Raw genomic sequence first — 72,089 nt, 5'->3', positions numbered from 1 at the left:
GAGATTGATGAAACTGAAGATTTTTAGAAAAGGTATTTTAGGTTATGAAAATTTTTTTAATAGTCTCTAATTAAAAAAATGTCTCTAATTGAGGTCCCAATATCATTTAGCTGCATGTAATGTTTCAAACTGCCAGGTACGTCCAACAACCTACTAAGTAGCAAGCAGCAATAAAGTATTGGATTACATAGTGTATATGTGCAAATAAGAAACCATCTTCAAAAAACCATTAATATCACTGATAGTAATATTCACCAGCGGTCATGCTCTATGCTGCTTCCTACAGACAACTTGACCAAAGTGACTGAGCTGATTCAACTCAGGTCTCTGGCAACGCTTTCACTTTGAGAACAAATTTAAAAATGACCCTCTGAAGGTATGCCAGCAGCAGCACTTTCACCCTCAGTGGCAAAACCATCCAAAACGACTTTAGATTCTCTTTATACAGATATATGCAGGAATTTAACTGAGAACACAATTTTTCCACTGAGTTTAATGAAAAGTTTGTGATGGAAACTTTATGAAAAACCTGTGTATTTCCAACCAAGTCAATGTCAATCTTTTAGTTAAAACCTGCATCACTGTAAAACAAACACCGTTGTCAGCAGCTAGACACACCTTCATATCCTAGTTCAATATATCAAAAAACATAGAACACTTCACTTTCCTGTACAGCTCTGCATCTGAGCAGCCCCACAGTGAACCAGACTTCTCTGGCAGGTGGAAACTCTCGACCTGTAATACACTGTTTTTACTTTGTGATCACTGCCAAAATCAATTCAATGTGTCAGCTATCTACTGTTTGTGTCCTTCCCTAGTCTGACTTATTTATGCATTCTCTGATGTTAACTCGGAGAGTACAAAATGTCTCGCCGCTCGCTGAGGTTGTTTAATGTTTCACCTCCCTGTACTGAGTTGACCCTGTCCCCCCAAAAGGCATGAACACACTCACTTTTCCATTTCTCCCAGACTCTCTTTTTTTTTAATCCTAGACTCTAAGGCTGCATTTTATTCAGTCTGGAAACTTCCATTTGTATAAGTCGAGGCAAGTTTAAGTTGTCTGGAGGGAAATACTGGGACTGTAAAATTTGAACTGTTCACTGTATTTTTACAAGATTATCACGTCTACTTCATCCATTCCCGTTCCAGGTGAGCGTGCTCCACAGTTCAGAGGCCGGGGAACACATCAGTCACATGGTGGCTCCTCCTCAGTACATGCAGATGGTCCACCATCCATCCATGATTCATGATCTGTACCCCAGCCACAGCTCAGGTAAGAAAAGTGTTCTCTTTAAATAAGCTGATATACATATCATGTAAATATCTTAACATGTCCAATACTTTGTTTCATTTCATTTAAATTCCTGCAAAACGCATGACATTCCCTCAGCTGCACACAAAGAGCTTTAGAGCCTATTAGCAAATGTTAGCACGCAAACATGCTGAACTAGTATGATAAATATTATAGCTGCTAAACATCAGAATGTTAGTATTGTCATTGTGAGCATGCTGATGTTAGTGTTAAGCTCAAAACACAGCTGGGGTTAAGTACATCCATACTCATACATACTGAATCTTAACAATCCAACACATCTAGATAGAAGTCTGAGTTTTAAAGGGTGTTCAAAATCAGTGAAGGCTTTTTCTTCTTTCTTTCTTTTTTAAATTCACCTTTTTCCAGCTGAGTTGATCAACCATACAAGAGGAGAGACTGCACAAGATAATGCACATATGCCAATTTCTCCACTGACAATAGTTCTATTCAGTACTCCAGAATGTAATGTACAGTAACCACAACATACAGTGCATGTGATGCTGTGAGCAAGAGCCATGAAAAAAGTGAATTTACAGAATGTAACTAAGCAATTTGAAAAGGATCGAGCTCAAATTAGTGATGCAAGATATGGCAATATCTGAAAGTGGAATTTTGCTTCTGAGTGACTACAAAACTGTGTTCCACTTTCTTTTGGGAAATCACAAATGTGAAGAAGGAAAAAATGTAGCAAATGACTTGGCAAAAAAACTGATAGGCACTTTGGAGTAAATTAGAGTACTCAGAGGAAAACCTCACAGACAGTAGGAGGGGTACAGGAGCTTTTTTCCTAACTGCTGATCCACCGCCGTACCCCAAAAGAAAAAAGAAAAAAAGAGCCTGTGAAGAGCTTTTTATGTCATCTATCCATCCAGGGTAAACATGGTTAGATCCTAGGGAACACTCGCTTTAGCTTTCTAGTTTGTTTATCGTACTGTTCATCCTGCTGCCGCTCTCACACAGCGATCCACAGTGGAAAAGAGCATGTAAACGGCTCTTCTTGAATGATGTACCACACTTATCCGCCTCTCTCTTAGTGCATATGAGTGATCTGAAGTAAAAGAGAACATGGTGAGGAGGAGACATTGGTCTTAATCTACCACACGAGATTTAATTATTCATCACACTTTAATGGATTCTATTTAGTCCTGGAGAGTTCAGTGGCCAATGCTGCTAACAGCCGAGAGACTCGAGGGGAGTGTGTGTATGTGTGTGTGTGTGCGTGCCTGTGTGTGTGTGTGTGTGTGTGTGTGTGAAAAGGAGGTCAGAGGAGCACAGAGGGTGGTTCTAAAGAGATTTCCAGTTGTAGTTGCAGTTATGACAGGTTTTAGCACGTGGGGATGTTCCAGATCATATCACGCTGTATGTAGAGAACAAAGTGGAGGCGGGAAACGTCAGGGTGGGTGTGTGTGTGTGTGTGTGCGTGCATGCAAACACTCACCCAACTTACTTAGAGGGGTTGCATGTAGCTTCACTGCGAGGAAGATCAAAGGCCGTGGATTTAGTGTGAAAATCTAGGGAACTAGAGTGAATCGAATGATCATCTGAAGAGTCCTCTGTGAGTCTCACTCTCATTAAACACACACACACGCTCACACCAACTGGGACTAGAGGAGAGAGGGCAGGCACAGAGAAGTCGTGTTATTTCAGTAGGCTGGAGATCAGAGCAGAAGAAATAAACATTTTAGATCAAGAGAAATCCCTCAGTGTGTGTTGTGGTTATGGTACTAAATAGGGTTTATCTGTGGCTTACTCTCAGCTATCCGTTCAATTCCTCAAGTTTCTCCAGCTTTAATATGTCAGTTTTCAGTTTTTATTCAAACCAGCAGGCCTTTTAACCAAAGGTTTCAACATTCAGAGAGTTATTGTGCTTTCATCGGTACACTAGAGGCTGTGAGACTTGCTGAACTGTGCCAATTTAAAAAAATTTAAGGTTTCCGTTTTTTTTTCTCCAGGCTCCATTAGTTGAAATACAGAGCAAAGATCAGGAAAAACGCAGCTGCAGTCTAGCACTTTTTTCCTGCAAATGTGTCTTTTACTGATGGCAGAGTAAGTTAAAAGGTCGAGTTAAGGCTCATTTTGTCAGTTTCTGAAATAATTTGTTTATTACGAACACCAAGCTAAAACTACTGCACTTGTACAGCCCTGCAATATATCCTACCTTTTCCTGGAGGTTGTAAACTGTTAATAGAGGTATTAATAGAGAGGTATTATAGAGGATTTCCATGTTGAGATGGTTCAATCTTAACTAACATGGTGGACAGACTAATGTGATAGGATGAACACAGTAGGTATCATAACATACAACAGAAAACTTCAATTACATTACGTAGCCAAAAAACTATACAAATCAACTTCAACCTGCATATCCTTGTTTCTTTTGACCACTAGGGGGCAGTCAAGTTATAAATTGATAGGGTGAACGCATTAGTAGAAAGATGCATGAAGCTTTTTCACTGAAAAAAAGAAAAACATCTGGAAATGAGGCCGATGAGAGCCATCAGACTCAAGCAAAACAATGAGCTAAAAAGAATGTAATATGCTCTGTAGAGCTGAGAGAAACTGCAGGTTTGGATTATAATTCTCTTTCACATAACTTTACAAGTGATCTTATTCATTGCTAATACAAAAAATAGACTAGTGCAGCTTTAAAAGGACCAAAAATAAATAGTGTGAATAAATGGAACCTGGATAGTATCGACATAAAAGAACAAAGAAAACAGGCCACTATTGCATAAAACTTACACTCAGTGGGTTGTAGCAATAATCAAAGATTACAATAACAGCAGGAAGTCCATCTGCAATAACATGAGAAAAAAAAATCAATAAGCTCACATGAAGGCAATTGTAATATCAAAGGGATGAGAACTATAAAAGCTGTTGAAGACACTCACCTACAGCAACATGAGAAATAACGATGAGTCATCTGTCACACAATACAAGTCACAGCATTACAACTGTGGGTGTGGAGTTTGAAAGATGAAGGCATTTGACAGGCACGTATGGTCTAATGAAAGATGCTATTGAATTGCATTATGGGAAGTGTAGTTTTGGACTTTGACCTGTACTAGGAATTCAAAGTCAGGATATCTGGGCCACTGCTATATCCATTTTTTCTCTTGCAGATCACGCAGCTTCATGGTGAAGATTAATTTATAACATATGAATCCAAACATGTTGAAAATGAGGCTTATGTGATGAAGGTCTACTAAAGTCAGTCATAGTTACACCTGGTCTTATTGAGGCTGATTTTGTCTTTTCACTCCTCTTGTTCTCAGGTGTGCCGAGTGCTGCCACAGTGGTAATTGTAATGTGTATCGCCGCCCTGGTGGTGGTGGTGGTGCTTGGCATCTACCGCATCCACCTTACCCACCAGCAGGAGGTCAAGCTGGCCGAGACGACCAAAGGGGCGGATGAGACCTGGGACGACTCGGCTCTGACGATCACAGTTAACCCAATGGAGGTAAGAGAGTGGGGGAGGAAGAAAGGAGGATAGATTAGAAGAATAGAGAATGTGGAAGGATGCTTCCAGGGAGGGGAATATGGGGATAGATGAGATGAACTCAGTGTTAGTGACTGGAATATCTACAAGAAACTCTGAATATTTCTCACCTCAGAACCTGGAAGAGCCCCAGGCTGCAGAAGAAGAAGCCAGCGAGGAGGAAGAGGAGGAGGAGGACGACGACGACGAAGAAGAGGAAGACGAGGATGAAGAGGAGGAGGATGACATCACTAGTGCCGAGTCAGACGACAGCGAGGAGGAAGTGGACGTCCAGCTACCCAGGATCCAGCGCCAGAGCAAGAGGGGCCAAAACTGGAACAAAACAACAATATCTTATTGAAACACACACACGCACACACACACACACACACACACACACACACACACACACACACACACACACAGGCACTGACACACAAACACACTCATTGTACAACACGTCCAGACTGAAACCTCGAATCAGATGGTTGACACAAAAAAGACTCTCTTATATGTGATGCTCTAAAAATGAGGTAATATCTCCCCCTACTGGAAGATGAGACCAAAACACACACAAACACACACACACACACACACACACACACACACACATACAAAGATTAAACCTGAGCCTTGTCAGAAACAGTTTTATACTGAAAAAAATTCAGCTGATAAGAGATAATACAACACTAGAACTGTTCATCAATCAAATGACTTCTTAAAAAAGGGACAGCTCGCTAAATTTAGGACATTCCCTGAGAGATGTTTTTCCCTCAAATGATCTCTCCACACCACACACACCCACAGTCTTTAACTAAATAATGTCGTGTGAATCCCCCTTTCTGTCAATCAAACCCTGCACCATACATTCAGTTTGACGTATCCAATCCCACAGTGCGATTTCTGATGTCCCGTGATAAATGCAAAACAGTCTTTATTTAAGAAAACTGAGTTGCAAAAGTAAAGAAACTGAGACTATTTTTTGGTTTGTATACTTCATGTTATTTATCAGTCTTTATTCTAGCGAAGCCAGGTGATTTTACAGAAATAGCATATTTTCAATGGTACTCAAAAACAAACAAAACAAAAAATGATGATGATCGGTGTGCTACTGCAGACGTCGTGTTGAACTAGCCGAGGGGTTTGAGTTCGGGGTTTTTGGGGAAAGATAGAGGAGTCTCCTTGTAAATTTTTATACGCCCCTTTCTTGTAAATACTGAGTATAGTAGGTGACCCCCTCCACTCGACCCAACCCAACCCGACCCCCACTTTATCCACCCAGAGACCCTTCTCGCCACCTATACACAACACACACACATACACACCTACTCATATGTATGTACAACACCCTGAACCCTTAGCCTGCAGGAGTCTTTACAGAACGGACCCTTCAATCCTCCGTGTGTGTTTCTAGCTCAGCTGGGTTTGTTTAGATGGATGTGTCACTGCCTCTATAGTGAGTGGATGAGTTAAAACTGTACTAGGCAAGATGGGTTCTTGTAAAAAATTTTAAAAAAGAGATATATATATATAAAAAAGACATGTTTAATTATAGTATCACAAGTCTAAATGACAGAGAAGTGTGTCCCATCACTACTCTTATATAAACCACAACATCTGCCCAAATGCAGTGTTAGGGTGTTCACTACATTTACTCCTACTAGTTATTAATTCAAACTTTTTACAGTGGAAAATCAGTGTATCAGGCCTTAAATGATATGCTCACATTTTTAAAGTCTTGCCTTAAAATAATACTGACTGCCACATACCCATATGTACCCACACGTCCCTGCAATCATTCTCCCAGTGAGTGTGTGAGGCGATCCTAATCTGACTGCAATGTAAGTGATGGGGAACCAAATTCACAGTTCTTGCACTGTGTTAAAATGCATTCTCAAGTTTTTTAGCTGGAACTAATATGAGCCCTGAGTAGTCTGTTATACAAATACAGTGGTGATGATTCTACTGTGTCTGTTTCTATGGACACTGTTTTATTCCTGAGCTGTCGTGTTAACAGGAATACGTTTTAATAAAAACATAACTTCTTTATTTGACTAATTACTTTATTTGACTGCTGAAAATTAGCTTCAGCTTAACTTTGGAATTCACAATTGCCCCTCATCTCATGAAACTGTCATATCATTTTTCAATGCTTAGATGAACATGTCAGTGTTGTTTTCAGACTTGAAAAAAAGGGAGAATCTGTCATCTAAATTGACTTGAATTCCAAGTAAGAAAGTCAAGAGACACAAAGCCTGATTGATACTGGCTTTTTGAGGCTGGGGTTGATATTGAATCGACCAACAACAAATACAGTAGTGCATTTCAAGCAGTAAACTTCACCAGAATAACAACTATCAGCACTGACAGTCATTTAGTCATTTGAAAACTATGTAAAAAAAATTGTCTACAGAATCATAATAAATATTAAATGAAGCCATTTATCATAAATCCCACATTATGACCATTCAAGTGAACAATATTTTTCTACTAACGATGGATCAAATGACTACATGTAATGTGAAAGCTGTTGCCTGTAGAGATGAAACCACAGAGAATAATCACCAGACTCTACAGTCCCCTTCAGCTCCACAGGGCATTTTAACATCATCCAGCTCATTCTGTCTGTATGATGCAAGCTACACGCAAGTCCTCTTCTCCAGTCCATTATTTATGTTAAGAGATCGAACTCCTAACACCTTCTCAAAGCATATCACTGCAATTCCTTTAATTAACAGTTTGCATGAGTTAAACTTGGTCAATAAAAGTGACTAAGCCGATATATCAGTGGGGCTCTGCAGCATGTACTTAAACATCTACAAGATTACTTTTATGTCCTCAATCCCCCTCTAATGCATTTAAATCAGTTTCATAATATTTGCATGTAAGTACTGTAACCATTTAATGCTGCCAAATAGCACTGATGCAAAATTAGCTGTTCCATGAGGGAAAATATGGAAAAATCTGGATTATAAAGAACATACACAAACTAGAACTCACAACTTTTCCAACTTACTTTAAAGTCTTCATTCACAGAAGAAATTTACATCTAGGGGTGATGTCACATTACATAAATCCTACCTCATTAGCCACTGCTCGAGGCCACTAAATTGCAAAGTTGCCTAGTGCACCTTTAAGAAATGAAAGGCGAGAGAGGTGGATACATTTGGCAGTGTCACATTTGACTTAATCAGACAACCCAGCTGAAGGTTTCCTCACCTTGAAAGTGAAACGGCATTAATCTCTGGCTGCGGCCATCCTCAATCTAATCTATCTGTAATGTTTGATAGTGAAGAATCCACACACACACACACAACAAAAAAAAAGAAAAAAAAAACACCATGGAGGTTTTTTGTTCCAGGAAGACGTGTAGTGGCTGATAGTAGCGTCTGCCGCCCATGAATCAAAAGTTTCCTCCTCTTATCTAGTGAGCCTTTTAACAGCCGTCCTGTGTGGGTGTAGCTGGGAGAACCTACTGTATGTGTATACTGTAGCTCTACTGTATGTTCATGTAAAGATCTCATACGTTGTTTAGGAGTTTTTCCTCATCTACTGTGACACCTAGTCTTGTGACCGTCACCTCCCTCCTAGCACCCTCCCCCCTCCCTCTCCCCTTTACCCCCTTCCCCGATACCTTTGGTGGATTTTGCATCGGCCCTACCCCCTAATGTTGTCCTGACGTTTGTTTTAGAAGAGGAGGATGGTGAAATTAACATGAGAAACCTTGTATAATGTGTAAAAGTCTTTTTTTTTTTTTTAAGTTGTTTTTCTTCCTCTGGACTCTTTGGTCTGTTTTTCTTTGGAATGGTCACTACAGCACTTTCTGTAAATTGGCCAATAAAAACTTGTTTTGGAATCTAGTGGTGGGTCTCATGCTTGTGTGTGTGCATCTCATAAGCCTGATATTTCCTTCAGACAGTATTACATTATTTGAACAGTATAATTACAATATAATCCTTTCAAACCATAATCTTTAAATTAAAGTTTATAACCTTGTTGAAAAATGTAGAAAACTGCAATCAGGGGTGTGATAAACCTCAAGGATATATGCACATAATGCTCTGTACACTACTACAGTTAAAACATAATTATTGAGAATATTATGTCAAAATAAGTTAAAACCCTACCTCACTAAAAACATCTGACCTCAATTTCTTTTTAATGATGTGCTGTCACATTTATAAAGTCTAATAACTGTATAAATAGTGTTTGATTTGATCCACTTTTCTCTGTAGTCAAGTGGAAATTGCTACAATGTTCCTCTAAAGAAATCAGTTTGATTAAATTCAATCATCCATTCATTTCTAAACCACTTATCCTCTTCAAGGGAAGGCGCAGCACTGATCCCCACAGGATTACCTTTTGTTCTTTGATAAAAGATTGGAGCCTGATGAAGTCAGGCAACAGGAGAAAGTTGTACGAAATATCATTAATAGTATGCAGATTCCTCCTTTATGCTTATACATAGAGATCCTGTAATGTTATGTTTATTTCAGTAAGGGGGCATTTAATGTGTTTTTGGTGTATTAATGAGTAAGAGAAATGCACTCACTGTCAAGCTCAAGCTGCTTATTGTTACTGTTATTTCTAAACCTAGTCCATGGCTGCAGCAGGGGGCCCTCTGCTGTGTAAGTGTTGCTTAGACACATAAAAGGATATTTCACTAGAGACAGTCATCTATGATGTAAATTATGCTATAATTTTACCATCCATCAAAGCACATAGTGCAGGCCTAGGTAAGCGTAAACATTATCAGACATGCGCCGGTTGTGGCTTCTTCTTAGTTAGAAAGAAGAGAATGCATAATGGTTTGAATGTTAAATAGAAGATGTATTGTGTACATACTGTTTGTTTTTTGCCATTTGAATATTTTAAATTAACACTTAAGATGATGTGCTCTCCTTGGTACTGAAGATATGATCTGCACCACAAGACTGAGACATGTAACACTTGTTAGACTATTCACAAATAATGATATATCAGTGTATTGTTTGGGTACTGATTGTCTGCATTTGGTTTTGGTTAAATCAGAATGTAGGGTTAAGATTGATGTAGTGGTTAATGATAGGGTAAGATTAGGGTTTGTTATAGTTGAGGTAAGGATATGTTTATAGGAAATTAATAGTCAATGCCCCATAAGTGACAAAAACATGTGTGTGAGGATTAAAGGTAAATGCCGGCATAGGTTGCTGTACTTCAATTAATATTATACACAGTACATACTAATCTACAGAATACAGTATAGTATGCTGATTGCCCACCACCCATGATACTTTTTTCTAGCTGTGAGCAGCTCTTTCATTTTCTTTGGACATTGTGTTATGGTAGAACAGTGTACATCAACAGCACACTTAAAATGATCACATTTCATTAACAGATTGATGTGCAGTGAAATATATAGAAACAAATATAATACATTGTTGTGAACAGTTACGGAGATAAACAATGAGCATAAAAATATACTCTACAATGTTTAAGCATTTATCAGATTCTTTGTCAGTAATTAATATGACCCACACTCTTTCTGAGGTTTCTTTGATTTTCCCCTTTCTGAATTGAGGTGTAAGGACACACTGCTCCCAGAGGCAAATTGTGATACAAACAAAATTACTTGACTTTACAAAAACTGCTGTAATTATAGCAATTTTGAGAAAATAATACATAAAAACATGCCTCCTAAAATTTTGACACATTTGGCCAATGGGACATTATAATCCAAGGTTAAAATGCTGCTTCTAATTTCACCTGTGGCATTATCTCATTTTTGTTGTTGTTTTTATTCTTCTTCTAACAGAAAAGTGTTGCTCCATCAATTTTAATTTTAATAAATGTTAATGCTAGTCATTTCTGGACTCTGAAAATATATCTGTAATTGTCCTTTTACTGGAGGTGTGCTGAGGACAGGAGCGCATGAGTCAATTATCAATAGAGTGTCTCCACCTAGTGGACATTGACTAAACTGCATCCATGAATGATAATTTTTAAGCCACTAGACTAGAGACTTGTGCTCCAGCAGGCACTGTCGACCAATGCATTTGAGATTCTGAAAAAATTCTTCATTACATCAAACGACTGGTGTAAAGGCTGCTGGTGCAAATACCTGTAATTATCACCTTTGTCCTTTCAAATCTTCTTTAGCCAGGTCAGATGTTGCATGATCATGACATCCTGTCAATCACAGAAACATCCTGCAAGCAGCCTTTGATTGACATCATTTCTGTTTCTTGCCTGAAAGACAAATAGAGTCCTTTTATTCCCACATACATTATTTATTACCTGTGTCTTTACACTCCAATGCAGGCAGAGTGTTGAATCCTTAATTGTAACCTTGAAAATCTAAAAGCAGCAGTGATGAAGGAGCATCAAATGGGACAGAGGCCGTGTGAGGACACCGTTTGATTTGCACACACACGGGCAGATCTGCTCTCTGAGAAAGCCAAACCTCACAGCAATTCATCTGGAAAAGGCTGAGCATGAGACACGATTCATGGAAGTGAAAACAAAAGGCAGCGAACCAGAGATGGCCATGGTGCTGCTTTCCTACAACAGAATACAAGCGGTCGTTGTGATATTTTAAAGGAACAACAGATGGTCACACAGTGGTGGCTGCTGTGCAAAGGATTTGAAAAGTTCAACCATTGAGCCGAGGTACACGGCAGAGTCCGGGGCCAATGCAGCATGACTTTTTGTGTGAGAATCGACTGAAATGCGTTTCCACATTGCGCTGTGGCCTTTAAGCCTGCCAGTGTCCTGGAGCATAATACCATTGCTGAGCAAAGGGCTGATTCACTGCTTTAGAATGCCTTGTTAATATTTCACTAGTAAATAAAGACTCTGCTTTCCAGTGAGATGATGTGCACACACTCAAAGCACAGTTATGAATGGGTTATTATCCATTCCACACAAGGACAGCTCACCTGGTAAAGACATCTTCAGGCTGTGGATGAACTACAGAGAAGCTGCAGTACAGATCGACTGAACTCAACAAACTCGGGGCCCTTGTAAAGGCTGCTGGGTTTTTCACAACTTCACTGCATATGAACAGTAATATCCTCTCACACAGCTTGACTCATTTGTCCTCTCTCCAACATCTATGCTCCGGGTGGTGAGCTGCTGCTGAGTTTTCATGCATATTCAGCTAAAAAATTCACGCCGATTTCAAAAGTGAATTGATTTAAAACTGCAGATCAATTTTCCAATTTTCTCTACCGCTTGATCTTCAGCTCTCACCTGCCGAAGCAGAATGAAGAATTAAGCTCAGTGATTGGATATGTCTCGCTTAAATGCCCCTCAGGAGTTATAGCTGTTAACTCAAAGAATCAGATGTGCTTAAATATATTTGGTAATATTCTGTACTGACGATTTAACAGAGCATATGACCAAAACTGTATAAACTGTGGTGTGCCTATCTACACTCAGTGACTCCTTATTTCCCTAGAAACCAATAATGAACCGATTGGAGGCAAAAAAAAATCAATCAGAAATAACATATTTTGATATTCTGATTGGCTGCATTGTGGTACATCATTAAAGTGTCAGGTTGAGTTAGCGTGCAGGTAACTGAACCTAAATTTGAGGGAGGGAAATTAATTAACTTGATTTAATTATGCTAAATATAATTATTGTGCTTGCAAAAAAAGGCTCATGAGCTCAAAATGTCCAATCACGTGATCAGAATTGAGGCACAAATAAAATTCCATACACAAAAAACTTCCTACACTACAGCAAAAGCCAGGCTGAGCTCCTCAACTGCACTGCATGTGATCCACCAGGGGCCCCTGGGCACTGAAGCTCATGCCACCCCCATACAATTATTTTATTCTGATTGGATAGTGGATGGAGACCTTGTAACTCATATTTTAATTCACATATTTTGTTTTGGACATACTAGGTTTCATTATCAACATCAAGCGAATGGGTCAAGTCTTGTATCATATTTCTGTAGAACCTGGCCAAAAAAAACAACCAAAACCATATATTTGTGCTCTTATCATTTAGGGTCCCTTTCTGCTCAAGAGCTCCTAGGCACTTGCCCAGATCGCCCATATGGTAGATCTAGCCACGTGATCTCCACCTGGACCTTGAAACAGCCTGGGACACTTTCTGATCAGTAGAAATACTACTATAGAAATACAGGAAAACCAAAAAACTGCTGTTAACATAAAAAGGTCAATAACTCACTCACCAAACTTCTTAAGAACTCTTCCTAAGAAGAGACGTGTCAGCTTTCCAGTAACGTAAGAGGTCATGAGAAACCACTTCAATAAAATATTGTCCTTGGCCCGAGACAGATTCAAAACACATGACAGCAGTCGGGAACTGAAAATACTTTTTCCAAGTAAAAACTACAGCATTGTATAAAACTTCTAAATATCTGTTTTTATTACACAAACATTCCCAGCATGATGGTAAACTGTTGTTTCTGGAACATTTTGGACAAGAAAACCTTTTTCCATCTTTCTCAACTGGACTTTTACAGATACTTAAATCTATAGAAACTTTAATATTCCTACAAACTACACACATTACATATTAACTGGTTAGTTGAAGCCAGAACTCACACAGTGTGAATGTAATAAATGAATTTTCACATAAAAGTAGTAAAGCCATAAACGTGATGGAAGACTTCTTCTGTAGCTTTTAAACTGCATCACGTGGAAAAAAGAAAGAAAAAAAGAAAATTTCATGATATTTAAGTAAATGGACCTGGAGTTAAGATTGACGTGTCAGTGAGTTTGAGATGGTCTTCCTCCTCTACAGCATAAAGTGGAATATTTTCACAGCTTCCAAAGCGTGCTAAATCCCTTTCATAATCACCTCATAAACAAAGCCTCTCTCTGACACTCTGGGATTACACGTCTGGTTTGGACTGTCAGACAATAACAGTTTCTCACACTCCAGCGGCCAGCAGCACCGCCCCACTTCACTGTGGAGGACATGCTCATCCACTTTGTTCTCATTACAAGGCTGCCATAAGAGTAGAGTCTGGGAAATAAGTCCCAGCACTTTTAAAAATGAAGCTAATCGACATATAAGTAGCTGAAAATTAAAAGGGGAATACGAGCAATTTTACAGGTCAGTTCGCTTGAAATGAGGAGTGCTGCTCATATGAGAACAGTCACACTTGGTTATCTCTGTTTGGGCTCAGATTGTGAAATTGTAACAGGAAGCCTGCACCACAATCTGGGGGATTTATATTTAAGTGGGCATTTAGGTAAGGTGTATGAAACACGCTATAGATGCATTATGGGAAATGTAGGACACAGCACTTTTTGAGTTTGAGGGATCAAAATCAGGATAGCTACACCTCCACTGTGTTGATAATGAAACTAAAATGAATGGCCCACAAGTTATGTGATAAGTAAATAAGTAACTAATCATCATATATCAAGCAAAAACTAAACCAACAGTCCTGCTTCTTCAAAAACTGATTTTGCTGCTTTCTGTTTTACACAACAAAAAAGTCAAACATTTTACATCTTAGTTCTTCCAGTTTTTTACTGAAATGTACATAGTTTGTCTCAATGTACAAAAAAAAGAAACCATGAAGTCTTTATTTAACTAAATTTAAGTTTTTGAATCATCAAAGTAGCCACCTTTTGTAGATATAACATCTTAACACATCTGTGGCATTATTTCTACAATAGAAATCAAATCCTGTTGGGAAAGTTCTCACCAACACTGTAGCAGAATGCAGGTTGCTTTGCTTTCACTCATCTGTCCAGTTCATCCTAAATCAACTCCAGCTTTGTACCATTTAAAGTTATTGGCCATCTAAAGATCCCTTTCAAATAAATTTACAATCTAAGTCAGGCATGTCTAAACTATTCCATAAAGGGTTCATGTGGCTGCAGGTTTTCATTCTAACCAAGCAGGAGCACACCAGACTTGACTCATTTAATCAACTGATCTCAGTCTTGGTAGAATCAGGTGTGCTCTTGATCAGTTGGAACAAAAACCTGTAGACACACAGCCCTTTATAGAAGTTTGGACATGCCTGATCAAAGTGATGGGATACAAGATCCACAGTCCTCATTTTGTTTGAAAATGCACTTTAAGGTTTATCCAAAGTTAATATGATGCGTCATATGATGAGTAAGTTAAATAGGGTGGATATCTTTCAGAATAAAAATCCCCTGTGTTTTCCAATTGAGCTTTGTTGGAACAAAAGGAGGGATTTTGGCACTAAAAAGACTAACACTGAAGCATATCTACTTGATTTGACTGGTTTGAACAGCTAAAGCTTCATCTTATCTTGAGATCAACTTTTAAATACATTTTTACAAAGAAGGACTGTGGATTTTGTCCCCCATCACTTCCAGTTACAGCATATTAGAAGGGATCTCTTCATGAATAGGAGGAATGATAATGCAAGAAAAACGTGCCTCTAGGTCTAGGCCATTATGGAAAAAATCTAAATCACGATTAATTGAACTTTTAACCTCGATTACGATTAATGAACGATTATCTCCACCCTTGATGAATAATTATGTATTTTCAGTTTCTTTTGTTTTGTATTTCATACTGCCCTCACACCATATTTTGTAATATTTTTGCACGAGTATCTTTAGGGAGTTAAAATAAGGATGTTTTAATGTGTCTAGTTTACTTGATTAAAACTATGTAAAGATCATGGTTTGGGTTAAAATGATCACTGGAGACAAGTTTTCAAATTCCTTGAAGATATGCAACCTTTGCTGTCATGGCAACAGTGAACACCACCATTAATTGACATGAACAATATTAAGTCCATTACAGTTTCTAAATGTCGGTTTCAATTATTTTTCTATTAATTGTCCAGCCCTAGGCGCCTCAATATTATTCTCAGACAGACTTAAAAACCTGTCCTTTACTGTTAAAATGAAATCATGGTGTTATAACTACAGATGACCAAAAGGTGGCAGCAGCAATGCAACAAATACTGAGCCCATGTAGCTCATGTTGTCAGTTTGGGGGTCGAACCGACATGTGCAGATGAGGTTGCAGCTTTTGTCCTTGATCAAGTTTTGTTTGAACATAATCACATAGGTTTTTCATTTTTTGTACACCGCTTCCTCTGTGATGTTCATTCATATATGCCAAAGTTAAACTAACACGGCAACATCTATCGTGTTACCACCAGCAGCATCTCTCAGCACCCAGCGACCCAGAGAGAGGCTTTTGTTAAAGAAAGCAAACATCTGGGAACACTAACATCCATTTAAACAGAGACACATTGTTCTAGTTTTTATTGTGATGAAGCCATCAGAGCCTGGAAAGCTTTCAGTACTAAAGGCCACAAATCTAAAAACCCTGCCTTGATGTTTGCTGGTTGTACGTTTACAGAGTTGGCTGGTGGGCATGGATGACATTGCACGCTTGCACGCTGACGTCACACAGAGAGCGCGTGTAGATATGGAGGTTTTTTTAAAAAAGAAGCTTTTGGCACATTCGGAGACAACAGGTCGCCATGTATTGCTCAGACCAGATTATGAGGTCGCCCTCTCGGCTAAGCGGTGTGATGTCGTCTCCCAAATGCTCACAAAACCATGATATTTAACAGACGGTCTAGAGTTGGTTACACTGCCTGTAGGCTATGGCTATTAATTAACCAGTGTGTGCGTAAGAGAGAGCTAGAGAGTGAGAGAGAGAGTGTGTGTATGTGTGCCCAGGGATATGTTATCACTAATTTTAGATGCACTCTTGCAGTAAGGTGGTTTGTTTTTGCCTAATAGGCAGCAGGTGACATTTGAAAAGGTTGAGATAGCACTCAGGAGGTCCTGGTGGAACCCTCGGAAAATATTAACAAGCATACCGGAGGATAACTTCATACCAGCTAGTTTTTTTTTCTTCTCAGTTACACTTTTAAACTATAAATAAAAGAAAGAAAAGGAGAAAAAAAAGAAAAAGAAAAAGAAAAAACGTGACAATCCTCCAGCTAAACTTATACAGCCAGTTTCCTTTTTTCATCTTTTTTTTGCTCAGCAGGAAAAGTGCATAAAAAAAAGCTTGAAGGTGCACCTGAGGGAGACACTGGTGGTTCAGAGGAGATAGACAGACAGAGAAAAAAAGATGAAGGGTGGATAAGAAAAGGCACTGTACTGTTATTATTGGGCCTCCCTGCTGTGAGTGTGCGTGCGACAGAGATAAGAGTATGACTCATGCATACCTTCACATAATACTAAAGGTAGCGTTCAGAACCACTGCTGAAATTAGGAGTCTAATGTTGGGGTCATTTAAGCTGGTGTTGACATAAAAAAGACCTAAAGATGATGTCTCTGTGTGTTTTTATCTGATCTGTTTCATATATGCGACTGTAAAAAGTGTCTATCATTAGTTTTTCTTCCCTCGGATGTTGGGGGGGAAAAAAAGGTACACGGCACAGCTGAAAATAGCCCTTCTTTCTTCCCTTGTTCCACCATCACCTTCTTGTATTTCCTTTTCCACCTTTTTTTTCCATTTTCACTCTCTGCCACTCTGCCTGTCCTCCTTCAACCCGGCTCGCTCGTCTCTCATTTCTCTAATCCCCACCCTACCCCACCACCCCAGCACCACCACTCTCTGCCGTCTCTCCCTTCCTACTTTTTTCTGGCATCTTTTGTTCGTTTTCTCCTCTACTTTCCTCCAGTTGTTAGCACGGTGTTCCAGCCGGGGGAACAGACTGTGCAGGTAGCATTTTTTTTTTTTAAAAGAGTGTTTGAGCTCCGGTGTGATAGCTGTATTGATTGTGGGACATCAGTTAGGCCATAAGATGCTGATGTATTAATAATATATATTCTAGATGGATCAATTAAGAGGAGACTGTTTGAATTATTTCTTAAGTAAAAATAGTGAACATTCACCTGATATTTTAGAGCCAGATGATGTGATTAGTCAGTTTTGTAATGGTCATTTTAACCATTTTCTGACATCATAAAGACTCATAGAAAACTCAATTAATCAATAAAAGAAAAATAATCATCCCTGCCTGAATTAAATCACTATGTACTGATGAGTCCTCCCATTTAATAATGTTTTATGCACCGCTACAGCTAATGGTTGCTCATTGATTTTGTTACAGAAGGAATAAATATAAAGGTCTCCTCTATTAAACCAACCAGAAAGTTTTTCTCAACAGAGTTTATCAGGTTCAGACTCGTGTACTTTGTTGGCAGTTTAAACTTGGCAAGTTCAACTCAGGACGTCTAATTTACAGTTAGGCCAGCGTTCTTGCTTTTATCGCCAACCCAGCTGAACTCACTTAAACACAACTGTACAACGGTTCTGTGACTACATGATCTCAACACGAAAAAAGATCCACAGGCACACTGACTGTGAGATGCAATTAACTGATAGGGCTCTTATCTTCAATTGTAGTCTATATGTACAATAAAGCTTAATCTAGACTCGGTTTTACACAGAACCAGGACTATATAGTAGTACAGTGTTAAACTTTGAAATTTAAAAACAACTTTACCTTCAGTCAAACTAATTTGGCAACAGCAAATTCTTCAGACACCAGAGAGTGTTCTCTCCAGCATGATGATGGACACTAACAACCAGTCCAGTCAGCTAATGAGTCATTCTGCAAACTGCTGATAAAGTGAAGCAATTTTCCAATGAATGTTATTTTGAAAAATTGGACATATCTGAATAATATTTTCTTGCCTCAAAAAATATAAAAATGTAAATAGACAGGAACAGTTTTAAGGTAGAAATTATAACTGACCACTGTGGGCTGAAAGATATTTTACAACAACACTACAGTATAAAGGAGTTAAAGGTCAACATGTTTTAAATCAAGTGTGTAAAATTGTGTTTATCTTATAATGTTCTACATGTCATTATATATTGAAGAAGTAAATCACTACTTCCTACATGTCGAGTATATGTGCTTTGTTTTCTTACTCTCATATGACTTTAAATATGTCAACTGAGCATGTTGATTTTTCACTACTTCACTACAATTGATCACTGAATTGAGAAATAATAAGCAGATTAACTGATGATAAAAATGATTAATTGCAGCTGTAAAATTCATTATGTGCAGAATTTTTAATATCTTTCAACTAATTGTGTTGACATAAATTCCAATTGTTAAAAAATATGAGACTCAATGAACTTTTCAGCAGTCCATTTGTGACATGCAGTTCAGTATTTATGCCCTCAGGCCATATGTGTGTATGTGTGTGTGTGTGGGAGTGGGGAGATTGTATAGTTAACTTTCACAGTGTCTCTTTGAACTATATGACACAAAAGTTAGAATTGTTTTCCTACCCACAGGGGCTTTAACTTCTATCCATTTTCAGTCTATTTTTTTAACATTAAAATGAAAAACTCCAAACTACACAACTGGAGCAGATAATGTATCTTTGATGTCAGTGCTGAACATAGATTGGACATGAATGTGTTAGTCACATCCTTATCATCTACCACCGTAAAAAAAAAAAAAAAAAAAAAAAAAAAAAAAATCCTCAACTAGGTCAAAGAAGCATCTCCTACACTTTGAGGAATTTTTGTCCTCTGAACATATCTGTGTGTGTGATCTGGAGAGGAAAGCAGAGAAACCTTAGCTTTTAACATGACTTACCAAGCAGGATTTTTCCCTCCATTAATTATGGATCTCTGCCTGTCTCTGTGGCGGACAACCTGACTCCAACCATCCATCTCTTCCTCGGCTCAGTCTGCCACTCTCCATATATGCATATGGATAACATGCATGCAGGAGGAAAAACATGAGGAAGAAGAATACAGTGTGATGGACAATTATTTTAATACACACAAAAAAAAAAATTCTCATAGCTGAAACATTTTGCCTGCTTTCACTCAAAGCAAGGGAGGCAGAAGATAAAGCTCTGTGGTGGACAATACTCTATGAGAGAAAAGAGAGAAAGAAAATGGGGATTTAAATAGCCCGAGCAGAGGCTGCTTAAGGGGGAAGACAGAGGAGAAGGTTGGCAGGAATTGTCTTGAGGAGAAGCTGTAGAGACAAAAAGACAGTGAGATGAATTGATGTGAAGCCTCAGTGTGGAGCGCCAGCTAAATATGGATCCGGCAAAGTCACTTTTAACCAGATCAAACAAGTCATCAGCTTTAAACTTTCAGGGTTGTTCGATAATCCTTTAAAAGGACTGCTCCCTGCATTATTAAACAGCAGTACTGTATGCGCTGAGGCAGATGCTACTGTTGAGGCTCAATTGCACTCTGAAGCGACTCGCATTTCAAGTCCCTTAAATCTTTTTTTCTCGTGTTTTGTTTTGATCTTAATGAACATACGTGCTGGGAAATGCTAACGATCAATACGTGGTTCAACAGACATGTTTTTTTTGTTTTGTTAGGTTATTATTAAAGCATTAAAAGTCCATCAATTCTGCTGTGTTAGTGGCGGGTCATCTCCCTCTCAGACAGAGCTCTAAAAGCACAAAGAGATTATGGTGTTTATCAGCATGGGCTTGCTCTCTTGCTGCACACAACATTAATGGATGTTTCTGTTGGTGGTGCCAGCAGCAGCAGCAAAAGAGTCTCCATGAGAGCACAGCTTTGAATCCGCCTCACTTGTTGCAACGCTTGATTTGCGTTTCCAAAAATGACATCAGTGTTGATAAAGTAACATTTTTAATGCATTACTAAAGTAAAACAAAGAAGGAACTAAAATACCTTTGACATATTGGGATATTTTGCTCTCTGGACCAGAATTACCCTACTGTTAAACTGCTGCTAGCATCTGTTTAGCTTAGCTTAGTTTAGCTTAAAGACAGGAAAGAAAATTCACCAAGAAGTTGCCATTTCACCAACAAATAGTCCAGCATATAACCCAACATTACATATAAAAGATATTAAAGTAAAACAAAAAGGAGGACATAAAGCTATACCTTTGACATGTAGAGATATTTGCTTTCTTGCTCAGAGTTACTAGCATTCTTTAATGGAAGCTACAGCTAGAGGCCATTTAGCTTAGCTTAAAGACAGGAAACTAAATTCACCAGGAAATTACTGCCTCCACCCAAGAAATAGTCCAGCACTACATTACTAAAAGGTAAAACAAAGGGGGAAATATAGTTATACCTTTGACATGTTGGGATACTTGCTTTTTTAGTCCAGAGTTAGTATCCTCAAATGGTAAGCTACTGCTGGCAGCCATTTAGCTTAGCTTGACAAAATTCACCAAGAAGTTACTGCCTCCACCCAAGAAATAGTGCAGCACATAACCTCATTTTTACAGTCTTGAAGTTAAACAAATGAGATAGCATGAGCTTTAGGTAATTTCTTGTTAGCTTTAGACAGAACCAGGCTAGCTGTTTCCCCGTTTCCAGTCTTGATGCTAATCTAAGCTAAAGGTCTTGTGGCTCCACTTTATAATTTCACATACAGACATGAGTGGCATCAATCTTCAGATGTGATTATCAGCAAGAAAGTTAAGCAGCAAATTTCCCAAAACTATTCCTTAAAGATACTAGAACTTTGAATATAGACATAAAAGTTGATGATAGTCAAAGAGATCACACAGAGAGGCAGTGCGAGTTTAGCTGAGTTTATTCTTATTCACATTTAAAAGATTCTCATGGCAGCACATTCTTCCACCTATACCTGCGAGACATCCTGCCCCGCAGACAAATCTCAAAATCCATAGAAAAAAAAAACATTAAAAAAAAAACCCTCAAAAGATAATTTTCTAAAGTAAATCAGGGATTAAAAACCCACATAAGTGTAGGATGGTGCAAGAAAAAGATAGAAAAGCAGCATTTAAAATTTTGAGGGGGGGGAGGGGGGGGGGGTTGTCTTTTAATAATGCAGAAGTGTCATGTGCTTCTTTTGTGTGTGTGTGTGTGAGTGTGTGTGTGAGTGTGTGCGTATGTCTCAGAACAGGCACATTAGCAGTCCAAGACCTTCAGATCAATCTCTATCAGTGTTAAAGGAGCTGGGGAGCTGATAAACAGCGGGCGCAGTCCTTCAAGTTCACCAACCCTGATGGAGGCTTAAATCAAACGAAAGAGAGAGACACACACACACACACACACATAAGAGAGGGGGAGAGAAGCTGGCAGGAGGGAGGAGGAGGATTCAAAATGTTCAAAACAGATTGAAATTGTGTTATTTAGCCCGTAGGTGGGAACTGCCTGCTTGTCAGTGAGCGGTTTTCTTACTATAGACAGTGAAGGCTTTGTTCCCGCACACTCGTGACACACATACAAACTCGCTGGATGTATGTAATCCAAGAGTGCTACAGTGTGTAAATACAGACAAGAATAGCAAAAATGGGGGGGGGGGGTCGGGTTCAAAGCACTATTTGTGAGGCTGTGTGGGCTCTCTCTCTCTCTCTCTCTCTCTCTCTCTCATGTATGGCCTTTCAAACTGAGGAGATTTAGATCAACTTTGTGATTTACAGGAAACTGAGATTGCAATGTTCGTACTGCCTTCATGTGATTCATCAGCTCCTCTACAGTCGTCTGTCCAAGAAAAAGACAGCAGTCGGAAACAACAACAAAAATGAAACAAAAGAACAAACAAAAAGAGCTGGAAAAAAAAAACAGGAGATTAAAAACATCCCACCCCGTAAAACTGATGTAAACAGAACCACCCCCCTTTTTGCAGCGCTGTCTTCACCGCCTGTTCGCAGTCGATGTCGTCGTCCCCGTCCACAGCAGAATTGAGTTCAGTTTGGAGGCTTTGCACTGTAATAAGAAATGGGCCTCGCTTTCTTCCCATCTGTAGATGTGTGTGCGCGTGCATTTTTTTTGTGTGTGTTTGTGTGTGTGGTCACTGGTACTGGAGGTAGTTCTTGAGAGTCTGCGGCAGTGGGAGTGTGTCGATGTGATGGATGCGCTCCCTGCCCAGAGCCAGACGAGCTACTCGCCTGCACAGGTCCATGAGGGGGAGGGGCTCCGCTGTGAGGGACGAGAGAGAAAGAGAGAGATGGTTAAAGTCTGACTAGTGAGTAAGTGCAAGTGTGTCAATACACTTTGGATGTATAAAGCAACACTTCAAGTTGATTTATACACCTGAGTCAAAGTGTTGTGGTGCCTAAAGTAAAAGTCTCATACTCCCATGTAGGTCTTTTCATATCCTGATAACGACACCTATCCTCATGTAGTACAGTTTCATTCAATTAATTCATTGTAGTTCCGAGTCCAAGTAGATGTTTGTGTGAAAACATAACACCTGGATTTTGTCATTTAGAACACGAAATTAGTCAACTTTCAGGAAACAGCGATTTATATTTTTCATGATTTTCTGACAACAAATCGATGAATCGAGAAAATAATTGGCAGGTGACTCAATAATGAAAATAACTGTTCGTGGCAGCCCTGCTTGATAGAACTGATTTCCCCTGTATGCCTGAATCAGTCAGTAGCTTACACACTGAAATCAATTCCTCCTCTAACTCAACAAAACAGACTACAAAGCAGGTTTCCTCCATTAGTCTTTACATCCTGCTCATCCTCCACTCTAAGTGTCTTATAATACTTTTCAAGGACTGTCAGGGTCATTGTAGGTGAATGCATGCCTGCTTTATTTGCATGTTTAACATTTAGTGCAATCTTTTTAATACCATTGCCTTGGAAGGGCCCCTCATGAAGGAAGCTTAATATGTTATGTTATTTACCCAATTAATGTATACTTGTTTCATTTCAGCTCAGTGAAAAATGATGACACTTTCACAGTGCCTAAGCTGAATGAGCAGAAAACAAGAGTGGGTCAAAAGCCAGTATATTTATGTCTAATTGTAGGTTTCCTGAATGCATCATGTGTTTCCAGTTCAAATGTGCTACTGAGATATTCAAGCGACAATAAAACCTAAAAAAAATACAGTAATACAGTGTTCACAGATATCGGCGGAGTGGCTCACATGATCAACTAATGTAGGAGAATAACCTAGAGGAAACAATGTATAGACTGTTCTGAGTAGATCTACATTTCATGCAGTTTCATTTTGCAGCAGCAGACTAATTCACTTCCACTCTAATTACATTACCAACAGACAGTGTGGATGCACAGCGAGCGGAAAGACAAGCAGCAGCGAGCCATATTAAAATATTTACACACAGACGGGTCATCAGTGTCTGTGTGTAAATATTATGTGCTGGAGGAACATGGAAACTTCCCTCCCGCCAGTTTTTGGAGGGAGGTGATGTCTGTGTATGTCAGACGGACAGACTCTTAACTGCTGGCCCTTCATGGATGTCAAACTGCTCCACCTGTATGGACCATCTGGTGGAGCTGAGTCCCTGCTGTTCAGAGTGCACTTACACACTGTGTGAAGGACGTTGGGCGGGGGAGGGGGCATTCACATTTGTGTGTAGACGTATTGCACTTGTTGACAGGGTGAAGATTAAAAAGTTTGTTGCAGTTTCTATAGCCTAGCCTGATTGTTAACGTTTGGATGAGTGTGGTAAAAAGCCTTCATGCTATAATTTATTGATACAGCTGAATTTCTGACAATAAATCTTCAGAGCAGAGACCCTGACACACTGTCAATAAATTATATCATCAAGGCTTTGAGTGTCTGTGCTGCCTTTTGCACCTGTGCTCAGTCTACAGGCAGCACCTCTTCTTTTCAAATCACATTTTAATATGTTTTTTATGCTGATGCAGCACATATTTTGGAACAGTAAAAATACATTTGCTATGGCAGATAGAGGGGTTGCTTAAAATCTGGAGAGTTAATTGTAGGTGTCAAATGAGAGTTAACCTTCAACCTTCTAAATCATGATGACTGTAGTTTCACTTTTCGAGACCCTGTGGCCGCTGCAGGATTCAGTCATGATGGAAAAACAACAGAACTGAACTGGCATTGTTGATAGAAAAACTACAGCTGGGTATGAACTGCTGACCAAAAGAAACGGTTTCATTAACACATCAAGATCTTAATGAAAAACTGATACACACAAAAGTCTCTTGTTAATGTTTGAATCAGTGATGACGCATCTATTGGTAGATCTGTTTGTTTTTTTTAAATCCGCATGCTTTGCTTTGACTGAACTTTAGCAGGAACCACTAAGTGAATTCTTTTCCTGTGGTGTGCTACGTGACCTTTGAAAATAATGAAATTCACCAGTGAACAGCAGCTGACGGGCGGCGGAGTTAAAGAAAGGAGGGCAGCTATGTGAATTTATTTAACTGGCATGTACTTAATGAAAAGCCTTTGTAAAAGCGCCTTTGGGACATGTGGCTGAGTGTGGATTCATTTACATGCCAAGCACCGAAAGCCGGAAGACATGTTGACCTCTGAGAGAATATAGACGAGGTACAGTGACCTGTATGGTGGAATTAGACGGCTGATAAATCTGGAAAGGATGATCACTTCACATCCTTCCAACATCTTATTAGCTTTTGTCTGCAAAGGCAAGTTCAAACTTTAGCACAGTAGGTAACAAGATTAGGAGCAAAGACTCACACGATGCAATCACATCTCCATTCATCCTGTACCTTGTGACCGCCTGAACGCTGCTCCTATAAATAAAGGACCCTGAGAACGCAGATTCCTGGTGCACATGTGGAACCGAGCCCCCCCCCCCCCCCCCCCCCGCTGCCACCAATGGATGGATGTTCTTTCTTTCGGGCCTAACAGCACCTATCAATCAGTCTATCCTCACCAGCACATCCCCTGCATATAGATAGTTCCCATAGTTACCAGCTCCTCACATCACCGTGGTGTGACGTCACTGTACTGGTAGTGTGTAGTCACACTAATGGATGTTTCTGAGTGCTGCCAGTTTATATGTTTAAGCTAAAGCAACAAGTGCTGCTGTATGAGATTTCTATTGGACAAGACTAATGGGTTAAAAAAAAAGAAGAAGCAAACTCATAAATCATTTTTGCTGCTGTACCACTGCAGAACAACAAGATTTATCAAAAATCTACCCCCAAAACAAGAAGACAACTGCAAATTCCTCCAAGTTACAGCCATTACTTGAATTGGACCAGAATTGTTAGGCTAATACATTTTACTCTCAACATATGCTGATTATGAAGCATTGTAGAGTACAAGAAGACACATTCAAAACTCCTACACACATATTTACATTTTAAACAGCTCCCATATATTACTTTCAATAAACACCACTGTGCAATATCAATATCACACTTGGGTATTTTATCATTCTGACAACACCAGTATTACTCGTTCATAATGTCACTTTATTTTTTTATTGCTGGTGAACTGGTCATTTATTGGGTTATATTTTTATTGATGCTCTCTGCTGCCATAACACTGTAAATTTTCCCATCATGGGACTAATAAAGGATTACCTTAGCTTAATTCCTCCTCTAGTATTGTACCTCTAACATTACACCTGCCTGCATCATCAGCAACAAGGAGGGAAAAAAATATAAATAAGAGTGTTAAGAGTGACACACTGCTTGCTGTAACACCTGTGGAGCAGAGGCTGCCACAGACAGTAAGCCCTCTGACTCAGTGCTCTCCAGAGGGAGCCGATGACGTGGATGATGCTACACAATGTGCCGGAAAACCAGCCAATCTCTGCTGGTGTGAACCAGTCTCCGCGGTAAGGGTTGCCTAGGGCGACAAGTGGTCCTGTCAGACGGTGGTGAAGACAGAGTAGCTGAAGGAAGAGTGCTGTCCATTAACAGGCACAATAAGTATGAAGCCAAGTGGTCCAAGTTGTGGTTAAAAGTAGTTTGAGTCTAGTTCTGCTCATATAAGAAGCATTTCATTAAGACCTGATGTAAAGCTGTATTACTTTATGAATTAAAGTTCACCAAAACTACAATAACCACTATTTTCCCCCCCTTAATAATTCTCAAAGAGCTCAGTGACATTATTGTGAATACTACTGTAAATACTTACTATAAAAATGTCTGGGCTTATAAACAGTCCCAAATTTCTCTGTGCTCAATTCATTAAGTTCATGTGGATAATAGTTAGATTGCATGTACATTATAAGCCCATACAATAAGGAACACTGAAACTCTGTGCCTATTTAAAGCAGTCCGTGTACCATCTTTCACACGTGACTTTTAAACGCAATCAGAAGGAACTGGTTTAATTATTAATCTGTGCTAATTAGCTGGAGGCATTTCAATGAGGTGAATGGTGGAGCGGGCCCCTAAGTTCTTCACTCTGCCTCCGTTATGATCCGTTATGTTGCCGTCCGTCTCTCAAGTCTTTTTTGTACGAGCTGGAGACCGGGTTTTTGATAGATTGATGGCACACTAAAGAGGAGATAGAGTGTGGAAAAAGTGTGGTTAAGGACGACTGAGCGCCTGATGTGCTGTTGGACTACAGAGGCCTGCGGGGTTGGAAGTGGTGCTCTCCTTCCCTAACACTTAATTGAGAACAAAGTGGAGGAAGGGGAGGGAAATTTTGGGACAATGGCGCAGTCAGCTAGTCTGCCTTCACTGAGGTGAGACAGCAAATACACACCTCTCATCTCCTCCTCCCCTCTCTCTCTCTCTCTCTCTCTCTCTCTCACTCACACACACACACACACAGCCCAGGATGATGCCAATATATCTAGGCACATGTGTGTGTGTACTGCATATACACATCACTCACCATGAGATGATACGACCCAGTTATGTCCTGCTTAGAAATAAAGGGTAGGACAAGCCTGTCTTTTTTGGCCTGCATGCTCCAATTTACTGTTCATTAAATTCCCCCCATTTCTCCCTACATCCTGTTCATTACTAGAGATGTACTTAGGTAGCAGACATACACGCGAAGGGTGCTGACTCCCCGCTGTGCTTATCAAATAGATTAGCATAAAACTGTTGGGCCCGTCTGACCTAGTTTAACATGAAAGGTGTTACGCGTCTACATATGCAGCCCCTTAAGGTGCAGATACATTTCAGCCCAGCGGTGTTGTTCACCGAAAGGTCAAAGGTGAAAACAAGAGGGGAGTGTAATGAATATATATATAGGGCTGGACAGAATTAGACCGATGATGTGATAAAAAAAAAAACTGAAAATTGGAACAGAACAGTGAGGTGGAGCAGAGGGAAGAGGCGACAGAGCAAACCGTCACTCTAGATCTAATTTAACTAGAAACACAGGTGTCCAAATTGAATCGCCCACTCGGAGCGGAAACCAATTGCTCAATGAACCAGTTGGACGCCAATTCGAATTCCTTCCACTGACGATATCTGACTTCCTATTACCTCAACACCGTCGAGCTCGCCAGTTCCAGACGGGAGCACAGACTGCCGTCAGTTTGGTCCCTGCTCTCTCTCACTCTGCTCGGGGGAAAAAGAGGCTAAGCCTACAAAAGGTAAAGATAAAGAGCAGCGCAGTAATGCTGGACTGCAAACCACACTCAACACCATTTGTGTACACACAAACGCATACTGGCTGTGACATTTCTCCAGCACCAGCAGCGATGTATATGTTACCACGTTCATGTTAAAATAAATAAAAAGGCAGATATCTTTAAATGTGACTTTCATTCTGATTTCCCCTCAAACCAAAAATGTTACTCAACTCCTTTTTTTCCTGGCTGTTTGCCATCCCTTTCCTTTGCTTTACTGAATGGTTGTATAATAAAAAATAAGTGCTTGGGTGTTTTGTTAGAAAAGAAACCTTTAAAATTTCGGGGTAGTAAAACATACCAGGTGGGTATTGTTTACACAGTAAGCAAATAATGTGAAAAATCTATAATCATCCCAACAACATACCAGAGTTTATTTTTCTCTTCTCTCCTTTGATTGGTTGCAATTTATCATCACTGCTCCACAACCAAACCTATCTGTCCAAAGAGGGTTCAACAAGGCTATACACTGAACATCAACACAGCTGATGAAAAACATCATTATCAGACACGCTCTAACTGAATATGCAAATAGACTAAAAAGACCTGCTGAACTCTACCCGCTCAGCAGTGGAGGAGCATTTAGCAGCTATTTCCCTCAGGAGTCCATAGAGACCAAAAACAGTTAAAGAGAGTGAACAGACTTGTATTCATCAGGTGGACAGACTTCAAAAGAATGGTAATGTTGCTCTGTGTCTGTTGGATGAACAAGCAACCAGATGTTTGCTAACAAAGTTGCCATATCAACTAAAAAGGTGACAATATGGCCAAAAAACATGAGTTATTGAAGTTGTTTAGGGCTGTTTGAAGATCAGGACACTCACTGTAGTCAAATTAATTGCATTTTAGTCATAAATATGATCATTACCAGATCACACAGGCTGACTGATGCATTACTATTAATCTAAAAGCAGCCTTTTGCATATCTTATAAATGTCTCCTGCTTGCGTCTGTGCTGTGAACAGACAGACAGAAGGAAGACATCGTATTTACATAGAGCAAGATGTTGACCCAAACAAAAATGTGTGTGCAGGGTGCCTAGTCAACAATTAAAAGCCCACCTATCCACTCAAAAGTCAGCTTAACAGTTTCCACAGCAACTTCCCACCATGATGAGCTGTGTAAACACTGAAAGAAAGGATTAGCGCTAAAAAGCATGAGAGGGGGGGGGGGGGGGGAAAGGGGGAGAAAGACAGAAAAGGAGAGCAGGAGGGAGGAGATGAAACAACAATGAGAGCCGGAGTCAACTAGGGTTCATTTGCAAAAGGGGGAGGGCAGTCATGTCAGTTGAGTGTGTGAAACGCTCCTCTTCCCTGGTCTGTCTAGTTCAGGTGTAAATTAGTTTGGCTCAGCTTGCTGTCATTAGGCTGGCCAGGCTGCTGTGGTTCAATGAGGCTTGTTGAGGCAGACAGGGGGAAAAAAAAAAAAAAAAAAAGAAAAGATTTATTTCCAAGGATAGAAAGAGGCCAACAGCAGGATCCAGCTACTTCATTGTTTTATACTTAGAGATGTTAATAAGTCAGAGGTATGAAAACTGATCAGAATCATATCTGGGTAGTATTGGCTTTCAAGTGTCTCAATATATAACGATGTATTGCAACAAAGGTGGTTCCGTGATACACGATATATCATGATGGAATAATCTAAGATATATCACGATATCTGTCACTGAAGAGGAAAGAAAATGTTTCAAAGAGCAGGAAATAGTCATATAGGCCTGTCACAGGTCTATATATGGACTTATCTTATGACAAATAATTATAAATAAAAAACACTTTTAACAGAAGTGTAGCACCCACTCTCCAATCCCCCCCTCCCTCCCCCTTGCATTATTGTGCTATTATATTTTAATTATATCAGTGGTATAAAATGATCTTCAAATGACAATAATATCATTTATTGAACTTATTACTGGGACAATATATCATCCAACAAAAGCACTTAACGTGACAGGCCTAAAGTAATAGAATATACAATGATATATTATTAACAGTACATTAGTTTCACACAAAAGAAATGCCACCAAGTATAAATATCACAACACTGATAATTGCAGCCTCAGTTTGTGCCTCTCACAGAGCTACTGACAATATTCGTAAGCCTGATGAGAGGCGTAAAGACAACAGAGCAGTGATTTCGTGCTAATAATAATAATAATACTAAGCAAACGTACGACCCTGACGATAAGGAACGGTGACATACATTCAGAGCTTTACGAGATATTTAGGGCTGACGAGTGACAACAGTAACTGTAACATGACTAACAACAGGGCCACAGCTACATACTGACACTCACAAGTACCAGAAAGAAACTTCAACAAAGAGCCATGAATGTTTTTCTAGTGACTGTCAAAGCTCCAGTGGACTCTGTTTACAGCATGGACATGTAGAGATTTACAGCAGCTGTTCACTTCCTCTTTTGTTGTCACCATCAATATGGCGTCCATCTGACAGTCACCAGTCTGTTCAGCGACTTCAGAGGAAGGTAGAGGGTAGTGGTGCTGTGGTAGAGGTAAGTCAAAGTCAATCAAATCTTGAGCTGTCCTATGTTTACAAAGAGATGTATCGATACCTGGCGCAAGTGTATCGATAAATAATCGAAAATGGAAAGATTTTTTTTGTCCCAACACTATTAAAAAAGGAACAATACAGACAGGAGAGAGAAGTAAAATCCATGTACTTCACAGGGAGTAAGAGGTGGAGTATAAAAGTCTAAGTGAGTGGGAGAGGGAGAGAAAAGAAAGAACGTAAAAAGAGCAGGAAAGTGAACAGAAAGTCAATCTCTCTTTGAGTTCCTTTAAGAGGATGCACAAAAGCTACATGTGGGAGCAGGGGAGCATTGCCATCTCCAGGCATAAATATGGATGTTTCCATTTTTCTCTATATTACACCCAGATATTCCTTATGCTTGATATGATACGGTGATCTCTCATGTGCATTCTGTCAGAACACGAGCTCTTTGAAGATTCATGGCTTCAACTCATATACGTTCTCTGCAGCAACTATAAAGAATACAAATACGTTGATTAACATATCAGTAGTCTATCATCTTTGATGTCTACCAAAAAAAAAATAGTGATTGATGTGAGTTCAGGCTTATAAGTCAGCACCGGTTTCATTATCAGACTCTGTTTTGCAGTCTCCAAGCTTCATTAGTCGAACAAAAAAGAAAAACCAACACGTTGATCAAACAATTCGTGCACCTCTCATGAGTGGGCTACATTAATACCCAAAATGAGATTATTCCATTAATACCACATTTACAGATATCTGGTTGAACTGTGGGTCATCTGCAAAATGCAAAAAGTAGAGAGGTACAATCTTAGCACGCACTACGACAGATCCTCTTTTTTGTGAACAGGGTCTATATGTGGCATCGGCCTAGTTGAAAGAACAAACCCAATGTCTGAGATGCTCACTTTGTACCATGTTTCCATGTCGTCACATATCGTGCACTCAAGTGCCATTAAAATCTTTCAGAGAAACATTTCACCCTTTGTAAGTGTGACCTAAAGCTTGTCACTTCAAATCTCAGGACAGCTCATAAAAAAACAGAATAGTTGAACCCTGAATTCTTAACAGGGCAGTGTGTTATTATCTGCCGCAAGGGCTCTATGAATCAAAACAATGTCAAAAGATGGAGTGTGATGATGCCATGAAGAAGTGTAGGGTTGTGGGAGTTATTGTCTTCAATCACCACTGCCGTCATTATAGTCAGCTTCTCCCAGTTGGGGTTCCTTCAGTGTTCATTGCCCTGAAATTTGTTACCAGGAACCAAATTATCTGCCGGGGTCTCCTCCTCCTCAAATCAAACAGACTTGATGATTACAACTGGTGAAACACTGAAAAAAGCTGTTTCACAATGAAAAAAAATATCAGTGTTTTTCTGATGCTGTTCAATGAACGCAGGACACCCAGAGCTGAGTCGAGTTGAGTTTAACTTAAGATCCAGATGTCCAATGACTAAAATCCTTCATCCAGTTAACAGATAGTTAAAAAGGAGCACCCCAGTACTGGTTACTACTGATGTCACATAACTGCACTGTCACTGGTTTGATTCCAGCGAGGGGCCTTTGTTGCATGTCATACTTATCACTCTCTCTCCCTGTTTCCTGTCTGCCTCTTCACTGCCAACTGTCCAACAAGGGCAACACATTCCAAGAAGATATAGTTAAAAACAATTCAGATCTGATAAGTTATCGTAAAAGTGTGGCTTAAAACTGCACAAAAAGTTAATTTGTCACAGTTTCTAGAAAACAACCACAATGCTGATGAACGTCTAAATGGGGTATGACTCCACTGACAGGCAACCAGATTAAAAGTATTGTTATCATGATTAAAAAAAATAAATTAAAAAAAATCTCTGGGTTTGGGGTTTTAGTTGTCCCAAATATTGCATAGGTCTACTAATTGTCAAGACATTTTAATATAGAAAAGTTACATATTGGACCTTTTCATTTCCTATATTTCTGCTGGCCGTAGATAATAAAACTATGTAACAGCAAATCTAGTAAGTTTGGTCTCAAAATTCAAGGTTTTAACCCGGTTACAAAAGGGTAGGGTGCTAGTGATGAGGATCATATCAGGTGGGTGTAAGGAGGACCAGCGCTCTTTTGGAGCTAGATCATTGACTAACTTTTCTTTTTCAAAAACAGACTGAACAAGTATGATTTGGTTTTTTTATAACACAGTTTACACTAGAAGAACACTAGGTCAAAAGGTGTCAGATACTTCATGTCTGGGTCTCTAAAAAAAAATCTGGCCACGTTCACATAACATCAACATTTACTGACACTTTAGAATCACTCTGCTCTGCCAAACTAAGTGGAAAATGAGCGGCTCTGTCACTTCTTCAACTTTCTTTACCAGTATCCCATTTCTTTCAGCTCTCATCCATTTTTTTTTATTGGACCTGTTTCTTCTTATTCTTATTATTATTATTAGGGCCCGAGCGCTGACCATCGCGAAGCCCTATTGTATCTGTAAAACATGCATGGGGTGGCGAGGGCCCGTTCATCGCTGCTTGCAGCTTTAATTATTATTATTATTATTATTATTATTATTATTATTATTATTATTATAAAACAATATTCATGCCCATCCAAATCCTTCCATGTTTACAAAAAGCAGTTGTCTCTGAAATATTGGTACTTCAAGAACACATGTATCACACTGGATACAAGGACAACATTTCATGAACCAAAAAGTGACAAATGACAGATTTTGTACTGTACTACATTTATCTAGACCACAAATATAGGTCAGTCTACATCATGTGCACGCAAGCGGCTTAAGTACATATATATACACACGCACACACACACACACACACACACACACAGACAGACACCTTACCCAACATTCCCCACAAGGCAGGGCCAGACGCTGAGCTCAGAGGCACACTGGGACATCCTCCAGAATTACTGGCTCCTCTCTGCCAGCACACACATACGCACACACATGGCTCGCAGCCATGGACATGGTGTTCATGCCTCACTGTTGGGAACGCCCCCCCCACACCCCCCACAGCCTGCTTTGGGTCTTTGTGCAACATGCAGGCTGGTGAGAGGGGAGGGGAAGGGAGGGAGGACTGAGGGCTATTATACATTCAGAGGGGCAGTCATGATTGAGATGACTACTTGTTGGGACGATGACATTTAACAGAAGGGAGGACTGACACACACACACACGCACACACACACACACACACAAACACAAACTGATCTTTACAGTGTCCTTGGGATGGCGGTGCAACAGATTTTCCTATTACATCACAACTGGATGCAGACTTGTTGTTTTGCCGTCTGAGTATGTGAGACTACTGAGTTTGAAGACGACTGCACAAAGACTTGAGAGAGCGCTAAAAAGCGACAGGAAAGCGGGCTAGAAATAGTACACATAGCATGTATAAGCTGCTTCCTATTGGTAAACAAAGCAGTGCTTGCTCTCATTGTGGGCTTTTTATAGATCAACGCTCACAGAAAAGTGCCCTGCATGCTCTCTGAAGAAAACGTGCTAAGTGACAAATCCGCAAGGAAAGCCTTCTCCATCTCTCCTAAAACCTTAAATCTTACACCACTCATGGAGAGCTGAGACCAGGTGTAAGCATTAGGGAAATTAGCCCCACCAGTACTGCTTAGGGTTGTGTAAACTGTGAAATCCTCCTTATTCACACACTAATGCAGTATTTGTAAAAAACGTGCCTGTACAGATAAGGCAGACTGCTTAGCCTCCAGTATTGATGCTTCAGCACATAGAAAAGTTAATATTGTTAAAGTGAGGTGTGAATGAGTATACGCACCAACAACATAAAAGAAACTAACATGCAATTATTACACTGTAATCATAAGTACTCAAGCAACCATTCTATGTGTTGTGCTATGCTCATGTTTTCTCCCTGGTCCGGTCCATCTTCGGTAGCCAAGAAAGTCATAAATAAAGAGTATAAATATTTTGTCTGGGTTAGATGATTAAACTCTTTTGTGTCACCGCACAGCTGAGCGGGCCATTTAACCTGTGAGGTTAAGTGGTTTCCCACCAATCACACAATCCTGAAGTTTAAGGAGACTTGGCTGTAGGTCAACATGGTTTCCTGCTACGATGTGATTTAAAGTGTTTTCAGTGTTCCCCAGGCACTGCAGCCTCATTATTATCACAAATAAGGGTGCTAATACTGCATATGGCTGCGTACCACACTGTTGAGCCCCCCTAAATCACCCACAGGGGAAAATACCTTCACCGCGACAGCCTTATGTGCCTTCACTTAGACTCAAGCAGGCACTTCCTTTGGCCCTCACAACACACCCACTGGAGTGTCAATTTAAGGAAAGTTAAGAACAGTACCGACAGATAGAGGCCCGTTCATTTCTAGTTCGATATCACACTGTCACAGTCACTGTGTGACAGCGACTTCTCAAAAGGGTACGGGGGGGGGGTGTTTAATGAGGACTGTCTAAATGACTCAGCAGCCTGATCCAGACTGCTCTCACACTGTCTCTCCTCAATACAATCGCTCTTTGTCTGCAACTAGACACAGACATCACTGACCATTGCCCATACGTGACAAATGAATACACACGTCTTTGCTAGAATCACGCACTCCCCATCTGGTCCAAACCTGGAGTTTGATACTGGACTTAAAGTTGTTGCAGCACAAATCTCACTTGATGAGCAGGTCTTAATATAAGCCTGTGCTAAGTTACACCCATAAACATAAACACCTCTGCACTGGGAAATATTACTAACCATATCCACCTTGGTGCTGTGACTCTTCACCATTTTTGGAAAAATAATTGGCTAAATCGACACTTAAAGCAAAACAACACTTATTGACACTTTGTTCAATATAAATTATATAGTTATGAATCCAATATAAACCTGTGTGCACATATTTACTTTAAATCAAGTGTAATGAGGTGTCAGCAGTCAGAGCCGTGTATGAGCATATCTTACATAGCTGATTGTGGTAATGAAGGAGTGTGCTAACTTAAACAGGGATTAGGCTACAAAAAAAAAAAAAAAGAGTTTTGACAGCAAACATATTTGTAAGGAATTAATTCTGTCGAGCTCCAGCATGTCTCGCTTCAGAGATCACAGACTGTCAGCTCTACTTTTTCTTGTGCCATGGAGAAAACTCAGTTTCACTTTGAAAGCTGTTGTACTAAATGCTGCTGTTTAATATGTTTTCTCAAAAATGGCGTAGCTCTGTAACTGAGCACTGTGGCAACAAACAAACTGCAGGATTCAGGTGTGAAGACAGCTGAGAGAATTGAAAAAATGACAGAAAGTTGTATTTTACACACTGTCCTAATAACTAGACAGGTTAAAAATAGTGCTACTTATGTTTTGTGTCAGATATTAAACGCACAAGTTTAAAAGAATGAAAAACTAAACAAGTCACTTCATAAATATTATACTATCACTGAAAAGCTTCAAGTGTCTGTATATGCATGCGTGTGTCAGAGATGTGCTACTTACGATCTAATCCATTGACGTAGCGAATAGAAACTTCGCAGTGCCCCCACACAGCGCTGACGATGGGATACAATCTCTTGCCCTTTAAGCCTCTGAAAGCTACTCCCAGATACTGTCCGTCTACCATGAAGCTCAGTGTGCCCTCGTCCATATCCAGTATGACTGTCAGAGAGTCTGGAAGCACAAACGACTCGTCTGGCTCCAGGAAACAGGGGTACGTGGGCGCAGACGTGGAAACTGGCCGGTTCTTTCCGTCGTGGTATAGTCTGTTGCGACCCAGGTCCCAGCCCCAGGACTCCGAGTCTGATCCTACCAGGGCCGTGTAGCCCACTGAGTGTAAAGGTGCTTCGGCGGTGGCCACGCCCACTACGGCGTGGGTGCCCCTCTGTCTGGCCGGCCAATGAATCCTCCAAACGTGGAGGCCTCTGGTGTAGCCCACTTTTCCGCGGATACAGTCTGTGCTCTGTGCTACTGGGTGTCGGTGGAACGTCAGCTTGTCGTCCTCCTTCACAAACACATTGAGGGACCGGTCGTCGGGGTTCCAGGCGTGGCGCAGCTGGGTCTCCGAGGTGGCTGGCGGCATGTCCAGCAGCAGGTCCAGCCTAGGGGGCCGACAGAAATCCGGACCCCGGAGTTCACGGCGCACTGGCCGGTATGAGGGCTCCCCACGTACATCTACTGACTTGATACTGCCTGAGATCTTCTGGCCCATGGCTGGGTGGGTCCAAGGGAGGAAGGGGCAGAGGGGAGGGAAATGGATGGACCGAGGGTGGTAATGAGGGGGTGGTCGGGTCCTGACGTTACCTCATGGGCGCAACAACAACACTGTGGGTCCTGGGTGGAAAGATGCCGATGGACACAGACACTCTCTTCTACCAGGGGGAATGACACTCCTGAAACATACAAAAGAGAAAACCTGATGTAGCTGACATACAGTCTCAAGTTGTTTAATATCAGTCACGGTTGGCTCATCAATAATTAGACGGTCTGAAATTGGACATCATCCAGCAAGTGTTGACCTGTCAGTGATAAAGCTTTGTTTAGTACTTTTTTTTTTTTTTAATTTATAAAAAAGAAATGAAAGGTACAAAAGATAAATACAAAAAAAAATGACATAAATTTCATTCCAGTCTAATTCCCTAATGTTTATCACCCCAACCATGGTGTGAATGTTACCATGGAAACCTTGTTAATCTGATCAACTCTGATGATATTTTGATCACACTTACTTTGCTTATAAAACTTTATTAACAAACGATGTATTTCTTATTCATAGGTGTATATCAAACAGTGATGCAGACGGACAGAGTAAGCAGCACAAACATGGTATTAACAGCACTGGCTTCCAGCCAGAGCTGCAGAGAGGAGAGGAAATGACAGGGAAGGAGAAATGAAGGATGAACTTCTCTTCATTTCTAGCATTCCTCTACAACACTACTTCTTCTCTTCAGTGTGCAATCTCAAGTGTAGATTACTGAAAATTGTTTTTTTTTAAATCACTGGATACAGTAAAAGTATTAGAAAACTAATCTAAAAAGAGAGAGTTCCAGCATTTTAGACATCTGTTCTGTATCTCAGCTGTTAATGTTCAGTATACATGTGAAGTAAACAGGTTGAGGTGACCCCTACAAACCAGCTATCCCCTCTTTCAGAATTATATACACTTATATATACAGTCCACACCAATGTGTAGGAGGACTGGACAAAGCCTGCTGCCAGCCTTCACTGAACACACTCATTCTGTCCCTACCAAGCAAATAAATGTGATGCATTACATATTTTATGCAATATGTATGAGCTGAGTTTTCATGGAAGTGAACTTAAAGCCCAAAGTGACTGTAACTCTTACTTTCATAACCTCACCCCCCCCCCCCCCCCCCCAAACACACACGCAATTTCCCTGAATTATCAAGTCAAAAGAGCTGTTCCAGTTCTGCTGTACAGACACCCTCCTTCCCATATGCAACTCCCCCACTGAGTCACTATAGTTGTTTCTTAGGAAAGAGATCCACATGATTCTTCCAGGGAAAGTGCAGAACAGTCCAGCAGGAGTCAAGCGTCACACAAAATACTCAACACACACACACACACACACACACACACACACACACACACACACACACACACACACACACACACACACACACACACACACACACACACACACACACACACACACACACACACACACACACACACACACTCACACTCACCTCTGCCCTATCTCATGTCTACAACACATAAAGACTGAAAAGCTCTCTATTTCCATATGAATTCATTTATAACACCAGAGATGACGCCAGGAGTCATTTGGAGATGAATATGGGACAATTTATCACACTGCATAATGTAATCCTGGACAAAGACTGTAATCACAGTGACCATCAACCATTAAGCTGACATTTATTTGTGCTTCTATAACATTCATGCCATATACAAATCCTTCATATTCATGCGCACACACAGACTTTGCTGGTCTTCAAGCATTAGCCATCAGTGGGGAAACGCTGGGCCAAACAATCAGCTGACAAGCCACAAAGACATGATTCATGGGGATTGGGAAAGAGAAAGAAAATGTGATGAGAGAAAGAAAAAGCGGTCATGGTGCAGATAGCCTGCCACAGTGTCCAATTAATCTCTACTTAATACAGTGACATTTAAACTGATTTAACTACAGCAGCCACATGTGGATCACATACACATGTAAATTTGTATTCAGTCAATATGGTTTAATGTGTCCTAAACACTCAAGTCTGAGTCTCAGTCTGTTATAACATCATTGTATGAGCAGAGTTAAAATATTACATAAGTACTCCAATATTCCAATACTAAACAATGCTATCCAATCAGAGTGCTCATCTTGAACATCAAAAATCAGTTGTAAATGTTTTTTTATAGACAGCTGATTGACTGCATCAATACTTGTGGCTTCAGCTGGAGGGTGAGAGAGTGAGAGGGGAGGCACGTGGACCTGTCAATCTCTAACAGAAAAAAACTAAATCAAATAACCCACATATTTGATGCCGTCCACACAGAGCTGCCGACATCAAAAAGACACTTCCAGCTGGTGAATATCAAACCTGAAAATCAATTTTATCCCAGTGCTGTACTGTCTCTGCCAAGGTGTGCAGAGACCTCACACACACACACACACACACACACACACACACACACCTGATTGTGACTGATTGAGCCCTTTATCTACACAAAAAAACAAAAACACAGTAGTCTGAAAAAAAGTGAGCAATTTTCACCCTGGCAGTGTGACATATTTAATAAATCACTTGCCATCTGTTGCCACGCATGCAAAAAAAAAAACACACATACAACACATATTAAATGTATGGCCTGTATCACCAAGACTATTAAGTCTCTCAAGTAGTGAAGTGTAGTCATTCCCCTTGTTAGTTGATAGAGCTCAGCAAGGGGGAAGCAATCTTTGTAACACTTGATAATTTCCTCAAAAGCGCAGTACATTTGGGAAGTCATACTGCCAACATGCAGTGCAAAACAAAATGATACACACAAAAATAAATAGACTGTGCTCACACTGGCAGTTCACAGACTAAAAAAAGAATGGATGTAGCGCTGTGACATCACCAATTGGTTTGTGAAGTTCCATTTTGCAATTTGACCGTCGCCTGACCATATTTGGATGACATACATTATGTGGAGCTAACTAGCCGCTACTGTGTATGGTTAACTGTGAAAATGCTAATACTAATTTTTGCTAGTAAAAAAACAAGTTTACCATTGTTAAAACAAAATGCAATTGCCCCCAAAAAACTGAACCTCCCACTCCTTAGAGGGTCTTTTAGCACAACTGAATACTGAACAAAACTTTTCATGAACTGAAAACTCACTGGTATAGCGACAGTTAGGGCTATATTCTGAATATAGGGTTAGGCCATGGTTACGTTACCTAACCAACATTGTTGCCATGGTAGCGACTTGCCTGTGACGGCACCTGTGTGTTACTCACAGCGGCTACACCCATAATTATGCTCAACTTTAAAAGGCACACAAAGACGATTCAAGGTGAAAAAGTACTGTCTCCAGATCTACATCCAAGCATTGGACATGTTTATCCTTTATACTGCCTACAAGCAGAATCAGCCTTCCTCTCTCTCCATGTTCTCTCTCTCTCTCTCTCTCTCTCTCTCTCTACTGCAGAAGGAGTTGAGGATGAGGAGATGTAAAAAGGTTAGTGAAAGGACATGAAAAAAAGCTGGCCGTGAAGGAGAAGGTCAGAGCTGATGAGGAGTGTCCGTGAGCGAGATGATAGGCGAGGAGAAGTAAAAGGAGGAACATGAAGGAGAGTAAGAGATGAGAGAAATACATGAGATGAGTGCAAATGGGTGATGGGTGATGGAAAGCCTGAACTGCGATCCAGTTCCACACATGTCCACATTAACAGAGCTGAATTTAGTGAGGGGGATTATCCAGTGTCAAATACAGTGGCTACAAACCATGACCAATCTCTGCTTCACCCCCCCTCCTCCCCTACTTCTGACTCTCATTTCCATGTCCTCCATCTAAATATGGAGTCCAGTGGTTTTCCTCTCCTCTGGGATTCAATGCAAGGAAGCGGGACTGTTTAAGATGCAGCTTTACCAGGAATCCACCGCACAAACTTATCTGGAGCACGTTGACATGAAGAAGAGGGCCTGCTGGTAGCGTGACAACTATTGTTAGCATATCAAACATGCACAGCCAGCCTTAACAGAATCAACCCCTACCACCCCCCCACCCCCCTCACCCCCCTCACCCCTCCACCCACCCAAAACACGCACATGACTGGAGGGCACAAAAATGCAGACTGGTAGTGCAGGGACTTTGAAGTATCACCCACTCAAACACACGCACGCACCCTTTTTCTTATCTGCACACAGGTGTTGGAACATCAGCAGGAAAGAGGATGGAGAGGGGGCCGGGAGGGGGGGCCGAGAGGGGGGTGGGGGGGTGGAGAGGGGATGACGACACGGGTACAAGTATGTGTGCAGGTGCTTTTTTTCCCCTCTATCAATGACAAACTCATCATTTAGCTTCATTGGAAAGGACAACCACATGAATCTAGATTATAATTTCAAGTAAAAACTATTAATAGTGATCGAGATATTTCATGCATGTTAAGGTTAATCTGTCTCGGGATTCTGAATGTTTGCCTCTTTGTCGTCTATAAACAAAAAGAATCAGAACTGACAACACCAGTGCAAGGTCAAACAAGTATTTGGAGAATACACTAACAAGGCTGTTGTGTTATTGTGGAGTCACAGTTGCACTACTACCAACTAGTCTATGAGCCATGCTAGCTGTACGGGACATGGCTACAGGAATGGCAACGTCAGTGCTGGGCCACCGCTTGGGTCCGGACAGAAATCTAACTATCTATCTAATGGACCGCTGTGACATTTGCTACAGATATTCAATATGCCTGTGCAGCCTTAGTAGCCAGCTGGTTAAGACGTTTACCCCTCTTCTCTCTACCCATGATACTCCAAGCTCCTTGACTTGTAATGACATTGGTGATCGCGTAACTTTTCCTCTAGCGCCTCCAGCAGGTCTTCAAAAGCTGTTTTTTGTTGTTGAATTATCTCAAATATCTACTTGATGGCTTGACGCTGAATTCTGTACAGATGTTTCACGGCATGAAATGATGCAGAATACACTTGCGAGCTAGCCTAATGTCATTGAGCTGAATCAGCATTTCTTGTTGCCCTCGACCTCCTCCTCCTCCTCTGAGCTTTTCAATGCACAGAAGACCTTTTGTCCGCAGCTTGCTTAAAACCATCAAAGCGATGTAGATAGATGACGCAAGTTTGATGACATGTCTCTGCTTGCATCTGTCCTTTTTTTTTTTTTTTCTATTTACGTCACACTACAGTTTATCAGCTTTACACTGCACTCTCTGACATGCCTCTCAATTGCTGCTATCGCGTGATCTCTCTCAGATTGCGACCAGGACAGTGTGACATGCATTGAAATTGGAAGATCATCATCAGCATCACAGTTTCCAGTTTACAGGTTCCCTTTGGCATGTTTCAATTTTGAAGTGGCATAATTCCACAAAGTGATGCGAGGATAAGAAATGTCAACAAACTTTATTTTCTTTGACTGAAACAATTCCAGGTACTGATAAATATTCACTATGAAGAATGAGCAGAGCCTGATGTGGTTTTTTTTATTTGCCTGACATTTGACAGAAGTGCAGATAAGCTTTGGAAAAACAATGTAATTAAAGCCACGTATCGCATTACTGTCTCTCTGGCATCAAAAAGGATCAAAAGATTAGAAATTGGCAGGCTTGATATAAACACAATGGGCCAGAGCACATCAAACTTATTTAATCATCTAACCAGTCACACATAACTAACATCAAAAGTAATGCCAAGTGTAACTATGAGTCAGGACTGAACTGACTTGACTGTAGCAGCAGCAGCAGCAGCGTAACGCAATACAGACACTCTTTAATCATGTGTCACTCTCCCCACCTTTCAGCCGCCCTGGCATGAAACGCTACACGGAAAGTCGGCTGCTGATTACAGCCGAGCTGCAGAGGTCAGTGTCTGGCTGGAACAGCAACTCAGTTTTTTTGTTTTTTTATATATATGTATGCAAAGTCAAACTAGTTAAGATGTAACAAAGTGGAAATTACAGAGTACTTTAGTAGCTCAGTTAATGAGACAGTTTCAATACTTGTCAGAGTGAAATATAAGTACATCTCAAAATTAAAATAAATATCACTTCGCTGACCGGGCTCATTTTTAAACCTGAAATAATAGCTCATGAAAAAGTACATGTTTTTAAATAAGTTAAGCAATGAATGCCACATTTATTTTCATTTAAAGACATATTAGAGTTTTGATGCTTCATTTAATTCATTTCAAGACCTCTGAGACATGAAAATTCTTTAAGACACAGGCAGAAAGACTTTGGGAACTGTCAGCCCAGCAACGGAGACAGAGAACCTGAGAAAAATGTCACAGACAGTGAAGAAAGTACAAACAAGAGTCAGAGAGACAGAAGCTGCCTGTGTGTGAGAAGGGGAGAGACATCTTACCATGAAAGCATTTCTCCAAACAGTCGGCCGGCTCTCGCACAGCGATGTGAACGCGCAAAATCACGGCGGCCCGAATGAAAGAGTCAGAATACTTATTCCTTGGTTAGTTGTCCAGAATGAGGTCGGAACACACACATTCAACAGCCGGACGAGTGTGTGGGACAGGGCAGAGACGGACAAAAAAAGGAGTGTGTGTGTGTGTGTGTGTGTGTGTGTGTTTGCGTATGCCGACAAGTCGGGTGAGTTCCTGCTTGTGACGCGGGGATGTGGGGGGGGGGGGGGGGGGGGGGCAGCCTGGCTCCAGTTCCCAGCTAAGACAGGAAAACAGCTGCTGGAGGGAGGAGGGAAAGAGAGGGAGGGGGGGAGAAGGGGGAGGGCTTAGTGTGGAGCACGCTCAAAAGTCTTTCCCAAGCAGTACAAAAAAAAACAAAGCCACAACACACTCAAAGATGCACTGACTGCACGCCTCTATGAGGTGGTGGGAGGAACACACACACACACACACACACACACACACACACACACCTGACTGGACGGAGCACTTTGAGCCCTTCAGATGTCCTTAAAAACCTAGCGTGCAGGGAGCAGATGCCCTTTAAAAAAAAAAAAAGTTAAGTTTCACTTCCTTCACACCATTGTGCTGCTATGAATAATGAGGCGATGCACATGCAGCTCGAGATGATGTCAACTTTACAAATAGATTTTATCATCACTGAATGATGATACATCGCTCAGCTTAACGCCTCATATGATGAGAGTTCTGTTTGTGGGGCTCAACAGCTGCAAAGACATTGTTGGTAATGAGATGGAAAACACCTCATAAGCTCAGTATATATATTTATATATATATCAGTGAGAGCTATCATTTTATGAGGTGCCTACATTAGAAGCCTGTAGCACTCGAGCACAAAGTGAAAAGACAGAAAACATGAATTATTGAAGACTGCAGCTGAGAAAGAAATCATGCTGGTAATAATCATTACAACTAACTTTAAGTAATTATCTTTGCACTTAATAGTTTTTAGCACATTTCTCATTCAATAGGTATGACAACATTTATAAGATGCTTTTTTTTTTAGTGTGCAGTACTTGTTTTTGGAGGGAAGTACTGAGCTTGTGGGATGGGTGTGGGGGTTGTATGTGGTCTGTGGCAGCAATAATGTTATTGTTACAGGTCAAGTGAAAAAAGACAGCATGTATCCAATGACATGTATATGTATACATCATTGACTATATTGTTTATGCTTGCTGTAAATATAATGTCTAATTACTTTGTATTGTTGCTTCCACTTGGGAAATGAAACTTTATAAATGGTGTTACTGCTGTTCTATCATGGGAAATATTTATTATACAAAGTATGAAGTACAGTATCAATGAATCAAGTGTAGTGCTAGAATGAATAGTCAATACACTTCTATCAAAATATATTAATCAGCAGCTATTTTACTGTGTTGATGCTTGAAGAATCTGAATCAGGCTGCCTCTCGCTGTAAACTCAACATCTTGGGTATTTTTAAAGTGTTTTCTTTTCAGTTTAGGCTCTGAGAATCTGCCGAGGGCATTTTTTTTGTTGCTGTTGCTGACATTTTATAGACTAAACCATTCATCATGACAGTCTAAAGTCTCACTCCGAGATAGCGCTTCATCCATTCAGCGACAAGGTGAAATGAATTTCTCATTTTGATGTCTGGAGTGGTAAGACTGTGGGCTTTTTTCCCCTCTGCTGACTGTATAGACTTGTACTGTGACAACAAGCAGACTGTGTGCGACAGCTCACACCGACTAATTTCTACATTTGTCAGGGACTCGTGTTCCTCCCATTTCCCACTCCACTGAGAAAAAGCAGACCTTTGCCTCAGTTTGTGTGGTGCAGTGTGGAAACGCATCTTTCATTTTAAACTCACTATTTATCTTGAGTTCATCACAGCTATTGTTATTTTCCCTAACCGTTAGTTTGGTTTTATGTTTCCAGGACATGTTTTAAGCAGATAAAACACAAACAAACCTGTCTGACCGATTCAACATTGAGGACTCTCTATGACTTTTTTTTGGATTCCTTTACAAGTGCCGATATTCAAATATTCTGAGGGCTTATGAAACACCGTGACACCGCACAGCACTTTGTGGCCGATAACTTTCCAGAGTTGTAAAAATCCTTCCTCGTCAGTATCTGTCGTTTAATCACTAGAATTACCCCACCCACGTTTAACAAAGTCATCTAATGCTAATGTGCACGGATGAGAATGCACGGCGTTGGGCAAAAGTTGAGCCAACACACAACTGGCCGACTGTGCATTTTTTCATCTTCATCGCTGTCTGAATCAGAACCCAGCATGATGTCTGGTCTGAACACAGCAGCACCACTGGTAAGGCAAGCCAAAAAAAAGCAGTCTGCAAGATTCTAGCCTTTGATCGTGTACAAGAAACCCCACCCAACCTTTGCATCTCTTCCTCTCTCCTCCACTCCCTTTCCCCTCTCTCTACCTGTGTATCCCCGCTTGTTTCCCTCTCATCTTTCTGCCCTGAGAGACAAGAAGGCCCTCCTCTCACTTGTACCCCCCCCCCTTCCTCCTCCTCAACAAAGACGCAACAGCATTCCTCTCTGCACCCTTTCATGACAGTTTCATGCTGAATTCCGCATATATCAATGCAATATGACTCGCTCAAATTAACTCGAGGAAAAAAAAAAGAAAGAAAGAAAAACCCCACATTGGAGCTTTCACTGTACAAAAAAATGCACACTCACAACATTCATAACAGATTCAACACTAGCCACCCACAGTGCTGCTAGCTTGCCGCAGGGTTACCTTGTTTTGATGTGATAGCAGTGCATGAGAATGTCAATGACCTCAGGTAGGACTCAGAAATACCCTCCACAGACATTCATGTGGGTTTGTACACCGCTGTCCTTGTGACAAGAAATAAAATAACAATGTTGCCTCAATGCACCTATGCAAAAGGTCTGAATTCTATTCTACTTTATCATTCTAGAATTTTTATCTCATTCATTTTCTTTTGTCTTTTTAATCTCTAATATAGTTTTAGTCTGCCTTTTATTCAACTTTATCTATTTCATTTTACTTTTGTATTGTATTTGTCATCTATTTTAACATGGTTTTAGCTTAGCTTTCATTCCACTTTGTCTTATTTCTTTCTACTTGGCTTTTTAATCTATTTCAAACTAGTTTCAGTCTAGCTTTTATTAAATTTGATTTTTTTTTCATTTTACTTTTTTACTCATATTTTATTTTATTTTATTTTATTATTTATTTAATTTTTTATCATTTTTATTTTCTCTTTGGTGCATTGATCTCAATGTTTTCTTTGTAATTTGTTCTTTGTTCCGTTTCTTTGTTTTTCTTTATCTACACTTCTGGTTCTGTCTTATTACCAGCTTGTCAATCAACTGTGAAACACTGAACAATATTAACCTGCATAAAGTTTGATTGATTGAATATATGGAAAACGAAGACAAGAAGGAATGGAAGATTCACATTACTCAGGCCTGCTAAGCCTTAATGGAAATAAACTACTCCATCCCTTGTAAAGTAGACAGGGGTCTGGTCAGTAAGTCAGGGGAATGGGCTCGTCAATATCAGACGCATTTGTCCATATAACTTCCTGCTGCTCAGACAAAGACACTCCCGCAGGAGAGAGGCGGATGAGCAGCAGTTCACAGTCTCCATGTCTCAGTTTACCCAAGAGAAGAATCTGTTGGCAGCCATGTGTTGGAGGCGGGAGTCAAAGCTATCCGTCTCTGAGAATCCAGGTCTTTCACAGGACTGCAATCCAAACAGCAGAGACATAAAAGGTAAACCTGTCTCTGTGGTAATGTCTCCCAAGTGTTGGAGAAGAGACAGAAATCTTTTCGTGGTGGAGTGTGATCGGTAAGCGAACGGTTTTGACCTTGCGAAGCCTCACCCATAACCACACACGCTTCTGGTGTCTATGAGGTGCATTTTCATATGTGTGTTTGTTCCCTTCATTCAGCCTGGTACACACTGTGATATGCTGCAGCCTGTCTGTTGATCCTGAACAGGATTAGGCAGGTAAAGACTCTCTTTGATAACATCATTATGCTTTGAATAGGACTCATAAATTGATTTATTCAAACTTTTGTTTTTGCATGATGTATAAAACGTCTCAATTGTGAAATCATCTCTTCCCTAGACTCCTGTCAGCATTTTTTGCCAAAGTAAGAGGCCAAAATGTTTTTTAAACTATGCACAAGGTTATTTTTAGTCAAAATGCAACACAGATGATAGCTGGCTACATTAGCTGTTTGCAGTCCTGTAAACTGTGATGTGCTCTCTCTGCTCTCCTCTCTGGATACCAGAGTTCAAGTATAAACTGATTAGCACAAACAGCAGCAGGATCATTTAGTGAGTTATCTGCTTTTTCTGTGCTGAGACAGATTATTAAAGTAGATGCCTGTGATCTACTTATTTGAAGCATCAGGTGCTGACAGTCAGTGGCTGTGTGGGAAAACCTGTATTAAAGACATAATGATGGCAACCTTGTAGGTGGTGTGGGTCTTATTATTCTTGCCTTAAATGTTTCAATTCTGTATTTGCAAGAAAACTAAAACTTTTTAAAAAGTGTAAATCTATCCCAAGGTGAAAAGGTGATTTTCTTTTTTTTGGCCATATCACCTGACCCTAGTGTTGACCACTGTCTGACTGGGTGCAAACAGATCATGATACATAGTTTTATAAAAAAAAAACTTCCTCACTAGGGCTGAAATAAATCGATACCAAGTCAAACGATACATGCAGTCCATCCATTTTTCACCCAGAGCTAGAAAATATGATTATTGGTATGGACTTGCTCACAGCCAATCAACGTGAGCATTCTTTGATTTAATGCGACATGTGATTGGCCTACTGTTACAACAGCTACAACCCATCTGTGGTGGTGAATTTAAGTTAGCGCACTTAGCAGTTCAGCAGCTAAGATGCCAACTAAACGCTCTAAAGTGTGTCTACTCTAACGCCTGTTACACCGGATAAAAGCAAGTGCACTAAATGTGGAATGAGTATCGATTTAAGTACTTAACTGGTATCGCCATTTTTTTAAAACAATACCCAGCCCCATTCATCACACTGGCAAACTTGTGGTCATGCAGAGCAAACTTGTTTTCTTAGGCCGTAAAGGTCAACTGTCTGAACGTAGCTGTGGAGTGAGACTGGAAACCTGGCAGGATCAGCAAGTCATTGCTTCACCGCTGACTCGCATCTTCGTAATACTTTCTTAAGCTTGTACATATACACACAAACACACACACACACACCCTGACCACACCAAATTTCCTTTCACACATTGATGTGATTAGAAAACATTACAACTGAGCTGCATAGAGTTAGAGACACAGCACACATCCGAATAAACAGGACAGAGTGGTGATAGCTGAGAGATCCAGTTTGTACGCTCCTGTCTATCAGTATGGAAAGTAAGCAGACTGACGGAGTAGTGGAGGTCACCGAGTTCATATTAACTGACAGAGCGAGCACGCACAGACATGAATTGTTACTGCATGGTGGTGTTGGCTTCAGTTCCTGAAACTACAACAAACTTTTACAGCAGACAGGATGAAGTCACCACAAAACGAAAAAAAAAGAAAAAGAAACTCCTGTGTGGTATAAACATACTCCCTCAACTCACTTAAAGAGAGCAACTGATATCATTATGTAACCATTTACATCCTTGAATACAATGCAACCCGTGATTAAGAAAATATGGTATTTATTAAAAGGATTGTTGCATTGGATCACAGAGGATTCTGCTTTTCCCCTCCCTCCCTGTCTCTCTCTCACACACACACACACACACACACACACAGTAGATTAAATATTGCATGCCTACTCTGTGTGTTTTCAATTCGGGCTGATAAAAGCTCATCTGGCTCAAATATAGGAGCCAGAAGAGGATTCCTCTGTTACCTTCCTCTTTGCCTGCATTGCGTGGTTGACAAATTGTCATGGCAACCCTCAGACATTGTGCATTTTGTTGTTGTGTTGGTGCTTTGAGGTTGTTCTGCATTATTTACATTCTGGCCTCGATTCATTTGCACCAAAGAAACCACTTAACCGCCTCCCTCTGTTCAAGTTGTGATGTTTTCTCTAACTTCAGATTTACTTGCATTTAGTTTAAGGCTGAGACTTAAGACTTAGACATAAATACACAGACATGTGGTCAGCTGTAATGTAATTATGAAGTGTACTGTAGCAATTAGCCTTAGTGACGTGGGCTTCCATAGGATGACACCTGAGCCGAAAAAACACTAAGCCTGTAGTAGATATCAGCTGCTTTTAGGGTAGGAGCTGCTTTTATTTATTTAGCAGCTGCCATGTATCAGTTTCCCTGTTCCTACAGGTGAGCACAAACCAGTCTGATCAGGTTTCCTACCTCTGGGTTATAGGATGTGCGGTAGATCATTGAATACAGGCATTATCAGACCTGTCACCACTTTAACAATTATCAACTGTTTGCCATAGCCAGTAGGATTTAATGCACAGAAAATCATCTTTCCATCAGCTGCCGATATCATATAACACCATGCAAAGCTTTGTCCAGCTCTGGAGTTTGATGAAGGGATGAAAAAAGCAACTTAAAAAAAAGATTAGAGGCAGTGCTGAAGTATGCGATGAAGGGCGGATGAGGAGTTTAGAGAGCAGGGAGCGGGAGCTAACCTGTTAATCCATCCAACTGCAGGCGTCTGGAGAAAAGCACATCTCTGCCAAAGTCGACAGGGCGCAGGGTCACAACGACATCAAAGCTCTGCTCGTTTCCTGTTGAGAAACAACAGTGAAAAAGGGTGAGGTTAAATTAGGCTGACGGTAAAACATGAGACAGTGTTTTCCCCCCATTAGTGGAGAGATTCTACATTTTTAAAAAAAGGTCATTGACTGGACAAAACAAATGATACACATACATGATTTAACTGAGCATCCTAATGAGCACTCAATGGCACAATTAGAAGTAACAGACTGACATAATCTTCTGCATTATACATATACTTAGTGTCACTACAGCACCAGAGGGTGTTCATGTTTGTTTTGGGCCCTATTAAAAATTCTGGTCAAATGAAGCAGTTCAAAAAAAGTGACAGACAGAGAGATAAAGGAAATTAATAAAGGAAGGAGAGCAAGGAAAGGTGGCGGGGGGAGGGAGACCTCTGCTCTTTTGAATATTCATCAACTTGTGCAGTCTTAATGTTCATCAAACTTTAAGAGGACCTCTCTTCAAACATTAAAAAAGCAAGGGGTTGCCGTGCCCTGTCTGACATTGGCAGTCGGTGATCAAGCAGAGGAAAAAATGATGTAATTCTTCAGGGTAGTACAGTGATGTAGAGGCCGCTCTCCAGTCGCTTACGCATATTTTACTATGAGATAAATATGTGCTTTCTCATTTTCAAATGCTATGGATGTTAAGGATGGTAATGTTAATGAGTTACTCTGTCCCGGTGCGGCATTAGAGAGCTGTGTGACAGACAGCTTCTCCGTCGGCATCACTCCTCCCTGTGGTCGAGCAGCACTTAACTCCTGTAAAATTCCATCTGGTAAAGTAAAGCACTCAAAGCACCGGCTGCTGCTCCTCCTTTAACAAATTGAACTTCGGTGCAGTAGTGGCTTTGTCTGCTGAGTCTTGTTCGAGTGTTGCCCGGCAAGACTTGACAGATGAGCGGCGGTAAATGCAATTAGATGCACTTCAAAACGCAAATGATTCTTCTCTTACTTAGATGAAGAAAAATCCAGTTAATGTGACACAACCTGACTGAGACTTGCAGATTACATTATGGCAAGGGGCATTATCTCATAAATATGTATTCAAGTTAGCAATGAGGGGAATATTCGGAAGAGAAATGAGGATTGGGTGAGTTGCTAAATTAATCTGCTTTAGAAATTCTTACTCTTATTAAATGAGCATCAGCACCCTTCTGAAGACACGCAAGGACCTCGAAGGTGCCAAGTTCAACAGGAAGCTCGAACCAGTGAAAAAGAAGTTACTAATAAATTTTAAAAAAGTTACTAAGTTCCACATATTTGTCTATAATCCCTGGTGCATCTGTGCTGATATTACCATGGCAACTAACTGCAGCTCTGTTGAGGTGTTTTTGAGATAGAATGCAGGGATAATAGCTTCATTATCCTACTGTGGGTGCAGCAGGTTGCATCACTTCCAAATGATCAGTTCCAGTGAAAACAAAACAAAAAACACAAGTAAACACACACATGCAGGCACACGTGCGCGCATCACATCCAACTTATCCAGGCCCTGATAGTGTGTGTAGTAGGACGAGACAGCGGGGTGGGCTTACGCGGCTCACACGGTAGCCTTCTCTCCTCAACACCCTTTGCTCCACGCCACCTGTTTCTTCCCGCTCTGCCTGCACATGCACGGATATGGCGAGCTGTTGAAGTGCGCCGGTGTGGAAACAAAATGAAGTCAAGGTGGTCTGAATGATGTAGACCTTTTCCCATTAACATAATAATACGTAACCAGTGAAGGAAGCGGTCCATGCAGTGTCGGTGTAGGTATTTTGTGGAGTGACTTTTCTCTGCTTCATTCATTCTAACCAGTCTCCTTGAGAATAATGCACTACTTCAGAAACACAATGCCCTTCATTCAAGACCCTTCACCCTCCAACTGTTCCAGTAGGGTGGTGCAAGGAGGTACAGGTTTAGCCCTTACACCTCCTCCCACCCATTTTCATCCTGCTGATCCAGCTATCTTTAAGCCACAAACCAACCTTTTTTTTACCATTAAGGCCACCATTGACCAACTGCATTCAATACTGTAATTTCAATGATTGCCCAGGCATTGGACCTTGTGTAAAGGTATTTGTCAGTGTCTGGTGTGCAGCCAATACACTGTGCTTACTCCCTCTTGACATCTTATTGTTTCCTGATAATTACAAAAAGGAAATAAGCCTACAGCGACTTCAATTTGGCTCCAAAACACTAGGGAGTGTGATTTAACATGCTCTACATATGGAAAGAAGAGCAGAGGATGTCTCGTATCAGTGTGTGTGTGTGTGTGTGTGCGCGTGTGTGTGTGTGTATGTATGAGTGTTGGGGGGGGGGGGGGGTGTGAACTGCATTGAATGATTGGACATTTTTAATGATGGCTAGAGGGAACAGTGGGGTGAACCATTTATCATTAGGAGGCCCTGGGGAGACAACAGCCCTCTATCGTTTCTGCCTCATCTACCTTCTCTCCTTCCAACCCTGCAGTTCAATCAAAAAAAAAAAAAAAAAAAATCTCAAAATTACCGATAGCGTCTATTGTCTGTCATATACGAGTCCCGGCTGAGATAATAGGCATCAGAGTGGTTGTTGAATTGTGCGACGAAGACGCGTGCAGAGTGTCAATGTGGTGAAAAGATAAAATGACGTTGTTAGGAGCCCTGGGGTGCTCCACCAGCAAGGAAAAAAACAGCCAGAGTATGTATAAATAAATCACAAAATACTCTATGTCCAGAGCCTTGGTTTAATCGATGACTGACAATAAGTACATACTAAAGTAAAATGGATCTACAGTACTCAGATATGAGGCCCCATTCTCACACAAGCACACACCTATTCTCTATCCTTCCTGATGCCCAATAGAGGTATACCATGATGAAAAATGTGCAAGGAGCATTGGTACACTACAGATGTTCATCAACGTGTCTCCAACAAACGCTCCAAAAACTAAGGGTGGGGAAATTTCTTGATCATACGAAGCATTACGATGCGGACGTGGACGACCGTGCATCCATTAACAAAAGTCAAGAATCGATTATTTAAACATAAGTTAATAACTTGATGATGATGATGGGCAACAAAGGCGGAACCAAACAGTGAGGGCAGTTCAGCAGCCGGACAGTCTTATAGGGCGCACACGCGAGAGTTCATCTGTAGTTCATCTGAAAAAAAGAAGTGACTGCAACATTGTTTGATTGAATGACTAAATAATTACATTGGTGAGACGATCGTGACGTTTATAGCTAATGCTAACAGTGCAGCAGAAAGGCTGCTCTGTACTGCTGGAGACAAGATAAACACAGCGCTGCACTCCACCCCTCAGTTTGTTACTCTCAAACAGGCAGCTGAGATCACACCTATCAGGTCTATACTGTTGACTTATTTTGGTCTACTTATTTTTAATGTGAAGACATTTATGTTTAACATGCATGTTGAAATTTACATTTTTATAGTACTTTCTAAATAAAAAAGGGAGTTCATATTTATCTGACTTCTTGTATCAATTGATGAAAAGTTGGCCATTCAGAAATAAAGATAAATGAGGATGTGATACGTTGAGATGCATCAATAATCGTTTTAGAATCGAATCGTAGCCCTCTGAATCTGAATTTTGTCAAATTGTGAAGTGCCAAGAGATTCCCACCCATACACAACTAACTCTACAGTATTGAGTCTTATATTTACTATCTCTGCAGAGCCAGGAACAAAACAGAACCGGCCTCCTTCTGTGACATGTTTCCCCCGCTAACAGCCAATTAGTAGCATATTGTAACAGTGGAACTGGCCATGTTCAAAAGTGACTTGACACACTCTGCATGAGGGGCCGCGGAGATGGTTCTGATGACACGGAGCTTAACTGGGAGGCTTGTTAGCGGATCAAAAAGTGCCGTGTCACTTTTAGCGGGCTAAATGAGCTCAATGTGCCACGGTTGAGCTTGTGGCCTCATTTACCTCAGAGAAAAAATAAGTCATTAGCCGCAGTCAAACACGGTGTGAATTAACTTGAGATAATGGGTTGCTGTGCTCGAGCACTTGACTGATCCATTTAAAAATGCAAAAACACAATTGGGAGGGGAGGGCGGGGGGTGAAGCAGACAGTAATGTGAAAAGCGTCTGTTCTGTTTTTGTGTAGCTTTGATCAAACCTTTGGCTTTCCTCAGATGATCCAGAACTACACAAAGATGTTGGTGCTGACCTCAGGAGACCTCTACTACTTTCATACTGCTAACTTATCCAAAACAAGCAGGCAATTAAAAAAGGTGAGAGTCAAAAAGTTTGATAAATATTCAGATATTCACAATTTTTTTTGGTCTCTAAATTTATATGCACACAATTCTTAGAAGCCACCGCTGTGAGCAAAGACCCCGACATGTTGCAGGAGGACACAGCGGGCGACCGGGCTGTGGAACGTCGGCGGAGCAACAGGATCCCAGTAGAGCCCATCGGACAATTCAATTATTCATGCTGCTGATGGTGTTGCTGTACAATAGCTGGACTAATGGCATGATTGGAACTAGAAGTGAGCTTACATGTTGGTGCATTAGTACATTTTAAGTGCGAGGCGATGTACACTCTGAATAGATCACAAAAAAGTCAAACACTATAACATCATATAACTGATTCATCTCATCTGCATGTGTTTGGACTGTGGAAGGGTCTCTGCATCTGTACACAATACATAAAGACCGGCCTGTGTGACATCATAGTCAAGTGAGACATGATGGTGTGCTTGCTCTGTGGTGGAACTGAACTTCCACAATAAGTGTTTATAGTGAATGTTTAAAGAACAATGTGTTTTTTTTATTGTTAAATGTGCATTGTAGAGGCTCTACCATCATTTTTTATTAAACAGACTTAAAAAGTTTATATCCCATTGTTAAAAGTTACTATACACATATATACAGAGCAGTGCCTGTAAAAACTCAAGCTGCTTTACTGTATTACAAAGCAAAGCACTGAACTCATGCTGTACTAATACATTCCTACTTCTCGTTAACATATACTTACACCAAGCTCCTGTTATCCTCTATTCTTTCTCACTGCAATGACAGTAAGCAGCCATGTAGAACTGCACTCATGCACTAACATATACACTCCGCTGCACCCAAGGTCACTTGAGGTGAGATGATTCATGGCAGTTGTGTCTGTGTGTCTGTGTGTCTGTGTGTGTGTGTGTGGACTCTGCCCTTGCAGCGACCCGGTGCTTTGGGAACAGTGTTTTGCATGGCAAATTGTTTTGGCCATGTGGAGGAGGAGAAGGCATGGGAGTGGGAAGAGGGAAAAATTGCAGCGGGTAGGCAGACGGTGAGGTAGGATGGTACGGGGGAGGGTGTCTGCTTTAAAAACGTTTAAGAGGAAACCTTCCTGTACCCAGGTCAGATTTAAACTTTCCACTTTGAATACAAAAGCTGAGCTGTGCGCTTTTTTTCGTGTTATCTCTGTGCAGGGTAGAGACAAGTACTCTGAGTACAGCCAAAAACACCATGTAGACTGTTCTGATTGGTCATTGTTTTTTTTCCATAGGAGCCACACTGGCAGGACACAGTCAATAGGAAAGCCATTTCTATCACGAAACACCTATTAATCTGTCATTTGTCATCATCATTTCTCAAGACTATAGGTCGACCAATATATTATTATTTTTTTTTATCAAGTTCATAGTTTCAATGCACTGACATCATATGCAATACATTTACTGTATATTATTAAACTTTCAATTATCCTGCCTGCATAACATATTTTTGTAACAAGTATTACCACATTTGAGGGATCATTTCAAAAAAATGTGTGTTTGTGTTTATTCTTTATAAGATCATCAGCTGATACATCGGAATTTCTTTATTACCCATTATCAGTATCGGCCCCCGAAATCAAATATCAGTCGGGCCCTGGTCACAACATACAATATGTAATGCAGCCAATACAGTCTGGATTATAATTTATAAACTTGTTTAGCACACCTTAACATTGGGATGCACTTCTTTGACTATCATCTTGTTATATTTGAAGTTTGTTGTTATTGAAACTGCTGTTCTGATCAGTACAGCTTTTTCAATACTCTTACACGTTGTGATTACTGAATAATTGCTTTTAAAAAAAATATATAAAAAGAATAAAAATGATTACAAGATACGTTAACTTTAACTAGCGCAGCAACAGTAATATTTACCTCAAAGTCACTATGTAAACTCAATAATATCTCCTTGGAAACAGACATTTCTGACGTCATAGTGAGTGATGTTTAGAAACACTGAACACAGACATCAATCAGTATCAGTCAGCCCTCCTCCCTCTGCTGCTGATGTGATTCACTGCTGCAGGTGAGGGCTAGTAGAGAGAGGAGGGGGGGTTTACAAGAATTTGCCAAATGTTAATATACATGTCAAACTAAACTTAACAGTTATAGCCACATACACACATCTTTCATGTTTCACCACAATTGGCTACTAGCTGAGTAGAGACACAGTGGGTGTGTAAAATATAAATATTATAACATATTTCTTTCCTATGTTTATGCTTGTTGAACAGGTGTTTTGATAAAGTAGTGTGATTGGCTTTTTTCTCGTGAGGATTTTATCTCACTTACAGTAACAGATGTAGTTGTCATCAGGTTTCACTGTCTCCACCGCCCCCTCTGCTCTCTCTCTCTGTGTGTGTGTGTGTGTGTGTGTGTCTCAAACACCAACACAGGGAGGGGACAGAGAGGAGAGGTTGATGTGTGACCATAAGTTACACCATAACATATAACAGGTACTAATAAAAGAACAGGTACCAATTCAGAACCAGGTTTAAGCAGACATCACTACTCATAGTTATTATAGCTGTGATAATAACGGCAATATTGCAATACTGCGCTATAGACAAGTCAACAGTAGCATGTTTTGTTTTCTCCACATGGACATTCAATACACACACACACACACACACACACACACACACACACACACACTTCAATGCGTGTGTATTGAATGTCCAGCAACTGCCCCGGTCCAGTCTGTCTCCAGTGTATCCATGAGATCCATATGAGATGGATTTCCTGTTGAGAGTTCAGACTTTTCACTGAAGCCGATGACATCACACTGTTTCCATTGTCAGTAGCAGCACCACGTCTCTTATCTCTGCTTGTAAGAGTCTGAAATAACAACTTCAGTTACTGGAGCCTTTCATAACCATAATCAATTAAATACTTTAATAAAAGACTCCCTTTCATTTTAACCAATCGCTACATCCACCCTCCAGTTGACCACATTCATCCAGCTATTAAACAATCAGCTGTTCTTGCTCTGTTGGGTTTATGTGTCTCTTTATATGCCACCATGACTCTCACTCAATCTGCACACCATCCTACTCCACTATAAAAAAGGTTATAAATCTAGTTATCAAAATAACTAGCTGGAACCATTTGCACACACAGAAAGTGCCAGAAGTAGTTGTGTAAAGACAACCTCCAAGATAGTGTACACATAGCCATGTGTGTATCTGCCCTGCTTTAGATGCCTGGTCTTCCAATAAAGTTGAGATCATAGGATACTGTGGACTCGTTTAAAAACCACATAAAAATGACATATGTTCAGATAAACATTTAGGTAGTTTTAATGTTTTAACTGACTATTTCTGTTCCCTTTGTATATGATATCTGGTGTCTTTATTTCTATGCATCTAGTGTTATGTGATTTGAGTTTATTTTGAATTTGAAGCATTTTGTGACTCTTAATAAACTTTACTTACATATATCAGGGTATTGAAAAGAAAAACAAATGAACACCAATCCAAACTGTTGCATCACCTCACATTTTCTGTCAGAATTTACACAAAGCGGTTAAAGCTGAGGGCCAGCTGACTGCCGCTGTGCACCCTATGTTTTCCCGTTACATAACCCATTCCATAAAACTGGTGCAATGTGCCAAATATAGTGTTCTGTATTCAATCGACAAAGTTGTACAACAAAGTGCCAGCTAAAGCCAAATAAAGTGAATAAAGATGGGAAAGTCTGTTATTGTGCAATGCCATGTTGAGTACACAGAGCATTCAGTGAATACAGGGTGATCACTAATACTGTCGAGAGTCATTTTCATTCACAGGAGTTCATAGCTCAATGCAGCATAAGAATGCAGAGCTTTGAGTGTACCAGTATAGAAACATGTGGGTGGAAGTTTCTTCCAGGAGGAGCTCTTTTTACACCACTTCCTCCTATGATGCGATAGATAAACAGCCCCTGTAACTTGTGCACTACATCCTTCTCGCTCTCTAACTCTTCTCCTTAGGGAGGAACATCCATCATCTGCTTGAAGCACCGGCTGAGAATCCAATCTTCATCAACGCACATCACTTTACCCCGGCAGCGACAAGCAACGCTGGCTGTGCACTAACCTGTTCAGTTGGAATCATGAGAACGTGCTCAGATTGGCTTCAATTGGAGTATTATTTTTAAAAAAACCTTTGCTCGGGGAAAAAAGGAAAAAGTACTCATGTCCTATCTGATCAATCCTGACAGTCTGTGCCAGTGGCAGAGTGCTACTATCAAAAGACATGCTGTTGACAGGGTGAGCTTTACCCAACATCACTTCCAGTACAAGAACAAAAAAAGCCAACAAATGACCCCTCCGTTACCCGCTGGCACGCACGGCTGAACCTGATGGGAAACGTTGCTCCTTTGCATACACTTCCTGCTGTTTAATCGATCATTATCATGACGACGGGCCGATGAAAACAGCTGATGGAAAATGTCACTGTTGCCTGTTGCCGCCCCCCCCCCCCCCCCCCCCCACACACACACACACACACACACACACACACTGGGGAAAAAAAACTACGAAGGTATCATTTACCAAAAAGGTATCAAAGTGCAACTGCAGCTCTAAAAACAATTATTCTCAACCAGCGACACTCATCCCAAAAAAAAATCATTTAAATGGCCTTTGAGAGTGAATATGAGTGGTGGTGATTTAAAAAAAAAAAAAAAAGCGCAATTCAATTTAGTGCGAGACACTCAAGTGATTAAATTCTATTACACAGTGCAAACACGAGAGCGCTGCTGGCCTTTTAAAAACTGATCTGCTGTCCCGTAAAGCACAGGCGAGGCCCTGCTCTGCTCCGGAATGCTCTTAATGGGATTATACGACATTAACATTCTACTGAGTCAGCATCACACACACACACACACACACACACACACACACACGCAGGCTACAGTGCCGTCCTGCTGTACCGGCAGCATCTCTGACAGCGTGCCTGGGCTACTGTGTGGATGTGTGTGTGTATAAGTGAGCATGTGTCAGAGTGTGGAGCGTGAACATAACACAAGAGGTTTCTATTCTATCCAGATGTGATGCAGCTGGCTAACTGATATTTCATCAGTTTGTCCCATGTGCAAATCATGGGGTTAAATGGCATTCTGAACGTGTTGTTGGAATTTGATGATTAACGCAACCGTTTTAGGATCGGTGCAGTTTCAGCTCTACTTCGTCAAAGCTGACTCATCCACATCATATCGGACATGCCGTGAATATGATGAGTCAAGTGCTCTGAGGTTTTTTTTGCCATTTCAGGTAGAAGATATGGGAATAGACCTGAAGTAGCAAGTTGAAAAGCCTAATATTCGATGAGGAAAAACTCAAAAACATTCTTTAAAACTTCACATTTTTGCTGCTTTTCTTTGTCTTATCATATAGTAAATTGAATATGTATTTGAGTTTGAGATAATACAAGAATTTTTCACAGCAGACTATTAATTTAGTATCAAACCAGTGCCAAAATTGTTACAGGAATTCACAGTAAATAATCCAACACCACAGGTTGTTTCTGATTAATTTTTCTAACTCAGTTGCCAAACAGACAGGAAACACACTCACTCTCTCTTTCTTCATCGTCCTCTTGTGAACTGCAAACAAAATTTGGAAATCGGGTAGGAAAATATGCGCTCAAGTCTTAATGATTTTCTCTGTCTTTCCATTTCAAGTGCTTTCTCAGCCATTTTCCCCTGTCTTGTCACTTAGTCTTCTCCAAGGACACGTCAGACACGCCTTTACCAGAGGTAGCATTCATGGCATAGCAGCCGACGTCCTGGGAGCAAAAGTGATTACAACCAAAACAATTTAACTTTTCTGGAGCATTAATGCCATGGCGATGCTGCCTGTGTGTCCCTGGGCCAGACGGAGAAAAACGTGTTCACTTTGGATGAGGTGAAGCCACTGCAGCTCCATAAACAGCCAATGAAAACCATTTACCTTAAAAACATGGTGTCAGGCAGTATCTTGTATCAAGTGAAGGTGTTTCTATAATAAAAAAAATTGCTACTGTGATTCTTTGATCCAAAAAAGTACAGTTTCTTGATGCTTAAACCTTGACAAATACAAACTCTTGTTACTAAGGATCTCACGTCCACATCTAGACCAACAGAGAGCAGGCTGGAATCTTATTTTTATGATCAACGATAGGACGAGGTTTATGGTTTATGACTTTCATTACCTGCTGTCCGTCATTAGAACTGATTTGCTACTTCACACGGGACGGACAGCGGTGGTAGCGCTGCGATCGTTTCCCGCCTCATTTGTCGACATAAATGAGCCAAACACCCTGACAGCGATCACGTGAGTATAATGTTTGCATCATTCAGGCGGATGTGTCGGGTCATTACCGCCGATGCTGAAAGTGTAGTTGTGAGCTTATGCGTTTGTCGACCAGGTGTCATATTTCATGCGCTGTGTGTCACGGGGGGGCAGCGTTGTGGACTTTAGGTGGGATGAACCGTGCTCCATCAATTCAAAACAGACAAATAAACTGAAGTGAAAAACGAGCTCAGGAAGCATTTAAAGAAGACAACCGCATGCTGTATTAGAAGATATCCGACATGCTAGAATCAAGTAGAGAAACCTAGATGGGAAAGGAAATCGGTTTACACTTCCTATCAAAAGCGCAGGCTGATTGAATGACAACATTTTTGTATTGTGGAAAATGCAATTGACAAAAAAACTAATAGAATTCAAATTGCGGACTGATGCTGTCCAACACATTTCCAGGGTTTTCTGTGCTACTTCTTGTTCAGCAGGCCTGAATTCGGAAACATCCTCCCAATGAAATCTTAACATAAAGTTATATCCTGCTTCCACTGTTGGGTTCAAAGTTATAAAAAACTGATTTGAGCCAGACTGATACATTGAACAGGCTTGTATTAGCTGGTGACATTGTGTTTATGTACCGGTGATAAGTAACAGGAAATGACTGCAGAGATATGTCAAAGAACATGTGTTTCCATTCAATTCCTTCTGAAGACTTTGCTTTGTCTTTCAGCTGAATGTTTCAATTCTTAAAAAAAAAATAAAGACAAATTTTAAGGTTGCTTCTCAAAAATGTTTCTCATTTGTTTTGAAGGTAGTGTGAGTCACTGTAGCATCCAGTCGGCTGTTAGTCTAAACATGAGAGAATAAAGAATTAATACAGCCCTGAGCAACCAGCTGCAATACTGGAAATTTTGAGGCAGGCTAAAAGCTGTTGTAAATTAGGACTGTTGTTCTGTAGCTTCATCAAGTTCGAACATTTTTTCCCCAGCCGACAAAGTAACTGTGTAAATTTCCGATATGTGGTTAGTTTTTTCCCCTGAGTAACGCCCCTTTGGAAATTTGCTCAGATGTTTTCGGAGATATGAGGAGCTGCTGGCCTGAGTGAGACCTCACCTCCTGAGATGATCGGCTGGTCATTGTCAGTAATCATCCCCGGGGAGAACAGGATCTTATTAACTGATCCCTGCAGTTCTTTGGGAATTTACTGCTGGCTCTACTATCTTCAGCAGCATTTTGATATATAGATGAAGCCATAGCACAGATTTACTGGAAGCAATAAACTGGACACTGCGGTGAAAGTGGTATTACAAGCTAAGATGGGCCAGGACTATCCTTATAATAGCACCTTAAATATTTAAAGAAAATAAATCACTGGACTGTTTCAAATTCAAATATTAATATTGTTATCACCCTCAAAAATCTGTTGAGCTTCTGAACAGATGCATTATGAGGGCTTCTACATTGCCAGGAAACCAGATAACCCATTCTGATAGAGACCAGTGCATATTTGACCCCCCCCATTTCAACCACACAGCTTATTTAAATCTACACTTTGGAATCTAAACTTAAAACTCATCTCTTTGCCTCAAACTTTAGTAAGCTGCCTTAAATCGATTACTTCCTGACCTTGTGCTGTACGGCCGGTCGCTCCCGGTCTCAATGAGTTTATCAAGCTTTGCTAATTAAAAACCTTGTGTGTGTGTCCTGCTGACAAGATTATCGATCACTGCATCTGCTCTGATACTTACTGCATCTCTCTAACCTTTGTTTGTTTGTTTTCTGCAAGCACACAAGCACTTGAATTGTCTCCCTCTCTCCCTATTTTCTCCCCCTTGTCCCCTCTTGTCTCTCTCTGTCATGATGCGAGTCTCCTTTGTGTGCATGTGTAGTTTGTTCTCTTCCCAGTTCTCCATGGTGTTGGAGGTCGCATGGCTCGGGTCCTACTGTGTTTCGGCAACACCTGGAAGTTGCTCGGCATCCTCTTGATCCAGGGAGGACACCAAGCACTCCGAGGCAAATGTGATATTGGGCTATACAAATAAGCCAGCAGCAGAATTGGAAGTGTGGATGTAGAAGCAGCTGGTATTAACAACAGAAAATAAAGAGTGTTGCCACTGTAATGTCCATTCCACGCATTTTATTTCTATGGCTGTGCTCTATCTCTCAGTCCACACACACACACACACACACACACATTGGGTTTCAATCAACTGTTCACAATGTCAGGTGAGGTCAAAGCACTGAGCCAACCATTTCCGTGCAAGTGGCCATGAGTGACTAATATCCTTTTATTTGCTTCCCATTGACTTGGGGTGGACTGAGGTTAAGAGAACTACAGCTTACCAAAGACTAACAGAGGAGCTGGTCACTTTTATGCCACCCACCCATTCACGTGCAAACAGGGGGCACAGGTCAACTGATGTCACAGCGGCAATCACTGGGTCAAACCTTCCAGATGGTGGGGAAATAGAGTGCAGAGGTCAACGGATCAACCTACTCTCTACACTTCAGGGAAGCTAATTAACATACAAAACCATTTGTTATTCTTGCTACGATGTGGTCGCCCGACAGAAAACCCCTTACATCCTAAAAAGATCCTAGTTTGTTTTATTCATTACCCAAACCACAACTGAAAACGAGAAGGGAAAAAAAAACAAAATCCACCACAACAGTCGGCCAGGCTACCACATCAGCCAGCAATGTTCTCCATCTCACCATCTGCTGTGGTCCACCCACACAAATCTCGCAAAACACTTGATCTGGACAGTAGCCTGCCAATACCCAGGAAGGCAAAGCAGATGGTGTGGTTGCAGCCAAAGTCTTTAGCCTGTGAGTAGCAGGCAAACTTCTAAATCAAATAACAGGCAAACTTTAAACAAATAGACACCAAATTAAAATCAAATACTACATTTTCTTTCGCTTCTAGGAAATTGGGCTGCTTTGTTTGCTCACCTGGAATAGTATCAGCCTGTACTGAGATGAAACAAACACTGGAAACATAAGTTCAAAACTCCACAAATTATACATATATATAAGCATGCATATACCGCAAAAACTGATGTACAAGACACACCAGTGTATAAGTCGCAGTCTATTTTGGAGGGTCTCATGCTTTTCTATCAAAGACTAGTTTATATAAATGCACCAGCTGTTCTTCATTTATAAACACATATGTTTGTACTCCAAAAACTTTCTCAATTTACTTTTAACTGAAACCCAATCAAAACACACATATAAAACCTGAAACAGCGTGTCCGGTTTATGGTTAATGGTCCGGTAATGATTTGCTTAATTGAACTGGATCGGTATATTAACTCAAGACAGGGTTCGGGTTAGGCCAAGTTTAAATTTAACCTTTTAAAAGAACATGGTAACTTTATATATTTAATACAGTGTGTATCTTTATGCTTACTGGAGTACCAAAGAAACTCTTCATCAGAGAGGTCGCTGTGTGACTACTGCACCTGAGTCCCACTTTTGCATATCGCGCTTCAACATAAGTTTGGTCTGTACATACTGAAACATCACAGCAACCAGTGGCCCAAAATACTTCTGATCAACACACATTATTTCAATAGGACATACAGCATTAACGGGTCATCAACGCATGCAGGGCGTGCTTGACACCACTGTTTATGGACGTTATACCTCATAAGTGTGGACACTCACACCATTATGTTTAAAATTATAATTATAGGTATAACCCCAAGAAATCTATCATTTGATTACGTAAGCATGAGGCGTAAAATGCTCTAGCAAGGAAGTTAATTGGTTAGCAACAGCAAATATTGTTCTTATGTGAACTCCTTAATCAGTGAGAAGACGAAAAAGCAGAGCCAAATCTCTTAAAATTCAAGCAGCTAAATATTGACTTTGCTTTTAAAAGGCGTCCCCGTAACATTAAAACACAACTTGATACATTAAAAGATGCAGTGTGTCGAATTTAGTGACTTGGCAGAAAAGGAATAAAATATAATATTCACATAAGTATGTTTTAATTGATGTAAAATCACCTGCTAATATGAATTGCTGTGCTTTTGTTACTTTAGAATGAGCCCTTTACATCTACATAGGAATCTACAGTAGCCCACAATGGACAAACCAAAACACTGACTCTAGAGAGGGCCTTCATGTTTCTCCCTGAGTTTTGAAGCCATCATAGGTTCTCCTACACATTTGAAAGGTGTTGTGTGTGTCTCTGTGTGTAGGGGGTGCAATTTGTAAGCCTCACCACTAGATGCCACTAAATCCTAAACACTGGTCCTTTAATGTGTTGCAGAAGTCTTTTTGTGATTTTTGGCAGACCTAATTAAACAATTCATGTCAAAATATGGGGTTTGAATTGATTGATACTATTGCTGGAATGTTAAGTTAGAGCCAATCATCACTTCAATTAATCAGATTAGCGACATTTTAATAAATCAAATAAGTGAGTTAATGGATTTTTTATAAACGGATGTTTTGAGTGGGTAATAAAATGTCAGAAAACGTATTTAATGAAAGTCAGTAGCTGTATGTGTATAGTTGTGTGAAGGAGAAAGGGTGCGTTAACATGACAACATAAGCTATATATGCTATATGGGTGAATTTGGATGAGGCTGCGTCCCGGCAAAGGAGCGACGGACTCGGCTCTGTCGTTGCTTCAGAAAAAACACAAGAAAGTTTGCGACGAGAGTTTTTCTGTTCCCCCGCAATGTGCAGCGACAGCAAAGCACAGTCACGATGCCGTCTCTGTTGTTTTAAAGCACAATACTATAAGCATGAAGTAAGAATACAAATGGGAACTTACCGTGCGTTACCTTCCAGCCAGCACCAGCGTTAACAGAGGCTCGGAGGTTTCGAGCAAAAGCGACCCGACAAAACCTCTCACACGACGCCAAGTTTCCTCTTTCCTCAACAAAGACCGACCGGTCGGACTTAATTCGCAGGTTGCCGTTCAACAGTCAGGAGAAAGTTTTAAAAGTAAGGTCATAAATGCTTCTATAAAAGTCGATATGTGTCCGTGTTAGCGAAGTGAAAGCAGCTTTTTCCAGGGAACGGGCGGCTCTCTTTGTTCCTCCTGCTGCCTGCAGCCTGTTCGTGGATATTAACACCGTTCATGTGTCCCTGACAGCCGCTGATTGGCTGCAGGATCGGGATCAACAAAAGGTGATATGTCAAAGTAGTCACAATCATTCCATGTTTTCCGGTTTAGGATTTTACAATAAAACGCCTTGTTATAGTTTCTGCTTCTGTCATTCTTATTCTTGTACCTACTCTGCAGGTATGAAGTAGAATTAAAATTAATTAAAGGTTCTTACTGAGTTTTTCGTGTGTTTCATGTTGTTTAAAGTTATTTTTTTCCCAAAGTGTGACTGGTTCTGTGTTTTTATTTTGTAAGCACGATTGACTAACTTCCTTTTAGAGTGTAGCTAACAGGAGACTTGACGCAGGGTGGAGGCTGCTTCGTTCCATACATAGTTTTATTCAGGACATAATCACGATCCCTCTCCTGTTTTTGCAGTTTATTCGCTCCCACTTGGAGCTATGACGATGAGAAACCACTGGATTTTTTTTTTAAATTTTGTTTTGTGCAATGAGAGTAGACATTTGATTAAAAACACACACAGAGAGAGACGCAACAGAACCACACTATAATTTCAAACAAAACAACATTAACAAAAGAACAAAAAATAAACACAATTTTGGCTTAATACTAGACACGTGTGTTTGTGTGTGTGTGTGTGTGTGTGTGTGTGTGTGTGTGTGAGAGAGAGAGAGAGAGAGAGAGAGAGAGAGAGGGAGTAGAAGGGACAAACAAAAAAAACAAAAAAAGCAGAATGGAGAGAGAGAGAGAAAGAGAAAGAGGGGCACCTCTGTTTGGGTCCCAAGCTTGAAGGGGTGCCAGGGTGAAACCAGCATGAGTCAGGACAGCTGGGCCAAGCTAAAATTAAATTAAATTATTTATTTATCATTTTTATGTGTAAGTAATTCACTCCCATTTCTCTCCACCTCTCCACTAGTCTCTCTCCTGCATTAGGTCACTCACAGTGGATCATTGTTAAGTTACATAGATGCTACATAACTGCATCTCTTTTTTATATGTTGGTGCCATTATGTAGGCTATGTTCTCAGAAAAAAGCAGATATATGTGAAGTATAGGCTATAGAAATGTATGGCCCTATGAGTTAGCCTTCTTTTACTTTCCTATATCCTTGATAAATTGTGCATCCTTTTGTAAAAATCTTTTAAATGTGTGTAAAAAGTGCTTTTAAGAAATCACTACATGGGAGGAGCTGGGGTTTTGTGGATTAAACCCGAACTAATGGGTTAGCAAGCTTATTTGTTGCATCTAAAGCCACTTAGCATAAACCAGCTCATGACTATGAGATTAAAGCCAGGGCTTGTTTGGACTGAAGTCTGGTGCTTTAAGCCCTCTCACTTTGACCCTACCTACTGTATAATGTAAACAGTTGTGTAATTGTAAGTCTTATCTGACAGCAAAAGACAGAATGGTTACATATGAACTAATAATCATACTATTTCCTCAGTATAAACTCCCTTTTCTTAAACAGAACCCTGAACTTTCATATAGAACTCACTAAGAAACAATACAAATAGTTACCAGCCAGTAACTGGTAACTATGATACTAATACAATTATTAGTATCATGTGACAGTATCAACAGCAGAATTAAGCGTGAGCAGGCTGAAATAAGGCTCATTGTGAAAAGTAGACCATTGGTTCCCTGAGCGGCTGGCCTCGAATCAATTCTGAAGGGATTTGGAGAATTCAAGTTGATGGCTTTAACACAGCTGAGATCACTTACCTGTCAGTGTGAAACACAGCTCATTGTCTCCACTCCTCCACAGTGAGATATCAAAGGAGTAGTTTGACTTTTTTTGGGGGGAAATCCAGTATGTTTATTCCCATTTAGCTTGTGTTCTAAAGGGTTAAAAACATCTATCTACCAGCACCTCTAATTAACACAAACAAAACCTGAAGTGTAAAAATGAGGAGTTAGGGTTTTTATGTGGAAATTCAAAGGAAGTTGCTTCTCCCAGCCAAGAAAAAGTCCAACATATCAATTCTGTTGAAGCTGCACTTACGTTTTTCACTCCAGTTTTTGTACGAATAAAACAAACATGATGAAATATATTCATTATTGATCTTTATAAATGCTGCTAGGTGGATATTTTCAACTTTAGACAGATCTAGGCTGACTGTTTCCTCCTGCTCCCAGTCTCAATTTTGATCAGTTAAGCTAAGTGTCTTCTGACTCCTGCTTTTACAGACAGATAAGAGTGGTATCACATCAATCTACCCATCCAACTAGCTGTCACCACACACACAGTCTGTTATTCATAAAGTTAGAAAGTTGATCTCAGGGAGACTGAGACCGATTCAACTGCGTGACTCAGAGCTCCCATGCTGCGTGTGTGCGTGTGTGTGTGTGTGTGTGTGCAGGCAGTGGATTTGGCATTGTGTAACATCAAGCCTTGTGCATATCTATTGCTTTTCAATGAGAGAGTTTTTGAGCGAGCGCGTTTGTGTGTGTGTGTGTGTGTGTGTGTGTGTGTGTGTGTGTGTGTGTCAGTGTGTGTGTCAGCCCGCCTGCCTGCCTGCCTGCCTGTCTTTCAGTGCTGACTTGAGAGAAAGCTGCCATGGCTGTTCCCAAATCCTCCCCAAGTTCTCCATCAGACACTTTGCATCAGATGTTTTCATTCTCTGCCTTCCATTATGTCTTTTCCTCACCACCCAGTGATTGTACTCTCCTTCCCCACCCCTTCTTTTTCTCTCTTTCCTTCCACACCCCCACCACCACCACCACCCTGGTTGTCTATCTCTATCTAGTCCTCATGTGTCACATCTTCATCCTGTGGGTCTTTTCTCTCCCCGGACCGGTTGTGGAGCCGCTCATAATTGGATGGCGTACTGACAGTCAAACAATGTCACTGAATCACCATGAGGATTTGTGCTTGTTAGAAAATAAAGGGGGGTACTTTGTCTCGTCTTGGCTGAACTTCCCCTCACTTTGCTTCCCATGTGTAGGTGATTTGTGTGTGCATGTGTGTGTATGTGTGTTTGTAAGAAAGAGAGAGAGAGAGAGAGAGAGAGAGAGAGAGAGAGAGAGAGAGAGAGAGAGAGAGAGAGAGAGAGAGAGAGAGAGAGAGAGATGTCCCTTGATTCACCCGAGCCTGTGTGTGTCTCACTGTGGGTGGAAGATTCAAACAAAGCCAAAGATAAATGCACTCATGTCTTTTATGGATGCATTTGTACATTTATTTATTCAAATTTTAGTCACCAGACTGACTTATAAATAGTCAAACTTTGTGTCTTATTGTTGGAAATAATTGTTATGTATATAAAATACACAGTTTCAGTCATATTAAAGGAATAGTTCAACATTTTGGGGAAAAGACTTATTTGCTTTCTTGCTTTGAAGTCAGATGAGAGTATTGATCTTCTACTAATTCTGCTTTACTTTCCAAAGTGTTGATCACCAAAAAGTAAAAGCAACCACAACTATATGTGAAAGAATAGATAAGAGCTTGAGTGACTTTACAATATTCCTGTGATCATACAACAACCATGCCAAATGAGAGTTAAATATTTGGAAAAGAAACTGAAGAAGAGCAGAGAGAAGCACATCGAATGCATTTTCTTTTTTAATCCGTGCACGCAATGTGGTGCACATAATGCCTTGTGCATGTCAGCCATATGCTGTCCTTGTGGTTTTCCACGTTGACAGTGTGGGCCGCGGTGGATATCTGAGGCAAGAAGAGAGAGGGCTTGTTTGTCTGAATCTGGAGCCTGGCTGCTCACGAATCAGAGCTACTGAGTATTTCACCCTGGGCTACAGCTGCAGCGGACAGCCGCACGCTGCACAGAATGCTTTGGCTCGGGCCCCAAGTTCATGCGTTCAGCCAGTCGGTGAGTCACCTAGAGGAAACTGGGTGCCTCCGATTACTGGTCGAGGCAAGACAAAAGACAATATAGACAATACACATCCTCCAGGAAAGAAACGTGAGCTGTCAAGAGGTTCTTTGGTTATGTTTGTGGTTCTAATTCTAGCTAGAACCATCATTAAAATATCCAATTGTCAGATATTTAAAAAAAAAAGAACTAATTCCATAGAAAAAAGTCTTGGTGTTAAGCATGACCTCGGCTTAAAAAGGACACACATTGTGCACATGAAGATCAATTTACTTGCCATGAAGAATCCTACTTAGCCTGTGACAGTGGCTGTGTAATGTCTTTTAAAGTCTTCTGTGACTCTGAAGGGAGCTTTTAAGAGCGAGACTAATTTCTGGGATAAGAGACAACACATGCTTCTTCTTACAGATACACAAGTAAACTCATAATAAGCAGATGATGCACCCATGCTCAGTTCTATACCCTTTTGCTGCTGCAGCCTTACTTGGAAATTACAAATAGATTGATAAGGTTAATGTTAGATATTGCTGTGTAACTGATGTTATTAAGTCAGTTGTGCAATTCTTACAGTGGGTTTTAACTTTAAGCATTGTTGTCATGTGTGGCCACCGTTCAACAAATGTTAGTCTAGATTTAAAACATATGAAATGAATCCTGACAATGTCATCAGGGATATCTCAAATGTCAAAACATGTTATCTTGTAAACTTGGGTGGAGTGACTTTGGCATTTACCAGACACAGAGGTTTTAATTAAAGACACTATTTAGTTGCATAAGGGAAATGTCGGAGCCAGAGTTTTTGGAGCTTGAATCTAGGGAATTAAGGACATTTAGGGACTAAAAGCCCTAATATCTTCAACATCTGCCGCATCACTCTAACATTCTTTTTTTTTTTTAAAGAAGAAGTTAGAGTTTTGTGAGTCCTCCACCTTAATTAAAGTGCAATGCTAAATTGTTGGAGTGCCCCTTTAAGGACACATTCACCTCTGCAAGACCTCTGCAGAGATGAAAAATCTCTTCAGTGGAAGAGTGAAAATGGGAATTGGAAAGTGGGTACCAAAGCAATAGGCTACACAACAAAAAAAAGGGGGCCAATAGCAAGAAAATGAAATGTTTGATATATGTGTAAAGATTGAAAACCCAGACTTTAATCTTTACACTTAACTAAAATACAGATTACTGTTCAGATCCCCTGCTTTTAGGATTAAACCAGACAACTGAAACACACACACACACACACACACACACACACACACAGATTTCAAAGCCTGTCAGTGATGGTGGAAATGGAAAACAGCATTTCTGTCTCTTTCTCCACCCCTCCCTTCCCTTCTCTTCCACTTCAGTTCAGAGGTAAACAAGATGCCAGTCATAACACTCTACTGGCACCATCAGCAGTTTTTTTTTTTTGTTTTCCATCTTTTGCCATTTCCCCCATGTTCAATTTAACAAGTGTGGCACAACCAACATCCTGAGGCACCTTTTTATTATTCCAAGAACACTGGCGACTTTTGCTGGCAGATTGTGGAGCATGTTTTGGGAATGCACTCCTCCCCTTTCAGTCAGGACCAAAATAAACACGCGCGGCATCTGAGTCAGGCTGGTCCTGCTGGAACTAATGTGGTGATGTGATGCTGCTGTTGTTGTTAAGCCAGGAAATGAGATGTGAATGAGGTGTTTTTCAGCTGAGGCTATGCCATCATTTATTTGTTGTCTTTGTCCATTAATGTATTCAATTTATTATTTATTTTAAAATAAGTTTTGGCTCAGCTTCTGTTCGGATAATTTGCTCATGATTTTGGCCGGCTGCCTTTTTTCGTGTCACAAGTGTATCTGTGGTGCAGAATACAAGTAAACATTTGTTGATGGATCTTATTCATTCTCATCTCTTTGGGATTGAGGAATGAGGCTTTCAATGTTTGCTCCACTGAGCTGATGGTGTGCTGGAAGAAATCAGAGTAGAGCGCAACAGCTCAACACTTCCACCTGCTGGTTAAAAATGAGAACTGCATGACACATTATTTTATTTTAAACAACAAAAAAAGAGTAACAGACACTTGAATATACTTGCACTCTTTGCATTTTATTGACTTTTTTGTTTAAAAAAACAGGTATGAGAGAATGCATAGACTGAGCCTCACTTACAGTTGGCTCATCAATGACAACATGGAAAAAACAACAAAAAACAAACAAAAGGGTGTCAGGAAAAGGCAACCATTTATTTTAAAAAGATAAAAACACTGTTTGCAGCTATTCAACTGAGTGCACACATACTCCTATGGTCTCTTACACACAAGACACGACCGAATGACATACGATTGTCATTTGAAGCAAGCACACGCAAAAGAAATACACGCACACTCACTGGCACACAATGCAAACGTGTGGGGGTGCAAAAAAAAGAATAACCATGGGATGCAAGGGAATAATGCATCATAATCACAAACAACGGACACAGCTATAGGTAAAAGAGATGCATATAACCGTACAGTTAAAGGGACATTTCACCCAAACAAACAAAAAAAAAAAAAAAAACATTCTGAATCAGAATTTCTCATTAATAGTATTGAGGCATTCATTTAGATCTAGCAGTATTCTAAAAAGGTTTTCATTTTCAGTCACCACCTCAATACATTACAGTAAAATTGAATTCTGATTGTGATACTCAAAGTAATACTATCTTTTTTTGTAAAATGGGTGAAGCAACCCTTTATCAAGGTTATGTACAATCAACTCACACTATCTGCAAGGACCGTCTATCCGTCCTGTTTTAAAACACATGGGAGTGTAGCCAGCACCATGGAATACAAACTACTAG

At 40.5% G+C, this 72,089-nt stretch overlaps 3 protein-coding genes across 4 annotated transcripts in view; 1 reads left to right on the top strand and 2 right to left on the bottom strand.

Moving 5' to 3' along the window:
- The window catches only part of LOC128359798 (calsyntenin-2-like), a 137,623-nt gene extending 132,469 nt beyond the window's left edge, over window positions 1-5,154 (top strand). Inside the window, exons 15-17 of the mRNA XM_053320122.1 lie at window positions 1,150-1,273; window positions 4,591-4,775; window positions 4,930-5,154. Coding sequence (XP_053176097.1) covers window positions 1,150-1,273; window positions 4,591-4,775; window positions 4,930-5,154 — 534 coding nt within the window. The remainder of the gene's footprint in view (window positions 1-1,149; window positions 1,274-4,590; window positions 4,776-4,929) is intronic.
- Window positions 5,155-21,269: 16,115 nt separating this feature from the next.
- Window positions 21,270-65,394, bottom strand: LOC128359776 (SPRY domain-containing SOCS box protein 4-like). Its single transcript, XM_053320100.1, has 4 exons — window positions 65,145-65,394; window positions 49,740-49,838; window positions 35,993-36,882; window positions 21,270-22,636 (listed from the first exon to the last, which is right to left on the bottom strand). Exons 3-4 carry the CDS (start codon window positions 36,699-36,701, stop codon window positions 22,509-22,511), a joined length of 837 nt encoding a protein of 278 aa, XP_053176075.1. The 5' UTR covers window positions 36,702-36,882; window positions 49,740-49,838; window positions 65,145-65,394; the 3' UTR covers window positions 21,270-22,508.
- A 5,939-nt stretch (window positions 65,395-71,333) lies between these two features.
- LOC128359775 (solute carrier family 25 member 36-A) overlaps window positions 71,334-72,089 on the bottom strand; it is a 12,796-nt gene continuing 12,040 nt past the window's right edge. For both annotated transcript variants that reach the window (XM_053320099.1, XM_053320098.1), the window contains exon 7: window positions 71,334-72,089. This exon is cut by the window's right edge and continues 2,809 nt beyond it. The gene's annotated coding sequence lies outside the window, so the exon portion shown is untranslated.

Source organism: Scomber japonicus, chromosome 6 (assembly GCF_027409825.1).
Source record: "Scomber japonicus isolate fScoJap1 chromosome 6, fScoJap1.pri, whole genome shotgun sequence".
Classification (NCBI taxonomy): Eukaryota; Metazoa; Chordata; class Actinopteri; order Scombriformes; family Scombridae; genus Scomber; species Scomber japonicus.
Note: the sequence above shows the minus strand (reverse complement) of the source record. Positions and strands in the feature narration are given on the sequence as shown.

Excerpts from the sequence above, each read along its gene's own strand:
- LOC128359776 (XM_053320100.1), bottom strand. The coding sequence starts at position 36,701 with ATGGGCCAGAAGATCTCAGGCAGTATCAAGTCAGTAGATGTACGTGGG. Across the intron at positions 22,637-35,992 it reads CTACGTCAATGGATTAGATC|CGGAGCCCCTCCCCCTCATG; the intron begins GTAAGTAGCACA and ends CGTCCCTCACAG.